Consider the following 71,877-nt stretch of genomic DNA (forward strand, 5'->3'; position numbering starts at 1 on the left):
CACTGACCACTCTTCATAGCCATCAATAAATGCAGCTCTGCCCAGAAACTTACCCAGGTTCAGGGACCAGTGGATTGCCAAGTCCACATGTGGCTCCAGTTGTCTGGTAACCCCTCAGTCAGGTATCTTGGTCAGTCTCTTATCAAACAGAAAAGGCTTTACACTTCTGCCTCACTCCAGCAGGTACTCTCTAAATTGGAACGCTCAGGCAGGACCGGCTTGCACATCGGGGAGAAGCAATGTCCTTCTGAATGATTTGCTCTAAATCTGTATACGACTGCCGACATTACTTGCCTAACTCCCACAACTCAGCAGGGGCACAGGCACCACAGGAAATGTGCTTCACCATGGTAGTGGGGTGTGTCTCTGGGCCCAGTCTTGGGGCCTAACAGCTGCTCATGCAGTAGTTCCTGGCAGACCACTAGGTTAGCCTGCCACGAAGGTTCTTCCTCCTTCCTGTGCTGCATCCCACAGGGACTGGGCGCGCACTTCCTGCAGCACAGTCACAAATGCCCATCTGACTCTGCTGGTAAAGGCATGCTTCTTCTCAGTGCTGGGTGCTTCAGCGCCTTCTCCACACTTGCAGGGGACCTGCAAACACATTCATGTACCTTACACTCCACTCCCCTGTCACAGGGGGCTAAAAGAAAAGTTTGTTGACAGTCCTTTTAGGAATTGCAACACTTGGGTGTCCTTTCCTCTTCTGACACCCTTAGTGGTGTCTGAGGTCTCAACGAGGCACAAATTCGCCATTTAAGTATAAAACCTTAAAGGGGAGAGTCCTTTTCTTAGCAATCCTACTCACATTAGAAATATGGCTTCAGTTGTCACTCTACTTTCCCCATTCGACTCTGCTCCTCTCTCACAATTTTATAAGAAATCTGCTATATTTCTGAAATGTCACTACTGCCAGCTTTATTCTTTTTTAATGGTATCTGGATCTGATGTCCTACCATTAAAATTTTGATTGGAAGCCCAGGTGCAGTGGCTCATGGCTATAATCCCAGCACTTTGGGAGGCTGAGGTGGGTGGATCACTTGAGCCCAGGAGTTAGAGACCAGCATGGACAACATAGGGCGACCCCATATCTACAAAAACTGAAAAAAAAAAAAAAAAAAATTAGCCTTGCATGGTTGCAGGTGTGTGGTTCCAGCTACCCCTGGAGGCTGAGGTGAGAGGATTACTTGAGCCATGGAGGCAGAGGTTGCAGTGAGCCATAATCAAACCACTGCACTCCAGGAAGACCTTGTCTCAAAAATAAAAATTGGTTGGGGATCCACATCAATTTCTGACAACATCCAACTCAGCTCCTGTTTGTTCAAAATCAACCAAGTAAGACCAGACATGAATCCTCTTGGAGCCCATTCAACAATATGTCTTTTTCATTTCATTTGGGTTGTTCAAAGTGAGTGGGGATTCCCTTCATGGTTGCCACCCTTTGTGCAATAGGGCTTGGGATGAATTTCACATGGTCATTCAGCTTGAGTTAAGGAACAGGCTTTAATGGAAAAACATACAAGCCAAGGGTCACCAAGAGATGACATCGTCGCAGAGTCTCCCATCATCCCAGAGGGATGCTAAAGCTATGTGCTATCTGTGTTCCAACGGAAGGACGTGTGCCCCCTGAGATGACACCCTCTTAAAATGTGTCAGAATGTGGACACAGAGACTATTTAGAGCCAGGGTGGCTGAGTTTAGGTGCCAGCTTTAGGAGTTGTCTGGGAAAGCCAGCAACTCAGCAAAAAGCCATCGTGGGAGAAGCTAAGTGCAGGCTCCCTCCTGTTTTTAGAAGGGGAGACCTTAGCCCCACCTGGCACAACATGCAGGCAACCCTAGCACTAGCTCCCAAGATTGTTTTTGGAGGATACTATTGTCAGGTAGGATCACCACACTTTTCTATTCATTCTTTAAAAAGTGCTCACAGCCCACCATATTGACCAGCTGATGACCAGTGCAAGCAATACCATGCTACAATAATCTGCCAGAAAAAAAAGAAATTCTCCAAGTCAATGAAAGAGTCCAGAGATGAAAAGTTTCAATGGAGTAATTGTATAACATTCAGACACATCACAATATTTATTAAGTTAGTGAGGGAGAAGGCAAGGTTAACGTAGTCTGTCAATTGGGGCAAAAGATGGAGAAATGATGAGATAAACGCAGATATAAGAAAATAATAGTTGAAATGAATTTTTCAATGAATATTGAGCACTTGTGCTAAGTTTTGAGGATGACCCAGTGTACAAGACTGAGATGGTCCCTGTCCTACAGTCAAGTAAATAACCCAGTAGTAGATATTTACAGAAGTTAAAATAATATTTTATTTTATTGAGACGGAGTTTCACTCTTGTTGCCTGGACTGGAATGCAATGGCGCGATCTCAACTCACTGCAACCTCTACCTCCCGGGTTCAAGCAATTCTCCTGCCTCAGCCTCCCAAGTAGCTGGGATTACAGGCATGTGCCACCATGCCCGGATAATTTTATATTTTTAGTAGAGATGAGGTTTTACCATGTTGATCAGGCTGGTCTCGAACTTCTGTCCTCAAGTGATTCCCCCACCTGGGCCTCCCAAAGTGCTGGGATTACAGGCATGAGCCACCACACCTGGCCAAGATAATCATTTTTAAAGATTTTTTCCCCACGAATTACTTGTACTAACATTTTAACATTCTTCCAAGTTGCAATTCTGTTTATCTGAATGAAATTTTAAAAAAATAATAGAGCCAATGAATGGAATAGAAGCAATAATACTTTTTATAGCAGAACAACAAAAAAAGAATGTATCTAATCTTTTAAAAAATACTCAGAAAAAAAAATGTTTAACTTGTTCTATATACATTTTTAGGAAAAAGGCCTAACTTGGAGGAATTTTTAAACTTCAAAAATAAGAATTTCACTGGGCACAGTGGCTAATGCCTGTAACCCCAGCATTTCAGGAGACTGAGGTGGGAGAATCACTTGAGGTCAGGAATTCGAAACCAGTCTAGGCAACATGGCAAGACTGGTCCCTACTAAAAATGAAAAAAAAAAAAATTAACCAGGCATGGTGGTGTGCACCTATAGTCTTAGCTACTCTGGAGGCTGAGGCAGGAGAATCTGAGGCAAGAGGATCGCTTGAGTCCAAGTGGTTAAGGCTGCAGTGGGCCATGATCATGCCACTGCACTCCAGCCTGGTCAGCAGAGCAAGATCCTGTCTCAAAAAAAGAAGAATCTTTACAATGTCTAAGATACAACAGCTAATAATAAAACATCTATCAAGCTCTGAAGAAAATGTTATCATGCAGTAGAAGGGTATTTTCAAATAAACCAGAAGAAAATGTATCCCTTTTCTGAATAAGCTGACATTCTAGAGCAGGGAATCATCAAAAGAAAAAATTCAAGCATAGGGAAGTTGTAGCTGGAAAAGACTGGCAGTAAGCACTGAAAACAGTTCATCTGTAGAGATGAGTGTTGATAATTAGTTACATATACATATACACAGTTATATCAATAGGACAATGGACAAAAGATATGAATAGGCAATCCACAGAGTAAGAAATATAAATGGCTGATAAAATATGAAAGATATTCACCACTGGTAAAATATGAAAGATGCTCACCTTTCACCACTGATGAGGGATCTGCAAGTTAAAATCACAAAGAAATAGCACTTTCCAACCTACCAGATTGATTTTTTAAATTTCTAAAAAATACTGGCCAGGCTCGGTGGCTCATGCCTGTAATCCCAACACTTTGGGAGGCCGAGGCAGGAGGATCACCTGAGGTCAGGAGTTTGAGAACAGCCTGGCCAACATGGAGAAACCGAATCTCAGGCCGGGCGCGGTGGCTCAAGCCTGTAATCCCAGCACTTTGGGAGGCCGAGACGGGTGGATCACGAGGTCAGGAGATCGAGACCATCCTGGCTAACACGGTGAAACCCCGTCTCTACTAAAAAATACAAAAAACTAGCCGGGCGAAGTGGCGGGCGCCTGTGGTCCCAGCTACTCGGGAGGCTGAGGCAGGAGAATGGCGTAAACCCGGAAGGCGGAGCTTGCAGTGAGCTGAGATCCGGCCACCGCACTCCAGCCTGGGCGACAGAGCCAGACTCAGTCTCAAAAAAAAAAAAAAAAAAAGAAACCGAATCTCTACTAAAAATACAAAAATTGGCTGGACATGGTGGCTGATGCCTGTAATCCCAGCTACTTGGGAGGCTGAAGTGGGAGAATCACTTGAACCTGGAAGGTGGAGGTTGCAGTGAGCCAGTATCATGCCACTACACTCCAGCCTGGGTGACAGAGTGAGACTCTACCTAAAAAAATAAAAATTAAAAAAAATAGAATAAAATTTACAGAACCAGCAGCTTGACAGAGGCATTTATTGGCCAAAGTTGGGACAATTTTAGCATCAAAAGAACAATGCCTGTAACAAATTGAAACACATTGACTATATAAAAATCCATGAGTCAGGCCGGGCATGATGATTCCCACCTGTAATCCCAGCACTTTGGGAGGCGGGTTGGGCAGATCACTTGAGGTCAGGAGTTTGAGACCAGCCTGGCCAACATGGCAAAAACCTATCTCTACTAAAAATACAAAACTTAGCCAGGCATATTGACACATGCCAGTAATCCCAGTTACTCAGGAGACTGAGGCGGGAGAATAGCTTGAACCTGGGAGACGGAGGTTGCAGTGAGCCGATATTGCACCACTGTACTCCAGCCTGGGTAACAGAGCTAGACTCCATCTCAAATAAATAAATAAATATCCCTGCATCCATAGACTACTTTAAAAAAAAAAAAAAAAAAAAAAAAGAGGAGGAGGAATAAAAGAAGTGAGCAAATAAACAAAACTTTTCTACAGGTGGCCATTCCACCAAGTTCTTATCTGAAAGGGCAAAGAATTAGGTTATTTGCAGTAACCTATTGCAGAGTAACCTAATAGTCCCAGCTGATGAGCAAGAGCCCTTCTTTCTGAAAAAGGCTAGCTATCAATGTAGACAGAATTGAAAACAAACAAACAAACAAAAAAACAGAATTTGCAATCCTTAGGGAAATAATTTATTAAGCCACGAATTATCAATGGATGCTGAAACAATTAGGTGAAAGGCTGGGGAGCTGCATATTCATCTGGTGCTAAAGTTATCACCCTGCAGCTTACTAACGAGTTCTAAGATGACTGTCACCACATAGACCCAGTGATCAATCTTAATATCATTAATAATGGGATAAACAGAGCTTCACTATGTGCCTTCTGGTATGATGCAGTATTCAGCCTGAATCTCATCAAGCCTTTAAATCCAACTTCCATTAATAGAAAATACTGAGGTTATTGTTAAATGACACCACAAGGAAACAACCAGAAACATCTAGAAGTTGAAACATTCTAAGGAAATACTAGTCTACTCTCTACAAATCAATGTAACAGGAAAAATGAAAAGCTAGGGAGAAAGTCTGTTCTAGATCAAAATATATTTCAGGATGTTGATAATGGAGGAGGCTATGCATATCTTGGGGGAGGCAGCACACGGGGAATCTTTGTTTTTTTTTTTTTTTAATTTTGCCATGAACCTAAAACTGCTCTTAAAAAATAAAGCCTTTTTTTTTTTTGAGACAGAGTCTTCCTCTGTCACCCAGGCTGGAGTGTAGTGGCTCACTGCAACCTCCACATCCCAGGTTCAAGTGATTCTCGTGCCTCAGCCTCCCAAGGGGCTGGGATTACAGACGTGCGCCATGACGATCAGCTAATTTTTATATTTTTAGTAGAGACGAGTTTTCACCCTGTTGGCCAGGATGGTCTGGAGCTCCTGGCCTCAAGTGATCCACGTGCCTCAGCCTCTCAAAATGCTGGGATTACAGGCCAGAGCCACCGCGGCCAGCCATAAAAAAAACAAAAAACAAACAAACAAAAAACAAACAAACAAAAAAACCCGGATATTTGGCCGGGCACAGTCTCTCATGCTTGTAATCCTAGCACTTTGGGAGGCCAAGGAGGGTGGATCACCTGAGGTCAGCAGTTTGAGACCAGCCTCGCCAACATGGCAAAACTCCGTCTCTACTAAAAATACAAAAAATTAGCCCAGCATGGCAGTAGGCACCTGTAATCCCAGCTAGTTGGGAGGCTAAGGCAGGAGAATTGCTTGAACTCAGGGACGGAGGTTGCAGGGACGCCATTGCACTCCAGCCTGGGCAACAAGAGCGAAACTCTGTCTCAAAATAAATAATAATATCCAGCATTTGTGAGTGTTTGAGAAAACAGACCATCACATACATATTGGAGTATAAACTTCTGGTATAAACTTCTAAGAGGACAATTTCGAATATATACATTTTATTTTACAATATACATATCGGCAGGGCAAGGTAGCTCGCGCCTGTAATCCCAGTACTTTAGGAGACCTAGGCGGACGCATCACTTGAGGTCAGGAGTTTGAGACCAACCTGGCCAACATGGTGAAACTCCATCTCTACTAAAAATACAAAAATTAGCCAGGCATGGTAGCGTGCACCTGTAATCCCAGCCACTAGGGAGGCTGAGGCAGGAGAATGACTTGAACCCGGGAGGTGGACATTGCAGTGAGCCAAGATCACACCACTGCACTCCAGCCTGGGCAACAGAGGGAGAGTCTGTCTCAAAAATAAAATAAAGGCCAGCCACGGTGGCTCACGCCTGTAATCTCAGCACTTTGGGAGGCTGAGGCAGGCGGATCACCTGAGGTCAGGAGTTCAAGACTAGCCCCGCCAACATGGCGAAATGCTGTCTCTACTAAAAACACAAAAATTAGCTGGGTGTAGTGGCGGGCACCTGTAACCCCAGCTACTCCGGAGGCTGAGGCAGGAGAATGGCGTGAACCTGGGAGGCATAGCTTGCAGTGAGTCGAAATTGTGCCACTGCACTCCAGCCTGGGCCATAGAGCGAGACTCCAACTCAAAAAAAAAAAAAGAAAAAAAAAGAAAAGGAAACAAAAAGAAAAATACAGTGTTATTTCTTGCATGTCTGAATTTTTGAGCTGAGATTCATATTGTCTATATATACTCTTCTCATTTCATTCTCTTGCAACCCTATTATTTTCACGTTACATGTAAGGAAAAAAGGTTTTTTGTCTTTTGTTTGTTTGTTTGTTTGTTTGTTTGAGACAGAGTCTCCCGGGTTCAAGCGATTCTCCTGCCTCAGCCTCCCGAGTAGCTGGGATTACAGGCATGCACCACCAGGCCCAGCTAATTTTTGTATTTTTAGTAGAGACGGGGTTTCACCACGTTGGCCAGGCTGGTCTCAAACTGTCGACCTCAGGTGATCCACCCGCCTCGGCCCCCCAAAGTGCTGGGATTACAGGCGTGAGCCACCGGGCCCGGGCGAAAAAAAAAAAAGATGTTTTTAAGTTCATTGTTCTGAAGTGACAAAACTAGAAAGTGCAAAACTAGAACTCAAATTTGGGTCTACCTTGCACTGAAGCCCATGCCAGTTACTACTCTATGCCATCTGGAATAGGTTTTGACTTCTCTCCACCACGTGCACTCAATCCCTCCTCTCAAATCTTGCCGACTTAGACCGAATCCCCTCTTCTAAAAAGGCACGATTGAGGGCCCCCACCACCATGTTTAAATGGCCCTCTTTAGGCCTCCCTTAATACTTTGACACCATCTGTATCACAGACCATACTGTATTTTAATGATCTATGTATAGGTTCTCCATTACATAGTAAACTCTTAAGGGCAGGAATTAAGTATCTGGAGATACTATTGAAGTGCTTGACACATAGTAGGTGGTTTCGTTCTACAACAGAAGAATATCACTTATATTTCTATATGACTATTTCCTCCCTAACCTGTGAATGAACTTTATAGGATCAAAGAATATATCTGGTTTTATGCACCATGAAATCATTGCAGCCTAACATACAGCTTGACATAGATCAGGATTTTTGTTTTTTTGAAACAGACTGTTGCTCTGTCGCCTAGGCTGCAGTGCAAATGGCATAATCTCGGCTCACTGCAACCTCCGCCTCTCAGGTTCAAGCAATTCTCCTGCCTCAGCCTCCTGAGTAGCTGGGATCACAGGCGCGCCATGCACCCAGCTAATTTTTCTATTTTTAGTAGAGATGGGGTCTCGCCATGGTGGCCAGGCTGGTCTCGAACTCCTGACCTCAAGTGATCCACCTGCCTCAGCCTCCCAAAGTGCTGGGATTACAGGCGTGAGCCACCGCGCCAGCCCACATCAGGTTTCTGTTGTTGCTTTTTAAGCAAAGATGGTTTTTTACCATGTTGGCCAGGCTGGTCTTGATAGAACTCATGGCCTCAAGTGATCCACCAGCCTTGGCCTCCCAAAGTGCTGGGATTACAGGCAAGAGCCACTGCACCTTGCTCAGGTTTTCAAAAATATTTTTTTGTAGTCTTTTTTTTTTCTTGAGACAGGGTCTCCTTCTATCACTCTGCTAGAGCGCAGTGGTACTGTCCTGGTTCACTACAGCCTCCACCTCCCAGACTCAAGAGATCCTTCCATCCTAGCCTCCTGAGTAGCTGGGACTACAGGCACGGGCCAGCACGCCCAGCTAATTTTTTTTTTAACTTTTTGTAGAGACAGGGTCTCACTATGTTGCCCAGGCTGTTCTCGAACTCCTGGCCTCAAGCAATTCTCCCACCTTGGCCTCCCAAAGTGCTGGAATTACAGGTGTGAGGCACTGTGTCCTGTCTCAATAAATATTTTTGAATGAATTAATCAGCAAGTAATCTTCTCTATTTACTGTGACTCTGAGTTATGTTCAAGGGCAAGCAGTTCTTGACTTCCTTTTCTTTGTAATGATTTAGTGCTTGAAATTACTTCTACCCATCAGCATTTTAAAATTGGTCATTATTTTCCCATTTTCATCCCCACACTCACATAGAACATGATCTCCACTATTTAAAAGTGTAAGATTTTTGTTTCAGCCTGGGATTTATCCTATTGCAAACTGCTAGCTATAATTTTCTTTTCTTTTTTTTTTTTTTTTTTTTTGAGACGGAGTCTCACGCTGTCGCCCAGGTTGGAGTGCAGTGGCGCAATCTCGGCTCACTGCAAGCTCCGCCTCCCGGGTTCACGCCATTCTCCTGCCTCAGCCTCCTGAGTAGCTGGGACTACAGGCGCCCGCCACCGCGCCCGGCTAATTTTTTGTATTTTTAGTAGAGACGGGGTTTCACTGTGGTCTCGATCTCCTGACCTTGTGATCCGCCCGCCTCGGCCTCCCAAAGTGCTGGGATTACAGGCGTGAGCCACCGCGCCCGGCTTGCTAGCTATAATTTTCAACCTTTCCGGCTAAATGCCAGAATGTCACTAATCAAAGGTGGTACTTAGGGGTGAAGTGAACAGTTAAGCCTCCAATTTACAAGCTTGTTTTTCCCTGGGATACTTGTGTTAAAGTCGCACGTTCCTGGGTGTGACACTTTCGAGACAAAAATTTCAACTGGTGAGTTAATTACATATTACTATAATTAAATCAAAGATGTAGGATAATGGAAGCGTTGAAATAGTATTTGCTAGGCAAGGGTGTGATCTTTTTTAAAAATGTATAATATATGCTGCCATTCGAGAAGCAAGGAAAACATTTCCAAATTTCCTTCCAAGCAGTCTACCGGGATTGACAGTACCGCGGACAAAGGAGGGTACCAAATGCTCCTTCGAACCAACGGTACACCGAAAGCCCTGAGCCTGTGGGCGGGGCCCCGGAGCCTCCCGGGGCTCAAAGACAGAGGGGGCGTGGCTGAGGGTGGTCCAGACCTCCAGGGGCGGGGCCGCGGCTGGAGAGAGGCAGGCTGGGAAGCGGCGCCATATTGGCGTCGGCCGCGCTGTATTGTCATAAATAGAGCCGGTTTTGTGGTGTTTTCACTACTCGGTTGGATGCCTCAGCCATAGTAAGTGGGAAAGTGAGGGAGCAAGCGAGCTACAAGCGACTGGAGGAAAGTGAACCGGGGGAGAAGGGAACAGCAAGAACAGGACTCCAGAGCGATAAACACTTGCTGGAGAGGGAGACGCAGGAAGCGATGAAAGAGATGTCTGCGTAAGTGGTGGGGGGCGGCGGTTGGGGTGAGGCGGGTTGGGGTGAGCTGGGGTGGTCCGTCTGTGTCCTCGTTTCCGTTCCCTGTCCCTTGCGCCCTGCACGCAGCTCGCCGGGGGTGGTCTCCTTCCCGGCTCCCGGCCGGTCCGCAAGGGCACCTCCCCTAAACCCGGCGGCTTACCTGGCCACCCCTGCACGGACTTGGGGACTCTGGGAGTCCCCAGCTGTCCCGCCTCTGAGGACGCCCTCAGAAAAGGATGAGGAGGGAAAGAGGTGCCTGTGTCCGTAGGGAGAAATTGTCGGTCACTTGCCTGCCCCCAGCACTGTCTGAGCCCGTCTGCTCCTGTCTGCATTGGCGCAAATACCATCCCCCTGCCTCCCCCTCCTCCCTTCCCGACCGGCTGTCTCCAGGTCTTCAGGAGTGAAAGACCTATCGCAGCCCAGGGGTTTCTCTTTCATATGAGGGTAAAGTCTTTACATCCCTGTCCCCACCCTCTCCCTCACCCCCTGCCTCCCCACCTACCCACAACATCTACCGGTCTGTACCTCTTGTTCACACTTTGGTAAGTCAGAAACAGTTCCCAGACTTGGCAAGATTTTGTTGTAGCTTCTTCCATTTTGGCCTATTAGGAAACAATTTAAACATGCAGAAAAATGCAGAGAATAACATAAGCATCATTTGTGGAGCCACCACCCATTTCTCCCAAAACATAACTGTACACACACACACACACACACACGGTGTGTATATACATATCTATGTATTTATTTTAAAGAAATCAAGCATTCCAGATACATCTGACGGACTCTCCTACCTCCTTCTCTGGTCCCAATCATCTCTTGCTCCAGATGTCTCCACAGTCTTGAATTTGATGTGTATTGTTGCTGCGTGTTTTTTATTTTACATTTTTTTTTTTTTCGCCCTCGAATCATGGGAGCTGCATGTTTTTTAATGCTATTACTGCATACACATGTGTTCATAATAACTGGCGTAGTTCTAGTTGTTTTTAAACTATATAGCTGGTATCACACTTGGAATTCTGTAACTTCTTTAGCACAACATAGTGTCTCTGAGCTTTTTTCACGTTAGTATTTTAGTTGTAATTAATTAATATTGTATTGTATTCTATTGTAGGAATGCATCCTAATTTAATTCTTTTTCTGTTAGTGACTATTTTAGGTTATTTGTAAGTTTTTAGTGTTACAGTGTGACAGCGAACATTCTTTTACAGTCTCTTTGTGCGTTTGTAACCAAAATTTCTCTAGGGTGTTTGCCTACAAGTGAAATTGATGGTTTAAAGGAAATGTGGGATTCTGTTGTTTACTTTTCCCTTCCCTCTAGATGGGGGAAGTTCAGAACTCTAGATTTGGAATTTTAGGGCCAGTAGGCTAGTTGGCTAACTTTGTCAGCATACAGGTAAGAAAGTGAGGCCGTCATCATAGTGTCAGAGCTGAAGTAGTTATGGAGGAGAGAATGGAGTAGTGGAAAGAAGTTTTGGAGGTCAGATTCTGGCTTGTCCTCTCTTAACTTTCAGATACTTATCTGTAAAATGGCACTTATTCAATACCTCTTAGGATTATTGTGATTGAGTGATATTATATACATATGTAGATAATTACTCTGTCCTATTCATTTACCATGTATATTTACATATATATAACACAAACAATACCAAAACACTGCTCTAGCTTTCTCAGAGGTAAAAAGCCAAATCTTTAAAAAGAAATTACAACTTGAAATAACTAATTGGAGTTTTGTTTGTTCTACAACAAAATAAATACAGAAGAGAAATTAAGCTGTATTTTGCTTTTTGGGTTTTTTTTTTTTTTTTTTTTTTTGAGTCATTTTGGAAGGTATACACGCTGTTTTATCTTCCATTGATTCTTTCTCCCTCTCTACCTAATGAGATCTTTTTTTTTTTCTTTTTTTTGAGACGGAGTTTCGCTCTTGTTGCCCAGGCTGGAGTGCAGTGGTGCGATCTCAGTTCACTGCAACCTCCACCTCCTAGGTTCAAGCGAATCTCCTGCCTCAGCCTCCCGAGTAGCCGGGATTACAGACGTCCGCCACCACACCCAGCTAATTTTTTGTATTTTCAGTAAAGACGGGATTTCACCATGTTGTCCAGGTTGGTCTTGAGCTTCTGACCTCAGGTAATCCACCCACCTCAGCCTCCCAGAGTACTGGGATTACAGGCATGAGCCACCACGCCTGGCCTCTAATGAGATCTTTATCTAAAGAGCGTGTCTTACTCTGTGCACTTAGTAGGGGTAAGACAGTGTTTTGACGAGTTAAAATCCAAAAACAATTAAACGATCTCTAAAATGTGTTATTTTTTACAGGGCTAATTTATTCAACTTGAAAGATTGATTATAATTTTGAGATTACATTCTTACTCTTGGTGTTAATGGACCTTCATGGAAGCATGTTGAAGACAAATGGTAGCGTTGGTTGTTTAGTGTGTATGTTTTCACTTTCATTACAAAATTAAAAGTTTTGCCAACCCCTGTTGGTCCCAGAATTTATTTTGAAGTTAATTAGTTTGTGTAAACTCAAAGTCTCAGAACTTCAATTGGCCGAGCGCAGTGGCTCACGCCTGTGATCCCAGCACTGTGGGAGGCCGAGACTGGTGGATCACCTGAGGTCAGGAGTTCGAGACCAGCCTGGCCAACATGGCGAAACTCCATCTCTACTAAAAATACAAAAATTAGCTGGATGTGGTGGCACATTCCTGTAATCCCAGCTATTTGGGAGGCTGAGGCAGGAGAATTGCTTGAACCCAAGAGGCGGAGGTTGCAGTGAGCTGAGATCTCCCTAGTGCACTTCAGCCTGGGAGACAGAGAGACTCCATCTCAAAAAAAAAAAAAATCTCAGAACTTCTGTTGTACTTTATTCAAGACCGTAGTTTCCTGATGGCTAAGATCTTTACAGGGTGGCTCATGTATCTTCTAAAAGATTGCCAGTAGTGTAAAGAATTTTATTTCAATGCGAAGATGGTATGGGTACCAGTCTAAAATGAAGAGAATAATTAGCTAGAGTGGCAAAATACTAGGACTGTAAACTCTGATTCAAGCAGAGGATGTTAACCTAGGTTTCCCGAGGACAAATCTAATTGTGATTTCCTTTTTAAAAGCCAGATTATTTCACAAGGACCTTCTAATGGGATGTTTTCATTTCTTTCCTGGGGAAAAAAAACCCATTGTTTTTACTAAAAGCTTTCTTTCAAGTGGTTGACTGCTTTTCAAAGATTCTAGAATCTGGATGGTACTTGACTTAAGTCTGCAGGGTAGTGGAGGTGGCCCTGGCGCAGATCCCAATCAAACTCTGGGTTTGAGCTGAGTGGTGTTGGTACAATTGTCTTGATGCCAACACATGCTGCGTTTGGCTTGAAAAGACATCCTAACCATGAAAGCTGCAGGCAGTATGAATAGCCCCTTCATAAACATAAACATAAAATACTCATTTTTCCTTTAAAAGAAAGTATCTGCCCCCACTGTTAGTACTAAGTAAACTTTTAAGGTAACTGAATTAACATGAGTAGATTGAGAGATTCAATGTATCAGTATGATATATACTTTAATTTTTTTCTGTTGTTTCATTTTTCTTATTTTCTTGAACAGAAACACCGTACTGGACAGCCAGTGTCAACAAAAGCATTATGGAATTACCTCTCCGATTAGTTTGGCGTGTCCTAAGGAAATTGATCATATTTACACACAGAAATTAATTGATGCCATGAAACCATTTGGAGTGTTTGAAGATGAGGAAGAATTGAACCACAGGTGTGTCATTGAAAACCATAAAATATTTGACAGTGTACTGTTTAATCGTTAATTCTACGAACATATTGAATACCTACTATGTCTCTACATACAGGTGCAGAAATGACAAAAAGAAAAGTCTTGGCCCTCTTGGAGCTTACATTTTAGGTAGGGGTTAGAGGAAGAGATTTGTCATCAATAATATCAGTATTACACTCGTGAGTAATATTACACATGATAAGTGCTACTGAGAAAGAGGGGGTAGAGGTTTCAGGGAAAGCCTCATTGAAAAAGTCACATTTAAGGGAATATTTAAAGATGAAAGAGGGAGCCGTGTGTCTATCTGAAGGAAAAGTGTTCTAGGCAGAACTCTTGAAGTGGTGTATTTGAAGAGTACTTAGCAAGATACCCTGGGTATCAGCAGTGAGGAAGCAGGAAGATATAGGCTTGCAGAAAGCAAGGTGGGAAGGAGCTTGGAGGGCAAGAGCTCTTAGGACCTTGTAAGGTGTTGTCAAGGTTTGGTTTATTCTGAGTGAAGTGAGAAGCTATTAGAGTTTTGAGAAGAAGATTGACATGACTGGACTTAAAAAAGTTTTAACAGTCACTCTGGCTGCTGTATTAGAGTATTCTTAAGAGAAGTGCAAGGGCAGAGCAGAGAAACCAGTTATCTAGCAATTATAATAGCCCCAGGAGGAAATAATGCTGGCTAGAACCTGGAGGATGGTCATAGAGGTAATAACAAGTAGAAATCTGGATATATTTTAAAGGTAGGGTTCTTAGAGTTTAATGACTGGAATGTGTGTGAGAGAGAGGTCAAGGATGATGGCCAAGATTTTTGGTCTCGGCACCTTGAAGGGGTAAGTTTGGACAGAAGTTCAGTTTTGCATGTTATCTTTGGGATGTCTTTTTTTTTTTTTTTTTTTTTTTTTTTTTGTAGACAGAGTCTTGCTATGTCACCCAGGCTGAAGTGCAGTGGCATGATCTTGGCTCACTGCAAGCTCCGCCTCCCAGATTCACGCCATTCTGCTGCCTCAGCCTCCCCAGCAGCTGAGACTACAGGCGCATGCCGCCATGGCCAGCTAATTTTTTTTGTATTTTTAGTAGAGACAGGATTTCACCGTGTTAGCCAGGATAGTCTCGATCTCCTGACCTCGTGATGTGCCCACCTTAGCCTCCCAAAGTGCTGGGATTAAAGGCGTGAGCCACCGCACCTGGCCTCCTTTGGGATGTCTTAAACCCTGCTTTTCTCTTCTAAATGTGAATTCATTTATGCCATTGGTTATAAGTTTGTTTTAATAATACTAAACTTCTTTAATACTATTAGACAGAAATTAGCCAGTAATTAGTTTGCCCATTTTAATTAGTCAAAGACCTATTACTAGCAATTCTAGCTTCTATTACCACATTGAATTGAATTAATTCCATAGTAAAGCCGAGAAAGTTGACAATTCACTAGGCCTTTAGAGCCTCATTGAAGGCAATTTTATGGTTTTTATTAGGCTTTTTGAATTTTGAACACAGCTCAAAAACTAAAATATTGTAATCAGATTTATCACCTCTTTGACACTATTAAGGATCTAAGAATGCCAAAGAGATGGCCCTGTGTCAATAGATATGATAGCATTATTGCATGTATGTTTTGGTTTTACCCTAACATCAACACAAAGGGTATTGCGTATATGGGTTTTTAAAAATACTGTTTGTTCATTTTAATCTGAAGCTTTTTTTTTTTTTTTTTTTAAATAGGCTAGTGGTTCTTGGTAAATTGAACAATTTAGTAAAAGAATGGATTTCTGATGTCAGTGAGAGTAAGGTAAGACTTTAAACTATGTGGAATTCTTGTTTTTATTATATCTTGGTCATTCATCCTGGCAATGAGATGCAGGTGTTGAGAAGTAGCTGAAATACATCAAAACTTGGCTCTCTGGTATACATAGGAATGAACTGGTCTAGATGGTTGAATTTCTAAGTAGATGAGGATTTACCCAGAAGTAGCCAATATATAGCTGTGAGTCCACATAATTGTCTTGTTTGACTCATATGTAGTAGGCCAAATATCAGATTTTACTTAAAAATCACATTTCAACTTTTTATAAAGTGTTAGATCTGGCAATGCTGGGCCTGCCTTTGTGCACAGCAGGAAGAGGCTTGAAGGGGATTGGGCTCCTATCTTCCATTGCCTCATGGCCCCCACCACTCCTTGTTTTCTTTGCAAGGTGATTAGTTGAGCAGTTACTATGTTTCTCATGTGGGATTCCCTTATTTGCCTACCTGCTTGGTTCCTAAGACATAGGAATTTGCAAACTAATTTATAACTACAGAACTCTTTTCCCCTCCTGTAGCTTAACTATTTTTCCCCTGAAATTGATTACATTTTCCTGCTTTGTGTAGTGCAGTCCTCCCTTGGTATCCTCCGGGGGATTGGTTCTGTGACCTCCAAAGATACTAAAATCTGTGGATGCTCAGGTTCCTTATATAAAATAATATAGTACATATTTGCATGTTACCCTTTCATATCCTTTTGCATACTTTCAATCATTTCTAGATTACTTAAAATATCTAATACAATGTTAATGCTATGTAAATAGTTGTCACTGTAATTTTTTTTTTTTATTAGCATGTTTAATTTTTTTTTTTTTTTTGAGACGGAATCTCACTCTTTCACCCAAGCTGGAGTACAGTGGCGCAATCTTGGCTCACTGCAACCTACTCCTCCCAGGTTCAAGTGATTCTCTTGCCTCAGCCTCCTGAGTAGCTGGGACTACAGGCGTGTACCACCACTCTGGACTAATTTTTGTATTTTTAATAGAGACGTGGTTTCATCATGTTGACCAGGCTGGTCTCGAACTCCTGATCTCAGGTGATCTGCCTGCTTCAGCCTCCCACAGTGCTGCGATTACAGGCGTGAGCCACCGCGCTCAGCCTAAATTTTATTTATTATTATTATTTTTTTTGGAGACAGAGTCTCGCTCTGTCGCCCAGGCTGTAGTGCAGTGGCACGATCTCACCTCAGCCTCCCCAAGTGCTGGCGTTACAGGCGTGAGCCACCATGCCCGGCCATAAATTTTATTTTATTTTTTCTTATAGATAGAATCTCCCTCTGTCACCCAGGCTGCAGTACAGTGGCACAGTTATATAGCTCACTGCAGTCTCAAACTCCTGGGCTCAAGTGATCCTCCCACCTTAGCCTCGTGAATAACTGTAGGAATGCACAATTGTGCTTGGCTTATTTTCTTCATTATTTTTTGTAGAGACAAGAGTCTCACTATATTACCCAGGCTGGTCTCAAACTCCTGGTTTCCAGCAGTCCTCTGACCTCAGCCTTCCAAAGTGCTGGAATTACAGGCATGAGCCACTGCGCCTTGCCTAAAATTTGCTTTATTTTTTATGGCTTTTTCCCCCCCAGTATTTTTTATCCATGCATGATTGGTTGAATCTGCAGATATGGAAGGCCAACTATATTTTGAATATAATTGTTTTTGTTTTTGTTTTTGTTTTGAGACATAATCTTGCTCTGTTGCCCTGGCTGGAGTGCAGTGGTGAGATCTCAGCTCACAGCAATCTCTACCTCCCAGGTTCAAGCGATTCTCCTGTCTTAGCCTCCCAAGTAGCTGGGATACTTCCCACCATACCCGGCTAATTTTTGTAGTTTTAGTAGAGACGGGGTTTCACTGTAATGGTCAGGCTGGTCTCGAACTCCTGACCTCAGGTGATCTATCCGTCTCAGCCTCCCAAAGTGCTGGGATTACAGGTGTGAGCCAGCACACCTGGCCTTGGTTTTGTTTGTGAGACATGGTCTATCTCTGTTGCCCAGGCTGCAGTGCAGTGGCATAATCTTGGCTCACTGCAGCCTCTGCCCCTGGGTTCAAACAGTTCACTTGCCTCAGCCTCCCGAGTAGCTGGGATTACAGGTGCATGCCACCATGCCATCAGCTAATTTTTGTATTTTTAGTAGAGATGGGGTTTCACCATGTTGGCCAGGCTGGTCTTGAACTCCTGACCTCAAGTGATCCGTTCTCTTCGGCCTCCCAAAGTGATCCGCCTGCCTCAGCTTCCCACAGTGCTGGGATTACAGGCGTGAGCCACTGTGCCCAGCCTAAATTTCATTTATTATTATTATTTTTTTTTGGAAGCAGAGTCTCGCTGTGTCGCCCAGGCTGTAGTGCAGTGGCACGATCTCACCTCAGCTCTTGACTTACAGGCAGGAGCCACCGTGCCCAGCCTCACAATTGAATTTTTATTGTTGTCTGAGAATCACCACTGTGAAGATTATTTTACTGGCTGTACCAGAATGAGAGAGAGAATGTTCAACTGGGTGATACCATTTGCCTCATCACTAGGTAGACAATACTGTTACATTTTAAGGTTTTTGATTTTCATAGTTTTCCCATCTTTGCCCTAACAGCAGTCAGTTGAAAGGTAACGTCTCACAGTTGTCAGTGTGTCTACCTGTAAAGTCCCTTTCTGTCCCTTAATCTGCACGGATTTAGAAATTAGGTAAACACCTGCAGAATTTTTTTTTTTTTTTTTTTTTTCTTTTGGAGATGGGAGTCTCACTCCGTCACCCAGGCTGGAATACAGTGGCGCGATCTCAGCTCACTGCAACCTCCGCCTCCCAGGCTCCAGCAGTCCTCCCACATAGTTGGGACCACAGGCATGCACCACCATGCCTGGATAATTTTTGTATTTTTGTTAGAGACAGGGTTTTGCCATGTTGGCCAGGCTGATCTCAAACTCCTGAGTTCAAGCAATCCACCCGCCTTGGCCTCCCAAAGTGCTAGGATTATAAGCGTGAGCCACCACACCTGGTCTAGAATTTTTCTTTTACAGCTTTAAACAGTGGGCTCAGAATAAAGTTGAGTCTCCTAAAGACTATAGTCATTGAGTTTAACATGGTCTTTATGCTGTTTACTTTTGTTGCCAAAAGGCCGTCTGCCTCATTTCTGAACTCAACAGGGTTATCAATAGTTGAAGTTATTGAATGAGTCAAATTCTGAGCAGGTGAAATTCTAGTCACAAGTAATTAAAAAAAAAAAAATAAGTTAACATCTTCCATTGAGTAGATGAGGTCATTTTTCTATGTGAATTATAATTGTCTCTTTCGTGTGGGGGAATGCGGGAAGGATCTCTGTCTCCCAAGCCGTAGTGCAGTGGCATGCATAATCATGGCTCACTACAGCCTCAAACTCCTGGGCTCAAGCAATCCTCCCACCCAAGCCCCCCAAGTAGCAGAGACTACAGGTACACATCCTGATGCCCAGCTACTTTTTTTTTTTTTTGTAGAGATGGGGTCTTGCCATGTCGCCCAGGTTGGCCTCAAACTCTTGTACTCAAGTGATCCTCCTGCCTTGGCTTCCCAAAGTGTTGAGATTACAGGCGTGAGTCGCAACCATGCCCAACCTATAATTCTCTCTTTTTTTGAAATTAAAAAAAAAAGTCATGAGGTCTCACTGTGTTGTCCAGGCTGATCTTGAACTCTTGAGCTCAAGTGAACCTTCCACCTCAGCCTCCCACAGTGTTAGGATTGCAGGCAAGAGCCACCACTCACAGCCTATAATTCTCTGTATGTATGTTTTACTTTGGAAAGTAACTGAAGGATTTGGGTTCAATCAAAGATGATTTGAATCCATACACAATTGGGATATTTAAACTTTAAATAGTATAGAACCCCAGATCAAATAAGTTTAGTTAGATACTATGGCCGTGGCAAACTGTGATTTAGTGTATCACTTTCTCATAAATCATCCAAGAATCAGACTTCTCAAAGTAGAAATGTGAACTAAAAGATTTTTTTAAGGTCCTGGCTTCTCTGTCCATTTCATTCATGTTAATTATGAATAAATTTATAGATTCCTGGGCATAGTGGTGCATGCCTGTAGTCCCAGCTACTCAGGAGGCTGAAGCAGGAAGATCTTGAGCCCAAGAGTTCAAGGCCAGCCTGGCAGCATAACGAGACTCTGTCTCTTTAAAATATCTGATTAATAAATTTACTGACTTCTTTTTAGCTATAAAATTATTTGTGATACTCTGAACGTTAATATTCATTACACAGAGGCGTTAAGCGTAATATCCTATTATATAGATACTTTTATTCAAGGTGAAGTTAATCAGCACATATTATTCTTCAGAACTTGTACTGGGCATTGTGAGAAAATACAGAGAAGTAGTAGACAAAGTTCTTAACTTTGAGAAATTTAAATATTAAAGATTAAATATGATTTTACATACCAAAAAAGTCAGTAAATATAGCAAAAAAGAATTTAAGAATTTTAAGGGCAGAGAGCACAGAGGAAAAAAAAAAGCTTGTTAGGGAGTAAGGATAACCAGGGAAGGCTTCATGGAAGAGGTGGAACTTGAAGTGAACTTCCAAAAGTGGATGATACTGATAACCAGAAGCTGGACATTGTGGCTCATGCCCGTGATCTCAACACTTTGGGAGGCCGACACAGGGGGATTGCTTAAAAACAGGAACTTGAGACCAGCCTGGGCAACAAAGCAAGACCCCATCTTTACAAAAATTATTTAAAAATTATCCAGGCGCGGTGGTACATGCCTGTAGTCTCAGATACTCTGGAAGCCAAGGCAGGAGGAATATTTTGTGCCTCAGTAGTTTGAGGCTGTGGTGAGCTAAGATCACACTGCTGTGCTTACTTCAGCCTGGGCAACACAGTGAGACCCCATCTCCATCTGTTTTTTTAAAAAAAAAACCCAAAAAACAAAAGATGCCCAGAGAGGATGGGCAAGCACTTGAGGCAGGGACAATGGCAAATGCAGTGGAAAAGAGGCTGGATTCTGTAACCATGTTGGTTGGTTGGTTGGTTGGTTGGTTGGTTGGTAGTTGGAGCTTCAGAAAGGAAGATAAGAAGGCAAGAAGGATCCCTAGGAACATGTGGAGATTTTCAACAACAGGCCCAAGGATCCTTACCTCAGTAGTTAGAGAAGAAGGCATTGGCAACTTTTGAGTAGAACAGCTATATTTAATAGAGTAATTTAAGAACATCAGCCAGTGAATTTTATACAAGATAGTGAAAGAGAAAAGGAAGATTAATTAGAGGGTAGTTTAGGATGCCATTAAATAGCCTAGAATTAGGGGAGTATTCGTTGAATAGAAAGGAGGCCACAAAGTTGAGGGATATAAGCTAAGAATTGGTAAGCCAAGAAGAAGGAAAAGGTTTGGGCAGTGAGGAAAATGAGGAACAAAAATAGAGAACTCAGAAGCAATATCTGTTAGCATTGGAATAATTTTTTTTGCTTGCTTGAGGCTGGATATTGAAGTGGATCAGGATACTTGAGTGAATATCTGATGGGCTTTTGGAATTGGCTCTGAAGAGAGGCGAAAATTAGCTTTTTTTCTTTTCTTTTTTTTTTTTTGAGGTAGGATTTCACTCTTGCTGAGGCTCAACCTCCTGGGCTCAAGCAGTCCTCCCATCACAACCTCCCGAGTAGCTGGACTAGAGGCACACACCACCATGCCCAGCTAATTTTTTATTTTTTGTAGAGATGGAGTCTCATTGTGTTGCCCAGGCTGGTCTTGAACTGGACACAAGTGGTCCTCTTGCCTCAGTCTCCCAAAGTGCTGGGATTGCAGACATGACCATGCCCAGCCAAAAGGTAGCATTTTAATTACGTTATAATCCAAGAAATGTTAATTAAGCTTGTTGGAATAGCTCTCATAAGGAGATCATGTCAGGAATGACCCCGTTCTTACAGAAAGGTTATAGAGCTAGAATCAAGAAATTAAACATACCTGTCACAAAAACTAAAGGGGATATGGATTGGCCAAGAGTATTATGTTTTAGAGAGCTGAAAGCACGTTAGTTTGGTGAGAGTTCCTTGGTGACTACCAAAAGAGTGATGAAGCAAAAGACAGGCAATTGGAGGGGACATGTATGGTCAAGTGATTAAAAAGAAAAGCTTTTCTTCAGATAGAGATGTATGCATGTGTAGTGGGGGTGAATTTGTTTTGTCTTCCCTCTGGTAATACCCTTACTACTTCAAATCACAGTCAGAGGATCTGTGAAGTACTTTTACAAGTCTAATCTTGACAAAGTTGACAAGTCTGATCATTTGCTCAATAAAGGCCAGTAGACATTATGGTGATTTTTTTTTTTTTTTAATTTTTGAGGTGGAGTTTCGCTCTTGTTCCCCAGGCTGGAGTACAATGGCACGATCTCAGCTCACTGCAACCTCCACTTCCCAGGTTCAAGTGATTCTCCTGCCTCAGCCTACCAAGTAGCTAGGATTACAGGCGCCCACCACCAGGCCCAGCTAACTTTTGTATTTCTAGTAGAGAAGGGGTTTTGCCATGTTGGCCAGGCTGGTCTCAAACTCCTGACCTCAGGTGATCTGCTGGCCTCAACCTCCCAAAGTGCTGGGATTACAGATGTGAGCCACCACGCGCAGCCAACGTTGAGGTGACTTTTGTGCTAAGTAATTTGAATAATTGAATATCTTCTGCTTAATTTTATTTTAGAACCTCCCACCTTCTGTTGTGGCTACTGTTGGTGGTAAAATTTTCACATTTGGATCCTATAGGCTTGGAGTACACACCAAAGGTAACTGCTTTTCTGTGTTCTAGTGCTAAGAACATTCAATGACAAACTCTTGTTCATAATTAGAAAATACAGGAGAACAAAGTTCCCATTATTTCACTACTTACAGCTAATCATTGTTAACATTTTCTTGTACCTAGCTTCCATACTTTCTTCTGTGCATATGTTTGAGTGTACTTTAACAAAAAATATAACACATAATATATTCTTCTTAAGAACTACTTTAATTTACAGGAGCTGACATTGATGCACTTTGTGTAGCTCCAAGACACGTGGAGAGATCTGATTTTTTTCAGTCTTTTTTTGAAAAATTGAAACATCAAGATGGCATTAGAAACTTAAGAGTAAGTATCCTCTGGCATTTAATATTTTGAATTTAGAGTAGTAACAAATATCTATAAAAGCTAGGGCTTAAGACTATTGAAATACCTCCTAAGTTACTATTAGGAGATATTTAATAAGAGTAACTTTAATACGTGATGATTAAATGATGATTAAGAACATGGGCCTTAGAGTTATACAGACTTGGGTTGGCATCTAGAATCTACTACATAATAGCTCCTAGGTCTTGGTCAGGTAACCTAATCCTCTGAGCCTGTTTCCCAATCTGTAAAATGGAGATGTGGTAATAACTTTTTTATAAGGTTTTTGAGTATTGATGAGATATTTACATAAACCATTTACTGTAATAGCCAATAATGATTGATACATATCAAATGATGAGTGCTATTATGTGTAAAGTTCAGTTAGTAACTCTTTATATGTGTATATCTAGCCATTCATTCAGCAAATAAAATTTCAGCACCAGTAATTTGTTAGATGCTGTCATTAGTCTTACAGATACAGTAGTAAACCTGACATTGTTTATTGAAGAGGGGGTTATGTGAACTAAATAAACAAAACAGTGTTAATGCATTCTGAAGTACTAGAATAAGGTGAAGGTCAAAGAATCTGTGATATTTGGGGAATGTGGGAATGTTTTTAGACAAGGAAGTTAAGAATTTATTAGGTTGGGGAGTTAAGGAAGACTCAGAAAACCATTATTTCTACTAATCTCAACTGTATTAATTAAATTTTTAATATATAAATCATGAGCTCTCATTATTTTAAAATTTCTAACCCTAGTAGCCTTTCTAAATAATCAGTTTTCAGTTTAGACTCAAGAAATTATAAGTACCCAGATAATAGCAGCTTTTTGTTTTTTTGTTTGTTTGTTTTTTAATTTTACTTTAAGTTCTAAGATACATATGCAGAACGTGCAGGTTTGTTACGTAGGTATACTTGTGCCACGGTGGTTTGCTGTACCCATCAACCTGTCATCTAGGTTTTAAGCCCTGCATGCATTAGGTATTTGTCCTAATGTTCTCCCTCCCCTTGTTCCCCACCCCCGGACAGGCCCCAATGTGTGACGTTCCTCTCCCTATGTCCATGTGTTCTTATTGTTCAACTCTCACTTATGAGTGAGAACATGCAGTGTTTGGTTTTCTGTTCCTATGTTTGCTGAGAATGATGGCTTCCAGTTTCATCCATGTCCCTACAAAGGACATGAACTCATTCTTTTTTATGGCTGCAGACGATAGCAGTTTTGCTTTCCAGTTCTGAGGAATATTTTTAGAGGGATAATAAATCAGATACCATTATAAGCATTTTGTGTTTCTTACATAATACAGGTCACAAAGTAGAAATACCTGAAATGTAAGACCAAAAGCATTTTCACTTTGTTGAGTTAAAATACAAATTGGGAGCAAAGATATTCACATTATTGGTAGTTAGGAAGGATAAAGAAGGGATTACACCTATATGTTATAATTGTTTTCCTTTTTTGTAGGCTGTAGAAGATGCCTTTGTACCTGTTATAAAATTTGAATTTGATGGTATTGAAGTAAGTGTTTAATATTTTTGTGACTTTACAATTGAACTGTTTAACTCGTAAGTTTGTTTTCTGAAAACAGGCTTAACATAAGTGCATATTTTTAAAAATCAAATCTCTTTTTTTTTTTTTTTTTTAAATAAAGAGATGGGATCTAACTCTGTGGCCCAGGCTGGAGTATAGTGACGCAATCATAACTCACTGCACCTTTGAGCACCTGAGTTCAAGTGATCCTTCCACCTCAGCCTCCTGAGTGGCTGGGATTCCAGGCACACACCACCACACCTGGCTTAATTTTTTGTATTTTTAGTAGAAATGGGGTTTCACCATGTTAGCCAGGATGGTCTCAATCTCCTGACCTCGTGATCCACCCACCTCAGCCTCCCAAAATGGTGGGATTACAGGTGTGAGCCACTGGGCCCAGCCCATATTTTTAATTTCTAAGAATACTATTTTATTCTTTAAATGTGCCTTTTTATTTATGTCTGTATTTATTTACAGCCTCCTGACCTTATTTCCTAGATACAACATTTTTACCTGCTTTCTTAGGTCTACTGGGTCTGTTACCACTTGTCCATCTGCTTTCCAGCTTTCATAGCTTTTGCTGTTGTCACTTTCTGTTCTTTGTCCTAGTGAATTTTGCATTTAAAGTAAAAATAATACTAAACAAAAAAACTAAATTAAATTTTCCTGGTATTTTAGTGAGGTTTCAAGAGGGAGCGAATGTAAATGTGTGTTGGATCTTCTATCTTTATCTAGAAATTTGCTCATAAGGCTTTGATTTTTTTTTTTTTTAATGCTTGGCATATATGCTAAAATTTAAATGCTTTCATTAATTCGAAAGTTTAATTACCTTAACAAAACTTTACAGTTATTTTCCCATGTGAGATTGCCTATATAGGCCTATTGAAGCTTTGGTAGAACTTCCCAAACTAATAATCAGAGGTTTTCACATTTTTATGGTGGGATGGGAGAGGATGGATTGAAAGGAGAAAATGTAATTTTTTTCTCTTTTTTCGCATCTTTCCAAAGATTGATCTAGTCTTTGCAAGACTGGCAATACAAACCATATCAGATAATTTAGATCTAAGAGACGACTCTCGCCTGAGAAGCCTTGATATAAGGTGTATTCGCAGCTTAAATGGTAAGCTTCTAAAAAGAAATCTCAGATACCTGCTTCAAAACAATTAGATACATTTTTGCAGAATTGACTAATAATTCAATTTTGGAGATTGGACTCAGTTTAAAATGTAATTTTGTTTATACAGATAATGTGACCACATTTAAGAATCCCAAAAACCACGAATTTATTTGAAAGACGGTGTATATATAGAGTAGTGGTTCTCAAACTTACTGGTCTCAAGACTTCTTTACACTCATAAGATTTATGGAGGACCCCAAAAAACTTTTGTTTATGTGGGTTATATCTTTCAATATTTACCACGTTAGAAATAAAAACTGAGAAATTTAAAAAATACTTAGTCATTTATAAATAATAAACCCATTTTAAATTAATATAAACTTGTGTGTGAAGAATGACTTTTTTTTTTTTTTTTTTTTGCATTTTGCAAATCTCTTTAATATTTGACCTGATAGAAGACAGCTAGATTCTTACTTGTGTCTACAGTCAATTGTAATATTTTGTTTTGGTTAACATATAAGAAGAAAATCTGGCTGGGCGTGGTGGCTCTCGCCTATAATACCAGCACTTTGGGAGGCCAAGGTGAATGGATTACTTGAGCCCGGGAGTTCCAGACCAGCTGGGATAACATGTTGAAACCCCATCCCTATAAAAAATACAAAAAATTTAGTTGGATGTAGTGGCACTCGCCTGTAGTTCCAGCTACTCAGGAGGCTGAGGTGGGAGGATCACCTGAGCTCAGGAGGTGGAGGCTGCAGTGAGCCGTGATTACACCACTGCACTCTAGCCTAGGTGACAGAGCGAGACCCTGTCTAGAAAAAAAAAAAAAAAGAGGCCGGGTGCGGTGGCTTATGCGTCTAATGCCAGCACTTTGGGAGGCCGAGGCAGGCGGATCACCTGAGGTCAGGAGTTTGAGACCAGCCTGTACAACATGGCAAACCCCTTTTCTATTAAAAATAAAAAATTAGCCAAGCGAGGTGGTGCTTGCCTGCAATCCCAGCTACTTGGGAGACAGAGGCAGGAATATCGCTTGAACCCAGACGGCAGAGGTTACAGTGAGCTAAGATCTTGCCACCACACTCCAGCCAGGGTGACAGAGCGAATCTCCATCTCAAAAAAAAAAGAAAAAAATCTGTCCTCTTAATTGGAAAAGGGGCCAGGCGCGGTGGCTCACGCCTGTAATCCCTGCACTTTGGGAGGCCGAGGCGGGCGGATCACGAGGTCAGGAGATCGAGACCATCCTGGCTAACACGGTGAAACTCCGTCTCTACTAAAACACAAAAAATTAGCCGGGCGCGGTGGCGGGCGCCTGTAGTCCCAGCTACTTGGGAGGCTGAGGCAGGAGAATGGCGCGGACCCGGGAGGCGGAGCTTGCAGTGAGCCGAGATCGCGCCACTGCACTCCAGCCTGGGCGACAGAGTGAAGACTCCGCCTCAAAAAAAAAAAAAAAATTAATTGGAAAAGGGAGGAGTGTTTTCATAGCCTTTTCAGATAATTATAGATGTTCTTCTTGACCAGTGACTTTTTTTTCTTTTTAACAGTTTTATTGAGGTATAATTACATACCGTTAAATTTATCCTTTTCAGGTGTGCACCTCACTGGTCTTTTTTTTTTTCTTTCGTTTTTTTTTTTTTTTTTTTGGAGACGGAGTCTCACACTGTTGCCCAGGCTGAAGTGCGATGGCGCGATCTCAGCTCACTGCAACCTCCGCCTCCTGGGTTCAAGCGATTCTCCTGCCTCAGCCTCCTGAGTAGCTGAGATTACAGCCATGTGCCACCACGCCCGGCTGATTTTTTTGTATTTTTATTAGAGACAGGGTTTCTCCATGTAGGTCACACTGGCCTCCGACTCTTGATATCAGGTGATCCGCCCACCTCGGCCTCCCAAAGTGCTGGAATTACAGATGTGAACCACCTCACCTGGCCTTCACTGGTCTTTAGTACACTACAATCCAATGTTAGAATATTTTATCACTCTCGAAAGATGCTTTATACACATTTGCAGTCATTTCCCCTTCCAGTCCCCAGTCCCAGGCAACCACTAATGTGCTTGCTTTCTTTGTAGATTTGCCTCTTAAAGACATTTCATATAAAAAGAATCCTATGTGGTCTTTTGCATAAGGGTTCTTTCATTTGGCATGTTTGTGAGGTTCATCCATATTCTGTTCTGTTGCTGAATAAAAATGATAGTTTCTTAAAGGTTAGAGTATGGAGTCTAAAATCATATCAGACTTTTTGTATTCTGTTACATAACAATCCACTCATCTGTCTTGTTCTTTGAGTGTCCCTTTATTCATGCATGATTCTGTACTATCATGCCTTGGTCATTTGGAAAATATTGGGTCACAAAGTTACTTGGATCTTCCAAATGTTAATACACATTTCACTATAAAATGTGAAAAAAAAAACTAGCGTTCATTAATATCACCACCAGTCTCAACAGAAAAGTATGGAAAGGTGTCAAGTTCATAGTAACAGATAAAAGTTGTCTAAAATTCATGTTTGACTTGAAAGGTTAAATTTTATTGTTGGCAACAAATTTTGTCATTTTACTTGAACGGAGGGGTTCCTTTTGTTCTTTTTAAAAGAAATACCTCACTGAATAACTATAGTTCATCTGCCAGTTACTTTTTCAGGTAAAACTGGTGTTCCTTGAAAAAAGCAGGTGGTTCAGCTTACAACTCACACAGTCTCACGTGTTCTTTCCCCACCTTTATTTTTAACTGCAAATGTTTGGTAGTGAAGATATTTTTTTTTTTTTTTTTTTTTTTTTTTTTTTTGAGATGGAGTCTCGCTCTGTAGCCCAGGCTGGAGTGCAGTGGCCGGATCTCAGCTCACTGCAAGCTCCGCCTCCCGGGTTCACGCCATTCTCCGGCCTCAGCCTCCCGAGTAGCTGGGACTACAGGCGCCCGCCACCTCGCCCGGCTAGTTTTTTTTTGTATTTCTTAGTAGAGACGGGGTTTCACCGTGTTAGCCAGGATGGTCTCGATCTCCTGACCTCGTGATCCGCCCATCTCGGCCTCCCAAAGTGCTGGGATTACAGGCTTGAGCCACCGCGCCCGGCCGTGAAGATATTTTTTTCTGCTAGTACAGTTTGTTGCCCCATCTTGATTGACTGCAAAGGTACCTGCAGTTTTATCCACCGTTTCTTTTGCACCATTAGTGCAAATGTTAACACGGTGAAAAAAGCAAAGAAAGCCTTAGTATTATTATAAAAAAAGTTTGACCTCACAGATTCCTAGGGGTACCCAGACCATACTTTGAGAACCATTGTTTTTTGTTTTTTTGTTTTTTTTTTGAGACGGAGTCTCACTCTGTTGCCAAGGCTGGAGTGCAGTGGCTCAATCTCGGCTCACTACAACCACCGCCTCCTGGGTTCAAGCGATTCTCCTGCCTCAGCCCTTTGAGTAGCTGGGATTATAGATGTCCACCACCACACCCAGCTAATTTTTGTATGTTTCACCATTTTGGCCAGACTGGTGTCGAGCTCCTGACCTCAGGTGATCCACCCACTTCGGCCTCCCAAAGGGCTGGGATTGAGAACCACTGTTTTATATTGTCTTTTGTTTAACCAAATCACTATTGGACTTTGGTGTATTTCCAGATTGTAACAGTAAATTACAGTATTTGTGGAAAAGGTTTACATTGAAGTAATTACAGTGTTGTAATTGGGAGGTATTTGATTAACAGTCAAATATGGAAGAAAACTAAAAAATACTCAGACACATCACATTTTGGATTGCGTTACCCATGTCTTTTTTAATTATCCTAAAACAAACTGATTTCTCCTAAGTGCTAAATTTCATATACATAAAATAAACCCTGATTTTTTTTTTTTTTTTTTTTTTTTGAGACGGAGTCTCGCTGTGTCTCCCAGGCTGGAGTGCAGTGGCGTGATCTCGGCTCACTGCAAGCTCCGCCTCCCGGGTTCACGCCATTCTCCCGCCTCAGCCTCCCAAGTAGCTGAGACTACAGGCGCCCGCCACCACGCCCGGCTAGTTTTTTGTATTTTTAGTAGAGACGGGGTTTCACCATGTTAGCCAGGATAGTCTCGATCTCCTGACCTCGTGATCCACCCGCCTCGGCCTCCCAAAGTGCTGGGATTACAGGCTTGAGCCACTGCGCCCGGCCTAACCCTGATGTTTTATTATCTTTCATATTTTTAGTATTCGAGAGTCTGGAAGTTAGGAGGGCATTTGAATTAACTATTTGCTGCATATTGAAAAATGAATGCTTTGTCTTTTTCAGGATGTAGAGTTACTGATGAAATTTTGCATTTAGTGCCAAATAAAGAAACTTTTAGACTCACACTAAGAGCTGTCAAATTATGGGCAAAACGTAAGTATCCCTAGTCTTCTATGTTTGCATCATAAAATTCTAATTTTCTCTTGCCAGTGATAGAAGCACATATAGAAACTTTGAATCTAATGATATTGTTGGAGGTTGAGGGCCAATAAACTCTGGAGTAGCTATTTGTTTTTCGGGTACAATGGTTATGGTGTTTTGAAAAGTAGTGTACCTCTTCCTAACTTGGGTAAAAACTAAAAGCCCCTGATTTTTCGTCTTAGGTTCAGTCAGGCAGTCAGAATAATTCAGAAGTTGAAGACTGATACCCTCCCTGTGGGTAGCACCATCTTATATATCTTTGTATTCCCACCCGCAGAGTCTGGTTTTTACTGTAGTAGGTGTTCATTAAGTGAAGAGCCCACAGTGATAACTTTCACTTGTTTTTACCTTATAACACTTTTCTAATAAAGCCTGGAACTGTTACTAGTTTTTATATATGTGTGTGTATATATAGTTCATATATTTAGGTTCATAAAAATCCCTTTGCTTACCACTGAGCTAGCATAGCACATTCTGTATTATTATTTAAGCACACCTCTGAGATATTGCAGGTTTGGTTCCAGACAACTGCAGTAAAGCAAATTACAATTTTTTTGTTTTGTTTCCCAGTGTATATAAAAGTTACATTTACATTATACTGTAGTCTTTTTTTTTTTTTTTTGAGACGGAGTCTCGCTCTGTCGCCCAGGCTGAAGTGCAGTGGTGCAATCTCAGCTCACAGCAACCTCCACCTCCTGGGTTCAAGTGATTCTTCTGCCTCAGCCTCCCAAGTAGCTGGGACTACAGGCACGCACCACCATACCTCGGTAATTTTTTGTATTTTTAGTAGAGGTGGGATGTCACCATGTTTGTCAGGCTGGGCTGGAACTCCTGACTTTGTGATCTGCTGGCCTCGGCCTCCCAAAGTGCTGGGATTACAGGCGTGAGCCATCAAGCCCGGCTCCAAAATGTGTTTCTTAAATGGTAAAACAAGAAGATAACTCCTTGATCCATGGGGTACAGAATAGATGCTGTATTAGCAGATATGAAAATAACTTTAATCTCCTAGTATATGTCCACTAGAGCTCTTGCGTGACTAGGTGCATTGTCAAAGAGCAGTCTTACTTAGAAAGGAATCTTTTTTTTTTCTGAGCAGTAGATCTCACCAATGGGCTTTAAAATACTCATTAAACCATGATGTAAACAGCTGTGCTGTCATCTAACAAGAGAATCACCTACCCTTTGAAGCTTTGAAACCAAGCTTCTCCTCTCTAGCTGTGAAAGTCCTAGATGGCATCTTCTTCCAGTATAAGGCTGTTTCATCTACATTGATAATTTGTTGTTTAGTGTAGCCACCTTCATCAATGATTTTAGCTAGATCTTCTGAATAACTTCCCGCAGCTTCTGCCTCAGCACTTGTTGCACTTTTATGTTGTGGAGATGGCTTCTTTCCTTAAACCTTATGAACCAATCTTTACTAGCTTCAGACTTTTCTTGTGCACCTTCCTCACCTCTCTCAGCCTTCATACAATTGAAGAGAGGTTAGGACTTTGCTCTGGATTAGACTTTGGCCTAAGGAAACTTTGTGTCTTGTTTATCTTTCATCCAGACTATTAAAATTTTCTATTAGCAGCCGGGTGGAGTGGCTCACACCTGTAATCCCAGCACTTTGGGAGGCCAGAGCAAGCGGATCATGAGGTCAGGAGTTCGAGATCAGCCTGACCAACATAGTGAAACCCCATCTCTACTAAAAATACAAAATTTAGCTGGGCGTGGTGGCGTGCACCTGTAATCCCAGCTACTCAGGAAGCTGAGGCAGGAGAATCACTTGAACCTGGGAGGTGGAGGTTGTGGTGAGCTGAGATCGCACCACTGCACTCCAGCCTGGGCGACAGCAAGACTCCGTCTCAACAACAAAAAAATTTTTTCTATCAGCAATAAGGCAGTTTTACTTTTTTGTCGTTCCTGTATTCACTGGAGAGTAGCACTTGTAATTTCTGTCAGTAACTTTTCCTTGGCATTCACAACTTGGTTAACTGATTGGCACAAGGAGCATAGCTTTCAGACTATCATAGCTTTCAAAATGTGTTTTTCACTGAGCTTAATCTTTTCTAGCTTTTGATTTGAAGTGAGAGACATGTGACTCTTACTTGAACACTTAGAGGCCGTTAAGGGTTCTTAATTGGCCTAATTTAAGTATTGTGTCTCAAGGAATAGGGAGACCTGAGGAGAGGGAGAGAGATGGGTAATGACCAGTTGGTGGAGCATTCAGAACATACACATTAACCAACTAAGTTCACTGTCTTATATGGGCTCAGTCTGTGGTGCCCCAAAACAATTACAATAGTAACATCAACGATCACTGATCACAAGTCACCATAACAGATATAATAATAATGAAAAAGTTTGAAATATTGTGAGAATTACTAAAATGTGACACAGAGACATGAAGTGAGAGCTTATGCTGTTAGAAAAATGTTGCTTACAGATTTGCTCAACTCAGGGTTGCCGCAACCCTTCAATTTGTAAAAAACTCAGTATCTGTGAAGTGTAATAAAGCAAAACACAATAAAACGAGGTATGCCTTTATATTTGTTTTATTTCATTTTATTTTTTTAGACAGGGACTTACTCTGTCTCATAGGCCAGAATGCAGTGGTGTAATCATAGCTTACCACAGCCTCGACCTGCTGGGCCCAAGCAATACTTCCACTGTAGCCTCCTGAGTAGCTGGGACTACAGGCATATGCCACCATGCCCAGCGAATTTTTTTGTTTGTTTGCTTTTATTTTTGTTTTTGTTTTTTTTTTTTTGAGACAGAGTCCTGCTCTGTTGCCCAGGCTGGAGTGCAGTGGCACGATCTTGGCTCACTGCAAGCTCCACCTCCCGGGTTCATGCCATTCTCCTGCCTCAGCCTCCTGAGTAGCTAGGACTACAGGCGCCCGCCACCATGCCCGGCTAATTTTTTGTATTTTTAGTAGAGGCGGGTTTCACTGTGTTAGCCAGGATGGTCTTGATCTCCTGACCTCGTGATCCGCCCACCTTGGCCTCCCAAAGTGCTGGGATTACAGGCGTGAGCTACCACGCCTGGCTAATTTTTTTTTTTTTAAGCAGAGACGAGGTGTTGCTATGTTACCTAGGCTAGTCTCAAGCTCCTGAGCTCAACCAGTCCTGCCTTGGCCTCCCAAAGTAATGGGATTACAGGTGTGAGCCACAGTGCCTGGCTGAGTATGACAGTTAAAAGTTTCTTTTTGGGGTGCTGAAAACATTCTAGAATTGATCATGTTGATGATTGCACAACTCTATACTAAAAACCATTGAATTGTGTACTTTAAATGGACGAATCTTATGTTACGTGAATTACATCTCAATAAAGCTGTTACAAGTTAAAAAATAGCAACACATGGCTTGTGGCTACCATATTGGACAGTGCAGGTCTAACAAGATATTAAGCAAGAAGAATTTGTCCTTGGGCTCAAGTGTCTTGTATAGTTAAAATTTGCACTAACGGGATAACATGAACAATTTGCCCTTCCTTAAAGATTAAATGCCATGTTTTGTCCATTAGATGCATATTTTTCATGTTTACCATGTCTGAAATTGGTATTTTGTAGGTGTTCTTCTTTTGCTCGCTTGGCGGGACGTAATACAGATAGCTATATGAGAATTGGTCATGACAGCCATGGTGGTGCACCCCTGTAGTTATAGCTGCTCGAGAGGCTGAGGTGGAGGATCAGTTGAGCCCGGGAGTTTGAGGCTACAGTGAGTTATGATTGTGCCAGTTCAGTCTGGGTGACAGAGTGAGAGGCCATCTCTTAAGAAAAAAAAATCATAGAAATGAGTAATATCAGTGGTGTATTCTACTTTATGGAGAGGTATCCAAATTCTGTGAAATACTGAAGTCTTCAGCTTTACACTTGATTTTAAAATACCCATGAATGTGATTATTAATTAAATAGTCATTCTTCCCCATTGTCTCTTCACATGTCTCCTTCCTTTCATTTTTCTCTCAATCATAAATACTGAAAAATGGGGAATTTCAATGTAATATCAGTGGAGCCCACTTGAGCAGTTGGAACTGAGGCAAAGAACGGAGGTGTCTATATTAGAAGGGAAAGTAAGGAGGATAAGATTAGCAACTTATGGTTTACTAATTAGACTATAGGCCTTATGTGAAGGTCTGCTTATCAGTTTTAATGTTTTGTTTATAGGGGAAAATTTCCAATCAACCGTCTTATGAATACAGTTACCTTGTTAAATGTCACAGATATTCATTCACCTTGTAAAGAGCAGAAAAAATAAAAAGAATGTCACAGATAGTAGGTCCTAATAGTAATTAGCAAATATGTTGATTTTCTAGGACGTGGTATTTATTCCAACATGCTAGGATTCCTTGGTGGTGTCTCCTGGGCAATGCTAGTTGCAAGAACTTGCCAATTGTATCCAAATGCAGCAGCATCTACTTTAGTTCATAAGTTCTTTTTAGTTTTTTCCAAGTGGTAAGTATTTATATGTGTTCTTTGACTGTTTACTAACCTCTACCTATATGTAAGTTTGTTTGGACATATAAGAACTATACATAGACCTTTTCTGTTGTTTTACATTCCTTTGTAAAGGTAAAAATATAAAACATCAAATTTGAGGCAATGATGGGACATCCAGTTGTCACCTTCTTCAGGGATTTGTAAATGTGGGCCCTTAACTAGGGAGAGCAGTTAAAATAAGTTTGGCTTTGCAAATTACTAGTTATGTAGAGGTTGTTTAAGCTTTCCTCATTTGTAAAACAGAGATGATAATCACATTGATTTATTAGTATTTTCAGTAAATGTTAGCCGTTGCTGTTACTGAATTATCAGAATTAAATCCATGAAAGCAAATGAGAAGGAAGTGAAAGATTCAGGTGCAAATTAGTTACAGTTAATGAAAAGTAATGTTTACCCTTTCAAAGAACACTGCATTAAAATGAGCAGCCTTTCCTTTGTATACCTTCTTACCTTCTTCCTTAGCCCATTTCTTCTTCTTTTTTTTTTTTTTTAATTGAGACAGGGTCTCACTCCGTTGCCCAGGCTAGAGTGCATGCATCTCAGCTCACTGCAGCCTCTGCCTCCTGGGTTCAAGTGATCCTCCCACCTCAACCTCGTGAGAAGCTGGGACTGTAAGCATGTGCCGGTAGGCATGGCTAATTTTTGGATTTTTAGTAGAGACAGGGTTTCTCCATGATGCCCAGGGTGGTCTCAAACTCCTGAGCTCAAGTGATCTGCCTGCCTCAGCTTCCCACAGTGCTGGGATTACAGGTGTGAGCCACCACGCTCGGCCTTTTTTTCCCCCTTAATACCAAATACCCAGAACATTCGCTCTAGAAGGTTAGAACAATCTAATAATTATGAGGTTTCATGTGGTACCTGAAGTGAGATCATGTGTAAGTTAATTTGCCTTATTCATGTCAGGGAATGGCCAAATCCTGTGCTGCTGAAGCAACCAGAAGAAAGCAATTTGAATTTGCCTGTCTGGGATCCTCGGGTATGTGATTTATTATGGAGTTTCTGTAAACCTTTTAAGGAAAAGGACATTTCTCTAAATTACAGTCTAGTTAAAGATAGTTCCTCTTGTCTCTGTTCTTATCTTCTGTATGACTATTGTCCTCTTGCTCCTTCTGCTGTGGTTTTTGTTTTGTTTTGTTTTGTTTTTTGTTTTTTGTGCAGATGATTTGGATCACTGATACTGATCCAAATGTTATGTCATTAAAAATCGCCCATGTAAGATGAGTGGGGTGTCTCAAGGGCAGTGTCATAATCCATTGTGGAAAAACTGTCTCAAAAATAATTGGTTACTTGGCTGGGCGCAATGGTTCACGCCTGTAATCCCAGCATTTTGGGAGGCCCAGGTGGGTGGGTCACCTGAGATTAGGAGTTCGAGACCAGCCTGGCCAACGTGGTGAAACCCCCTCTCTACTGAAAACACAAAATATTAGCCGGGCATGGTGGTGCACACCTGTAGTCCCAGCTACTCTGGAGGCTGAGGCACGAGAATCGCCTGAACCCCAGAGGCAGAGGTTGCAGTGAGCCAAGATTGTGCCACTGCACTCCAGCCTGGGTGAGTTAAGACTTCGTCTCAGAAAAAAAAGTAATTGGTTACTAATAATAAAGTACTAAAGTATAATAAAAGATTTACTTTGAGATACAATTTAAAGCAGATTCATTGTTCCAAGATAGCATAATTCTCACATATCTTGCATTTTAATTTGCTTTTAGAGTGAGTGCTCATTCCTCTAGGTAACCAAGGGGAAGTCATCCATTGAGTGGGTGGTGAAAAAGGATTGAGAACCATGAAACCAGATAATGCTTTTGTAGTTATAATACTGTATTTCCTTGATTATAAGAGATCATTGTTTATAAGATGCATATCAATTTAACAGCTTTTCTGAGGAAAAATACACTTCTGCAGTATTTCCTTTGACTTTGACTATCAGACATATCCAACTTCAAAAATAAATGTAGTTGGGGAGGGAAAATGTACTTCTTAAACTTGAGGAAATGTAGTATTAAATTTATATTTCATATTCTTCAGACTTTTGGGGAAATGAAGTGAGGACAACTGAAATAGGAGAATAGATCAGTTATTCTGCTTCTAATTTCACAGGTAAATCCATCAGATAGGTATCATCTCATGCCCATAATCACCCCTGCCTACCCACAACAGAATTCTACGTATAATGTGTCCACATCAACTCGAACAGTAATGGTAGAAGAATTTAAACAAGGTAAACATGTGGCCCTGTTGCCCTTTACATATTCCCACAAGTTTTAGGTTGACAGTTTTTATTCTCTGTTGCAGCTATGGATTGACAGTTAGAGTTATACCTATTCTTTCTAAATTAGAAACTCTTTCAAGTATGGTTATTTTGTGTTTTAGTAATGAGTTTTCAAAAGTATATGATAATATTAAGGCCAAAAATGGAGCCAGCCCAATCTGGTTGAACCTAATTTTTTGTGTTCTAAGAAACAACATAATATATGTTTATATTTTGTTACTCAAGAATTGGGTGGGCCGGGCATGGTGGCTCACGCCTATAATCCCAGCACTTTGGGAGGCTGAGGCGAGCAGATCACCCGAGGTCAGGAGTTTAAGACCAGCCTAGCCGACATGGTGAAACCCTGTCTCTACTAAAAATACGAAAATTAGCCGACATGGTGGTGGGCACCTGTAATTCCAGCTACTCAGGAGGCTGAGGCAGGAGAATCGCTTGAACCTGGGAGGTAGAGGTTGCAGTGAGCCAAGATAGAGCCACCACACTCCAGCCTGGGTGACAGAGTGAGACTCTGTCTCAAAAAAAGAAAAAAAATAATAATAATTTGGTGTGGTGGAGTTTGAGATTTTGCAGTAGTAGGGTGATTTAAGAGCTGGTCCCTTTTCAAAATCCTTCTTTTTTTTTTTTTTTTTTTAATTTAGGTCTTGCAGTCACAGATGAAATTCTCCAAGGCAAATCAGATTGGTCCAAACTACTTGAGCCACCAAATTTCTTTCAAAAGTATAGGTATGTGAAATTTTGTATTTTGTATGTATGTGATTTTTTTTTTTTTTTAAGAAGAATGTTAAACATAGTTAATATATGGTAGGTGACAGCTCTTTTATTTCTTAAGCAAGACAGAATAGATGAACAAAAATCCTAAGAGATAAGAGTGTTTCTTTATTCTAGTAGTATCTAATCCAGTATTAGTGACTTTTTAAAGTGAATTGTTTTTTACTTGTGGGACCTAGAATTAATTTTGTGAAAATCAGAGCACATTTAATTTTCATAAACTGTGTGCCTTTATTAGCTCATTTGTTCAATGAGAGGGAGGGAGAAAAGGGGATGATTAAAAAGCAGGCTGTAACAATTTTTTGGCTTTTTTTTCTGATTGTTGCTGAAAATTCTTCAGACATTATATAGTATTGACTGCCAGCGCATCAACAGAAGAAAACCATCTAGAGTGGTAAGACTTCTATTTCAAGTTTTCTACCTACTGTGTGGTGATAGTAACTTATTTATATGGTGCTTTACCATTTATAAAGTACTTTCTTGCTTGATTTTCAAAATTATTATATCTTTTTTTTTTCTGAGACAGAGTCTCGGTTGTCCAGGCTGGAGTGCAGTGTCGCAATCTCAGTTTTGCCATGTTAGTCAGGCTGGTCTCGAGCTCCTGACCTCAGGTGATCTGCCCACCTCAGCCTCCCAAAGTGCTGGGATTATAGGCCTTAGCCACCTCTCCGGGCCTTTTTTTTTCTTTTTTTCTTTTTTTTTTTTTTTTGAGAAGGAGTCTCCCTCTGTCACCCAGACTGGAGTGTAGTGGCATAATCTCGGCTCACTGCAACGTCCGCCTCCTGGGTTCAAGTGATTCTCCTGCCTCAGCCTCCTGAGTAGCTGGGACTGCAGGTGCGCACTACCATGCCCTGTGCCTAATTTTGTATTTTTAGTAGAGACGGGGTTTCACCGTGTTGGCCAGGCTGGTCTCGAACTCCTGACCTCAAGTGATCTGTAAAATTATTATATCTTACTGGTGATTGTTGTGCATAACCGTGGAGCTTCAGTGTTTAAAATATGCCATCAAATTAATGTTTCAGAATCAGGAGGGACATAAGCAAAAGATACATGTATAGATTTTGCTTCTTGTTGCTTCTCGGAGTCAGATTTAAGCAAAATTTTGAGCTAGTTTGGATGATTCTGATAGCACCGTCTAAGTTTTTCTTTTCTCTTTCTTTTTTTTTTTTTTTTTTTTTTTTTGAGACAGAGTCTCGCTGTGTCACTCAAGCTGGAATGCAGTGGCGTGATCTTGGCTCACTGCAGCCTCTACCTCCTGGGTTCAAGCAATTCTCTGCCTCAGCCTCCAGAGTAGCTGGGATTACAAGCACCCACCACCACACCCGGCTATTTTTAGTAGAGATGGGGTTTCACCATCTTGGCCAGGCTGGTCTTGAACTCCTGACCTCATGATCCACCCACCTCAGCCTCTTAAAGTGCTGGGATTACAGGCGTGAGCTACCACACCTGGCCTAAGTTTTTCATTTTTGCCATCATGTTTACCTCCAACAAAATTCAATAGAAAAGACATTTTGTATATCCTTTTAATTTAGGAGATAATGGCTTAAATCGTTCAGATTAAGCTTCTGTCAATAGGTAGGAGATATTTGTGGCCAAGAAGTAGTGTGTGCTTTCTAGTGCATCTAAATTATCCCTTCTGCCTCCCGTATATTCACATCCTTGGCTCTATCAGACGGAAGCTATTAGACCACCAGAGATGGTTGTACTTTCCTTGGGTCTGACTTCTGGAAAAGCAAAACAGCAATACTGTTTTATTTTTGCTTCAAGAGTTTAATCCTTATTTCATTGATAATTAAAGGGACTCTGAAAATAGTCCTGACACTGAAACAGTATTTTGTTTGTATAGATCAGGAGTCAGAAAATAGGGTCTAGGCCAAATTCAGTCTGCCACCTATGTTTATAAAGTTTTATTGGAACACAGCCATGTTTCTTCATTTATGTATTATCTATGGTTGCTTCTGTGCTTGACAGCAAAGTTGAATAGGTGTAACAAAGACTGTATGGCCCAGAAACCCTAAAATTTACTATTTAGCCCTTTACAGAAAAAGTTTGCCAACCTGTCGTTTAGATGACACTGGACTAACACAGATTTTTGTAGATTCACTGTTAAAACACACACAATTATAATGTATAAGCTTTTGCTGATGTTTTTAAAAAACTTAAAATGTTCTTGTAATTATTCTAATTCATAAGTCATTAATAAGTAAGCTGCCATTGGTCACATTTCTTAAGTGAGATAGAAATGAAATTGCAGAAATCTGATGAAACTTACTGTATTTTGATAGTATCTGGTACAAATTTAGTGAATTCTTTTTTTTTTTTTTCTTTGAGATGGAGTCTTGCTCTGTCGCCCAGACTGGAGTGCAGTGGCGCGATCTCAGCTCGCTGCAAGCTCCGCCTCCCGGGTTCATGCTATTCTCCTGCCTCAGCCTCCCGAGTAGCTGAGACTACAGGTGCCCGCCACCTTGCCCGGCTAATTTTTTGTATTTCTGGTAGAGACGGGGTTTCACCGTGTTAGCCAGGATGGTCTCGATCTCCTGACCTCGTGATCCACCCGCCTCAGCCTCCCAAAGTGCTGGGATTACAGGCGTTGGCCACCACACCCAGCCCGTGAAATCTGTTTTAAATGCAAAGTCTAGCTGATTGTTTCACATATTATGTGCCAATATTAGTTTCATTGTTTAAACTTATCTTAGCCTGAGGATTTATTTATTTTTTTTTTAGAGATGAGTCTCAGTGTCACCTAGTCTGGAGTATAGTGGTGTGATCATACTGCAGCCTCAAACTCCTGGGTTCAAGCAATGCCTCCTGCCTCAGCTCCCCAAGTAGCTGGGGCCTGCAGGCCCATGCCACCATGCCTGGCTGATTTTTTTTTCTTTTTTAATCTTATATGGATGGAGTCTCACTTTGTTGCCCCAGGTGATCTTGAACTCCTAGCTTCATGTGAGCCTCCTGCCTCAGCTTCCCAAAGTGCTGGGATTAACAAGCATGGGCCTAGCCTAGCCTTAGGTTTGAGACATAAGATTTGAAGGTAGAAAAAGATTCAGGACTAGATTAACCAGTAGTTTTTGTTCATGCCCTAAGCCATGACTGTTTTATAGTCTTAACTAAAGCAAGGTATTTTAGATTCAGGAATGCATTAAATAGATTAGTTCTTCTATTAAAAAAAAGAACACACAGAAATCTACTAACTTGTCATTTACTACAATGGCATTTTAAATGGGGTTCCTGATATATTAAGCTGAAATTTTTAAATGAACTTGTAAAGATTCATAGCTAATATGCTGTTTGGTTTACTTGAGTATAGCTTTCATATTTAAAGTTGACATAGTGTTTACAATGGCATTTAAAATGGCATTCCTAATATATTGAGCTGAAATTTTTATTTTATTTATTTATTTATTTAGAGATGGAACCTCACTCTGTCACCCAGGCTGCAGTGCAGTGGGGTGATCTTAGCTCACTGCAACCTCCACCTCCCAGCTTCAAGCAATTCTCCTGCCTCAGCCTCCGGAGTAGCTGGGAATGTAGGTGTGCGCCACCATACTCAGCTAATTTTTTTTTTTTTTTTTTGTATTTTTAGTAAAGACAAGGTTTTACCATGTTGGCCAGGCTGGTCTCGAACTCCTGACCTCAGGTGATCCACCTACCTCAGCCTTCCAGAGTGCTGGGATTACAAGCATGAGCCACTGCACCTGGCCTGATTTTTTTTTTTTTGAAATGGAGTCTTGCTCTGTTGCCCCAGCTGGAGTGCAATGGCGTGATCTCAGCTCACTGCAGCCTCCACCTCCCAGGTTCAAGTGATTCTCCTGCCTCAGCCTCCCAAGTGGCTGGGATTACAGGCACCCACCACCACGGCCCAGCTAATTTTTTTGTATTTTTAGTGGAGATGGGTTTTTGCCATGTTGGCCAAAACCGGTTTTAAACTCCTGACCTCAGGCTCTCTGCCCGCTCTTGCCTCCCAAAGTGCTGGGATTACAGATGTGAGCCACAGCACCCAGCCTGAAATTTTTTAATGAACATGTAAAGCTTCATAGTTAATATACTGTTTGGTTTACTTGAGTGTAACTTTCAAATTTAAAGTGGATGTAAGATAAATTGTGTTGTTTATTTTAGGGTTGGATTAGTAGAATCTAAAATCCGTGTACTTGTTGGAAACTTAGAACGGAATGAATTTATTACTCTTGCCCATGTGAATCCCCAGTCATTCCCAGGGAATAAGGAACATCATAAAGAGTAAGTTAATTGTTTTTTAATACTATGTTTCTTAAATAATGTTATTTGGCATATGCATCATTTCAGAGTAATTATGAGATTTTTGTTTAACAGGCATTGATGGGAGTATGACACATTATATATTTGAGTTTGAGTGTCTAGGCATTAAAAATAAGTACGCAACTACTTTGGTAGCCCACAAACCCCAGCAAAACACCATCACAATATTTGGAGCATCTTTAAGAATATATTTAGTAAGTCATTTTCATAGCCACTTAATCCTTCTTAGAACAACAGGGGATAACTTACCAGTTCTGGATGTCACTTTTAAGAATCTGGCCAGACCACTGAAATCTGTATTTGTGAGATAGAGACATAGAGACCAAGTTTTAATTATGAAATAGCATCTGTAAAATTGTAAAATAATAATAATTAATGGAAATTCTTAAATTTTACTTTATAGCAACAATTACGTATCAATGTGGTTCCTTGGGATAATTTTTCGGAGAGTAGAAAATGCAGAAAGTGTCAACATAGACTTGACATATGATATACAGTCATTTACTGATACAGGTAAGACCTCATCATCATAGAGCTGTGATTCTCAAACCTGGCTGTTACTCAGTGTCATCTGCCTACGATCTGGCTGGCTGTACTTATTAAAGTTCCACAATTGGTTAAGCGAACATGGCATATCCATACTGCTGTTAAAACAGGAAAGGAGCCGGGTGCGGTGGCTCACGCCTGTAATCCCAGCACTTTGGGAGGCGGAGGTGGGCAGATTACCTGAGGTCAGGAGTTCGAGACCAGCCTGGCTAATATGGTGAAACCCTGTCTCTACTAAAAATACAAAGTTAGTGGGGTGCGGTGGTGGATGCCAGCTGCTTGGGAGGCTGAGGCAGGAAAATTGCGTGAACCTGGGAGGAGGAGGTTGCAGTGAGCTGAGATCTCCCCACTGCACTCCAGCCTGGCCCACAGAGTGAGACTGTCTCAAAAAAAAAAAAAAAGCATTATGAAGCAATTTCCAAGGTATATTAAGTGGGGGGTAAAATTACAGAACACTGTGTACACTGTGCTATTTATATAAAAAGAAAAGATAAATACACATTTGCTTACAAATGCATAGAATATCTCTGGAAGGATACTTAGTTTAAAAAAAATGGCAAGACTGGTTGCTTCTAGGTCAGGGTGCAGGATAAGGAGACATCACTGAATACTCTTCAACGCTTTGAGTTTTGTAGCATGTGAATGTTATTTGTTTTATTTTATTTTATGAAATAAAATAAAAATCAACCCATAAAAATCAAGTCTTTATTTTTTGAGACAGAGTCTCACTCTGTCACCCAGGCCGGACTGCAGTGGTGCGATCTCAGCTCACTGCAACCTCCACCTCTGGGGTTCAAGTAATTCTCATGCCCCAGCCTCCCGAGTAGCTGGACTTAACGGGTACGTACTACCAGGCCTGGCTAATTTTGTATTTTTAGTAGAGACAGAGTTTCACCATGTTGGCCAGGCTGGTCTCGAACACCTGACCTCAACTGATCCACCTGCCTCAGCCTCCCAAAAGTGCTGGGATTATAGGCGTGAGCCACCTCGCCTGGCTGAATGTTATCTGTTTTAAAACACAAAGAAAGGAAAGCTCTTTGTATGTACAACCAGAGTTTGTGATCACAATAATAAACTCTTTTATAAGCAATCTGGAATAAAAACATTCGCCATAAATTTTTAATAAAGATGACTTGATTTTTGCCAGGCGCGGTGGCTCACAAGCGCCTGTAATCTTAATACTTTGGGAGACTGGGATTGGTGAATCTCTTGAACTCAAGAGTTCGAGACCAATCTGGGCAACATGGTGAAACCCCATCTCTACAAAAGATACAAAAAAAAGTTTGTCAGGTATTGTGCCTATGGTCCCAGCTATCTGGGAGGCTGAGGTGGGAGAATTGCTTGAACCCAGAAGGTCAAGGCTGCAGTGAGCTAAGATTGCGCCATTGCTCTCCAGCCTGGGTGACAAAGTGAGACCCTGTCTCAAAAAATAAAAACTTGATTTTTATGGGTTTTTTGTTTGTTTGTTTTAAATAGAGGCAGGATTTTGCCATGTTGCCCAGGCTGGTCTCGAACTCCTAGGCTCAAGCAATTTGCCAATCTTGGCCTCTTCAAGTGCTGGGATTACAGATGTCAGCCACTGCACCTGGCCAGACTTTTATGTTTTTGATATGATATAAATATCAGTAAGTACAGAATTGCTGAATATATTTCAGGATCAGTGAAAAGTATGTCTTTCACATCCAGCCCTCTCGTCACAACTCTGGAATATCTTAATGTATCTGTTATAAATTTGGGATTATTTATCTTGAAGAATCTGGAATACATTCATACAATTAAAAGTATTGGTTTGGCTCATCTGGGTTTTCTGAATTCTTTTGAAAGAGCCCTCATATTTATCATGAAAATGCAGATTCCTGGCTGGGCGCAGGGGCTGACGCCTGTAATCCCAGCACTTTGGGAGGCCAAGGCAGGCGGATCACCTGAGGTCAGGAGTTCGAGACCAGCCTGGCCAACATGGTGAAACCCCATCTGTACTAAATATACAAAAATAAGCCAGGTGTGGTGGTGGGCACCTGTAATCCCAGCTATTCCAGAGGCTAAGGCAGAAGAATCACTTGAACCTGGGAAGCAGAGGTTGCAGTCAGCTGAGATCTCACCATTGCACTCCAGCCTGGGCAACAAGAGCGAGACTCCGTCTCAGAAAAAAGAATATGCAGATTCCTGTGTTTCACCTTAGAACCACTAAATCATACTCTGGGGAGGGAGCCAGAGAATCTACAACTTGAACAAGTGTTCTTGGTAACTCTTTTATAAGCAATCTGGAATAAAAACATTCGCCATAAATTTTTCCATTCTAATTTGGGCTTACATTTTTTAAAAAGAAGATTGGGACATAGTTTATTGTAAATTTATAAGATACTATTTTTCAGATGAAGAAACTTGAGGCCCCAAGAGATTAAATAATTTACCACATCTCACAGTACTTGCTGTGTAAAACAAGCCTCCCATCCCTGTCTTCAGTGTCTCATTGAGTATATTTACAATGAAAACATACTAAGAAATTTGTGTGGTAGTTAATAAAACCTGTTTTCTCTTTGGGTATATTTACAATTAAAACATTTTAAGAAATTTGTGTGTTAATAAAACCCATTTTCTTATAAGGTGTGAAAAGCACTAGAATGGGAATCTAGGGCTGTGTGGATTCTGATCCTGGCAAGGCTTTCAGGGCTGTTTAGCCTCCTTTTCTCAACTGTACAATAAGGATGTATTTGTAAGATGATTCCTGAAGTCTGTCATTCTATGGTTGGTGTGGTAGCTGCAGTAGTAAATTATCATGGAGGAGGAGGACAGCTTGAATTGCATCTTGGATATTTGGCCTAAGAATTAGCTTAGAAGGCCAGGTGCGGTGGCTCACACCTGTAATCCCAGCACTTTGGGAGGCCAAAGCGGGTGGATCACTTGAGGTCAGGAGTTTGAGACCACCCTGGCCAACATAGTGAAACCCTGTCTCTACAAAAAATCCAAAAAGTAGCTGGGTGTGGTGGCATGCACCTCTAGTCCTAGCTACTGGGGAGGCTGAGGCAGGAGAATAACTTGAACCCAGGAGGCAGAGGATGCAGTGAGTTAAGATTGTGCTACTACACTCAAGCCTGGGTGACAGAGTGAGACTCTGTGTCAAAAAATAAAAAAAGAATTAGCTTAGACTTGGGCAAGGAATTATAAGGAGAGATTGCCTTTTGGGAAAATATCAGAAAATAAAATCTGGAAAATACCTTTTTTTAAATATACTTATTCTGTTAATAAGGTTTGATTATGAGAAAGTCTTAGAAGGTAGACATGAAAAAACTAATGGATTCACGGCTAGGTGCAGTGGCTTACGCCTGTAATCCCAGCACTTTTGGGGGCCGAGGTGGGCGGATCACCTGAAGTCGGGAGTTCTAGACCAGCCTGACCAACATGGAGAAACCCTGTCTGTATGAAAAATCCAAAAAGTTAGCTGGGCGTGATGGCGTATGCCTGTAATCCCAGCTACTCGGGAGGCTGAGGCAGGAGAATCGCTTGAACCCAGGAGGCAGAGGTTGTGGTGAGCCGAGATTGCGCCATTGCACTCCAGCCCAGGCAACAAGAGCAAAACTCCATCTCAAAAAAAGAAAAACTAGTGGATTCATGAATAGGATTGTGATGTGATGGAAATGTATTAAAAATACTTGTTTTGTGAGAGGGTTGTGCGTGGGTGGCTGGTGGTGATAGCAGGGTAAAGGTATATGCATTTCAGAAAAATTAGGCAGAACTCTTGGTTCAGAAAGAAGTTTCCCATTTAACATATTAACATTGTTACAGTATACAGACAGGCAAACAATATAAATATGCTAAAGGAGGGAATGAAAATTGAAGCAACTCATGTAAAGAAAAAACAACTTCACCACTACCTTCCTGCAGAAATTCTTCAAAAGAAGAAAAAGGTGAGTTTGAGTAGTTTGAGTTTGTAATCTTAACCCTCTAGTATGACTTTACTCAGACAAATGATCTAGGACCAAATTTGCATTCTTAACAGCTCCCAAACCTATTGAGAAAAATAAGGAAGATATAGGCAGTTCAATCTAGGACTAAAATCTCATTTTCATTAATCACAAGAGATAATTTGCTTAAGTGACCGTCAGAATTGAAACCAGTCTTTTATATTCTCATTTGCATTTTGAAATCCTAAAATCATTCCCTTCTTTCAGCAAAGTCTCTCTGATGTCAGTCGAAGCTCGAGCGGACTTCAGTCCAAAAGATCATCTCTGGATAGCAGTTGTCTGGATAGCTCCAGAGACACTGATAATGGAACACCTTTTAATTCTCCAGCGTCCAAGTCTGATAGCCCATCTGTAGGAGAAACAGAAAGGTCTGTCTTTATTTCAAATGTGTCCTTTTGGTTTTCTGTTCAGTTTATTTGAAGGTAATCTGAAGTTTTCTATACCCCTGCTACTGCCTTTTTAAATTGTTAGAATATTTTATTTTACAGGCTGCTGGTCAATTTCTTGTTTAAAAATAACTCGCGGTAATCCTGTGGGAGATGGTATAGGCTTATGAGCATATGGGACTAGATAGCTACACAGAAACGTACACATTTTTTGCTTAAATTTTTTTCTTCTTACTGGCTCCTCTGCCTTTTTCCCCCCTTTTATTTCAATGAAATGTTAAAGTACAGGCCTGAGCCAACAGTTGTGATCAGGCATGCTGGCTCAGGCCTGTAAATCCTAGCACTTTGAGAGGTTAAGGCAGGCGGATTGCTGGAGCCCAGGAGTTCCAAGACCAGCCGGGACACCATGGCGAAACCCTGTCTATACAAAAAAATACAAAAATTAATTGGCCAGGCACAGTGGCTCACGCCTGTAATCCCAACACTTTGGGAGGCTGAGGCGGGCAGATCACCTAAGGTCAGGAGTTTGAGACCAGCCTGGCCAACATGGCAGAACCACATCTCTACTAAAAATACAAAAATTAGCAGGGTGTGGTGGCATGTGCCTGTAATCCCAGCTACTTGGGAGGCTGAGGCAGGAGAATCACTTGAGCCCAAGAGGTGGAGGTTGCAGTGAGCCGAGATCGTGCCATTGCACTCCAGCCTGGGCAACAAGAGCGAGACTCCGTCTCAAACAAAACAAAAACAAACAATTAGCTTGGCGTGGTAGTACACACCTGTAGTCCCAGCTACTCGGGAGGCCAAGGTGGGAGAATTGCTTGAGCCTGGAAGGTTGAGGCTGCATTGAGCCATGTGTTCATGCCACTGCACTCCAGCCTAGGCGACAGAACAATACCATGTCTAAAAAAAAAAAAGACGGCAGTGGTAAATGTTGCAAAAAAAGAGTGTTTTAAATAACTAATGGGGCCAGGCATGGTGGGTCACATCTATAATTTCAGCACTTTAGGAGGTTGAGGCAGGAGGATTGCTTGAGCCTCAGGAGTTCAAGACCAGCCTGGGCAACATAGTGAGATCCTGTCTCCACAAAAATGAAAATTTTAAAAATTAGCCAGACATGATGGCACACACCTATATTGCTAGCTACCTGGGAGGCTGAGGTGGCAGAGTTACTTGAGTCCAGGAGGTTGAGGCTGCAGTGAGCTGTGATTGTGCCACTGCACTCCAACTTGGGCAGTAGAGTGAGGCCTTTCCTCAAAAAAGGAGAAAAAAAGTAATATTTAAATCATTTATTGATGATAATTTAACACTTTCATTAGGAATAGTGCTGAGCCTGCTGCTGTAATTGTGGAGAAGCCACTGAGTGTACCACCAGCCCAGGGACTTTCCATTCCAGTCATTGGTGCAAGTAGGTATCTAAACTTGTATATATTAATAATTCTGTTTACAAAAAATTAGCCAGGCATGGTGGCACACGCCTGTAGTCCTAGCTACTTGGGAGGCTAAGGTGGGAGGATCACCTGAGCCTAGTAAGTCGAGGCTGCAGTGAGCCGTGATCAAGCCACTGCAGTGCAGCCTGGGTGATGGGAATGAGAGATCCTGTCTCAAGAAGAAAAAAACATTACATAAATGTTTAATTATTAAAATCCTTTTTTTCATTTTCAGAAGTTGACTCTACAGTAAAAGCTGTATCACCCCCCGCTGTGTGTACCATTCCTACCGTAGTAGGACGAAATGTCATTCCTAGAATCACAACACCTCACAACCCTGCCCAGGGACAACCGCATCTGAATGGAATGTCTAATATAACTAAGACTGTTACACCCAAGAGAGCCCATTCCCCATCCATAGATGGAACTCCTAAGAGGTTGAAAGACATAGAAAAGGTAAAGTTACAACTTTCGTGGTGATTCAGTAGTTGATATTTTTTATAGTTAATACTAAAGAAACAATTTTCCATAGCTGTTGGTGTTCTGTTAGGAGTTGGCTGAAAAGAATATTTACCCAAATATTAAAGGAACAATATTAATTGCTCATCCTAAATTGAAATTACTAATGTGTCTGAAAATTTGAATGATTGGTCTGAGTTTCTCCTTGACTTACAGAAGTCATTACTGATAACAAAATCTCATTTCTTGTGTGTTGATATGCCCTGCTTCCAGTAGGTGGTAGTAAAACTATATTTGTTAGAATCTGAATTGATTTAACCAAAAAGATGACCCAAACTGTAGAAATTAACGGTGGCAGTTGAATTCAATCTAATTTAAATTATCTTCTCTTACCAACCCATATTTATAGTAATTTTTATAATAGCGTAACTGATAATTAGTCTTCCAGTTTATATAGATTTGTGTGGTTTTTTGTAGGTACATAATAGCAATTTATTTCAATGTTTATATTTTAGTTTATTCGACTTGAATCAACATTTAAGGACCCCCGTGCTGCTGAAGAAAGAAAAAGAAAATCAGTGGTAAATATATTAATAGTGTGCTTCAGAATATTTACTGTAAAGTGCCATGTATCGCCGGGCGCGGTGGCTCAAGCCTGTAATCCCAGCACTTTGGGAGGCCAAGGCGGGTGGATCACGAGGTCAGGAGATCGAGACCATCCTGGCAAACATGGTGAAACCCCGTCTCTACTAAAAATACAAAAAATTAGCCGGGCGTGGTGGCGGGCGCCTGTAGTCCCAGCTACTCGGAGGCTGAGGCAGGAGAATGGCGTGAATCCGGGAGGCGAAGCTTGCAGTGAGCTGAGATCCGGCCCCTGCACTCCAGCCTGGGGGACAGAGCGAGACTCCATCTCAAAAAAAAAAAAAAAAAGAAAAAGTGCCATGTTAGAAAGTAGGTCAGATTACATCTACTGTCAGATTTTAGTTAGGTTTTATTTTAATTAGAAATAAGTGTTTGCATATAGGAAAGTTAGTTTTCACTTGTGTTGATTCTTCTGTTTTTAGGATGCCATTGGAGGAGAATCTATGCCTATTCCAACTATTGATACATCACGCAAAAAGGTAACAAAATAGTCCTGTTCATAGGTACAGTACATAGGTAAAAACTCATAGGTAATCTACAAGTGCAAAAGGCTTATCAAGAGCCTAGCACTGGGAAAAAGTAAGATTTTGTCCCTGTCCTCAAGGACTAGCAGTATAGTTGGGGTTGGATATAGCAAAGTATATAGTTGTGAATGTAGGTACCTCAGAAGTCTAAAAAAGAGTCAGTAGTTTAAGACAACTTTATTATCTATTTAGATTATGTTCACCCTTTGTTTTTTATCTTTAAAGAAGCAGTTGGATGCTCAGCACATTAATTTCTTACCAAGCACCTGGAGGTATATCTCTGTTGTGTACTATTGCTTACTGTCAAAAGATAGGTTTGATAATTAGGAACCATATGTGTTAATATTTTAGAGGAACCAAATGTAGTGGTATATATAGTAAGTACCTTTAAAACATGAGCTAAACGCCCCTGAATTATAATTTAAATGTTTATTATTTGAAGAATTACTTTTATAGCTAACAATATGTAGTATTAAGTGTGGTATGCTAAAAAGCAAGTACTCAAAAACCAGCCTTGTGTAACTAGAGAAAGCCCTTCTCTGAGAGTTTATAGTGAATAAAATGGCTTATTTTCACCCCCCTCTTACCACCCGCACCCCCGCCATTAAATGGTAAAGTGTTTCTCATCATCAACTGTTACCCTGGCCGGTTCTCCAGGATGTATTAACTATTCTAAAGCAAAATAGTATACTCACAGGCTATTATTTGTAGAATTTGAGCCTTTAACATAAGATTAAATTACAAAAAACATGAATATATAATTATGTGTGATGGTGGAAGAACAAATTTTGAGATGGATATTAAAGTACAAAAGAGTGAAATGATATATCTGGACTTTTTAATATATCAAGTCTAAAGGGAAAGTGGGTACACCAAACAATTGCAACAAAATTTTAATAATGTCTGAGACTTGGTTTTGGCATTTAAGTCCTTATTGCCCTGTTCTCTACTTCTTTGTATATCTGAAATTGTTCATAATTGTTTTAATGCATATGGATACGATACAGATACTGGCTTAGCCAAGGTAAAACAGGAGAATTAAACAGTCATCTCTTGACAAGAAACTATCCTCATTACACAAGTCTAGATTTTGCCTTCCTTTTTTTTTTTTTTTTTTTTTTTTTTTGACACAGAGTGTCACTGTTGTCGCCCAGGTTGGAGTGCGGTGGCGCGATCTTTTTGTATTTGTAGTGGCTAATTTTTGTATTTGTAGTGGAGTGCTTTCGAACTCCTGACCTCAAGTGAGTCTCCCGCCTTGGCCTCCCAAAGTGCTGGGATTACAGGCGTGAAACCACCATGGTCCTAGATTTTGCCTTCTTTATGTAATAATCTTTAGTGTCCTCAGAGTCCTTCAAACTGATGTCCCTGAATTTCATAACCATCAAAGTTACCTAGCCTAAGTACAAAGTTTGGTTTTCCTGAGAACTTAAGTATCTCAGAGATTGAGTCTGTTCTTCTCCATGAATGTATTACAGAAACAAATTGAGGAACATAACTCTCAGATATTAAATTTTTCTCTACTACGCACACTCATTTTTCACTTCACACCCCAAGAGCTTCCTGTTTAGTCACCATACACTTCCTTTTTTTTTTTGTCTTTGCTTGACCTTAAGGACTGTATTCTTTATGCATTTCTCGATCCAGGCATGGCAGTTCCTCTTTTCCTGTACATATTCACACTCCTGCCACTTCTGCCCTTTCTCTTATCCCTCTGCTTTTCACCTCTGACTGTAAAAAGAAGTAGTAGTTCTGAAAGCAAGAGTTCCCTATGAACACTGGAAGGAAATATTCATTGCATACTTGAGTGTTTAGGAGCTAGAGGGATTGGGAGAAAAAGTTTGTGACTGACTTTCTAGCTGGGCCTTTATAATATATATGATGTGCTTTTCCTTTTTTGTTTCCTCTTTCTTTCTAACAGAGACTACCCAGTAAAGAACTACCAGATTCATCATCTCCAGTTCCAGCAAATAACATCCGTGTCATCAAAAATTCCATTCGACTGACCCTTAATCGGTAAAAGCAGTGCCTCCTCACTTAAGTGAACAAGCAGTCATTTAGTGGCATAGATGCAGCCACTTGTTTTCAAATAGAAGTGGCTGTCATACGTGAAATAAGGTGAACGTTACAGCCTTCAGCCTAATAACCTTGAAGTGGTTTTTGAACTATCACACTTTGACCTGCAGATGCTGTAGCATTCTCTCACTGATTGCTACATACACTTCTCTGAGGATCACCTGCTGTCAAATTGCCATCTACAGTATTACAGCTTTGCATTTGGGGGTTTTACTGCCTTAACTTTCAATGCTTGTTATGGGAACCAGTTCTTAGCCACTTGGACACTGATAACAAGTCCTGAACTCCTTTTTTTTTGTTTTTTTGTTTTGTTTTGTTTTGTTTTTTTGTTTTTTTTTGTCTTATGTTGTGATCATTGTATAGAGCTAAAAAAATTGAAAACCAACAAAAAAATTATCTTGTATTTTCCAAATGTTAATACATTTACTTTAGCATTGAAGCCACTTTGTGAAACCTGAGATAAATGAATGTGAGGTATCTTTTCTGCTTTCCTCATTTGTGTAGATGTACTGTCTGTTCTGTTGATTTAAATTATTTTTTTCCAGATTGGCACATGAAATATTTAAACTTTTTTGTGTGCCTTTCTATCCAAATGTTGCATAGTTAGCAGGGAAGATTAGTCCAGTGATTACAGAAGAGTTGGGCACCATAAATTCTTTATATATTGCCTCCCATGGAGGCCTTTGAAATGCATCTTTATTAAAAATCAAAATATAACCAGGATACTGAAAGTCAGTATATGAATGGTAAAATTGTTACATATCCTATTTCATGCCATTCTTGTTAGTTGACTGGTATTTTTTACTGAGGAGCAACTCATTCCAGCATCAACAATAAGATACCTTTAAGTATGGCAAACTTGTATTTTTGAGGTGTAAAATTAACTTGGCATGATAATTCCTGACCATTATTTATGCCACAACTTCAAATAGTTTCTTCACGGACTAGGCATGCAGAAATAAGCAGTGGATTTTATTGAAACCTAAAGGCATTTTGAATGACATTGTTACCAACCATTAATTGGCTCAGGACCTTTGTAATTTTTATTTAACTATATGAGTTGTCTTTTTTTACGCTGCTTTTTTCAATGCATTTCTTAATATTTTTTAAGTTTCATGAATGCATGCTCAGTTTATTAAAATCCATAACCATGTAATTCTTGTAATATGTTGATTCAGTGTTTTGTAAATGAAGTCGTATGTATTTTCAGAGTATTTTTGTATGTACTGTAAGATACCATCTTTTCAAAGAGAAACGTTTAAAACCTTTATTGTCTCTCCTTAGTCTAATTTTTTAAATATGGATTATGCTTGAATTATTATATTTAAAATGAAAATGTGTAAGATTACACAGCCAGGAATGCTAGTATCTACCACCACCTTCAGATTTCACTCAGCATTTAGTAGGTCCAGTAGGAAGAACCCAAAATGGTACATTGAGTAGTGTGGGGAAGATACTTCGTGTGTTATAGGACTCACGGGATGCCATCTAGCAAGTGGAGAAATAGCAGTCCATTTTCTCTTGCAAGCCCTTTACCATTGAGTTGAAATTCTTGAATTGCCAGAGAGCCATATCCTCCAGGTCCCACTCCTGTTCCTTGCCCCTTAGGTCTCTGAAATATAAATTCTCATGTTTACCTTGTACCATGGAAAACATGAAAAGAGTCTTAGAAGTAAAGAACAACAAGGAAAAAATGTTTGTTCTATTATTCCCTTTTTATATAGCAGCAAAAGAGAAGAATAAAATCACATAACCAAGTTGTAGCTTCCTTGGCAAAGCTGTTGTCTTAGCTGACTCTTTCCCTTTATTCAGATGTGTTGGGATTTGTTCTACAAATACTTTATTTGAGCAAAAATGAATGATTATGAAAGAACTGAATAATTATCACCTGACTTCAACCTTTGAAAACTTTAGTAAGGAATTTGATTAAATTTTATATACTTGATGTGTATGCATTTCTGCTTAATATCTCTTGCTTTTAAATCAGCCTTCAGAGTATCTTTAGGAATTCCTTCTATATCCATGTTTACCCTATTACATAAATAGATTCTTTGGAGTGACTAGTAGAGTTTTTCTTTAATAAGGAAGCAGCAAGTCTAATCTTGTACTATAGGATAGGCATTTATTTTAGATTAAGGAGCCCATTCAACATGTAAATGAGTCAACATTAGAGTCCTCAAAGATAGCATTCTTCAACGTGTTTGGTAACTGAGGAGTTGATAAAATGCTTCTGAGATGTTGGGGTTTGTCAGAAATAAAATGTTTTCTACACTGACCAGTAGGTAGAACTTTGAGTACATTTCGTTAACTTGGTGGGAAGCTTCCATTGTACTGGTTCCAAGTGAAAAAGGAGAAAGTATGATCTGGGATTTTGTGTTTGATCAGAGGCACTAAGTACACGTGTTTGTTTTGTTGTGTTTTGTTTGAGATGGAGTTTCACTCTTGTTGCCCAGGCTGGAGTACAGTGGCACGATCTCGGCTCACTGCAACCTCTGCCTCCCAGGTTCAAGCGATTCTCTTGCCTCAGCCTCCCAAGTAGCTGGGATCACAGGCGCCCACCACCGCGCCTAGCTAATTTTTGTATTTTTAGTAAGACAGGGTTTCACCATGTTGGCCAGGCTGGTCTTGGAACTCCTAACCTCAGGTGATCCACCCACCTCGGCGTCCCAAAGTGCTGGGATTACAGGCGTGAGCCACCGCACCTGGCTGTGTTTGTTTTCAAGTGTGAAAAAATACCTAGAAGTATATTTTATAAAGTCAAATAATCTGTTCTTCAGTATATAGACAGACACATGTTCATTTTCACAAGGGCATTACATTTTAATTTGCTCATTTTTCAGTAGCTCTGGAGAACATGTATGAAAGGAAAACAGTTATCTTCTAGCTTAAACCTTAGGGACTTAACCAATTTAAGATAGAGGTACATGGCTTAAAACTTTGTAAAACTGGGACAGGAGAATGATTTTTTTTTTTTTTTTTGGAGACAGTCTCACTCGCTGTCACCCATGGTGGAGCACAGTGGCATGATCTCACCTCACTGCAACCTCTGCCTCCCGGGTTCAAGTGATTCTCTTGCCTCAGCCTCCCAGATAGCTGAAATTACAGTCCTGTGCCATCATGCCCGGCTAATTTTTGTATTTTCAGTAGAAATGGGATTTCACCATGTTGTCCAGGGTAGTCTTGAACTCCTGACCTCAAGTGATCTGGCTGCCTCGGCCTCCCAAAGTGCTGGGATTACAGGCATAAGCTACCACGCTTAGCCAGGAGAATGAATTTTAAAAGTCTGTATTAGTGTTTAAAATGAGTGCTTTGTTTTAAAGCAGCAATTTAGTAGCATTATTAAAATGCTTACTTCACTATAGTAGCAATTAGGTAAAGATGGGCAATATCAAAATGGCTAAACTTATTTTCCACTATATTCCACACCTTTGAAATAGGAATTCCTAACTTGAGAATCATGAACCCTTAGGGAATCCTTTGTAATTGTGTATAAGAAGTTCTAGTTTACATGGATTTTTCTGGGGGGAAGTGTATAGTTTAGATCAGCTTCTCGAAGTGGTTCATTACCCCAAAAAAGTATGGGAGTTAGGGTTAGGAACCACCAGGATTGAATAATCCTGGAATATTACATAATTTCCTCCTTTTGATTTTGCTGTGATAGATTTCTGAAAATATGCTGTGGCTCCTAACTAGTAAAATGGGCTGGTGAGGGACTCTGGAATTCTGAATTTCTAAGTTTATAACTTAAGATGAAACTGTAAAGTCCTCGGTATTTAGAAAAATGCTTAATCTTAAATTTACAGATGACCTCATGATAACTTAGATTCGTTAACAGGGTCAAACTTTAGTTCAGCAAATTTCAACCCAATATTATCAGAGTACAATAGCTCAGAATGATCATTAGAAATTGTAGAAAATAGAATAAATCATTAAAGATCCCAAAATGTTGAGTTCTGTAGCATGAAACCTCTTTTGCTCCTCTGTGTTTGTAGTTCAGGCCAGAACAAACTAAACAGACCAATAAATATAAGAGCGTTCGTTTTTGGGGGGATAGAAACTTGTATAAATAAAATTGTACGTGTTGTCAAATAACTACCTATTAAATCATCCAAAGCTTAGAATTTAAATTGGTCAAAGTAGCAAATAGTGCAGATGATGGAAGAAAACCAGTCTCAATAATGGTGTTTTTTCCCCCCCCCCCAATGTACAAGGTCACATCATCCCCCAAATTCTCTATTTTTTCTTTTCTTTTTTCTTTTTTTTCTTTTCTTTTTTTTTTTTTTTGGAGACGGAGTCTCGCTCTGTCACCCAGGCTGGAAGGCTGGAATGCAGTGGTGCAATCTTGGCTCATTGCAACCTCCACCTCCCAGGTGCAAGCGATTCTCCTACCTCAGCCTCCCAAGTAGCTGGGACTACAGGCACCCACCACCACGCCTGGCTAATTTTTGTATTTTTGTAGAAACGGGGTTTCAACACGTTGGCCAGGCTGGTCTCAAACTCCTGAGCTCAAGTGATGCACTTGCCCTCGGCCTCCCAAAGTACTGGGATTACAGGTGTAAGCCACTGTTCCTGGCCCCTATTTTTTCTGAAATAATTTTTCAGATATACTTTAATATTTGAAATTAGTTGAACATAAGATGATCATCAAGCTTGCTATAATTTTTAAGCTATTGCTACATTTGAACGAAGACCCACGTATCTTAGAAAGTACTTAGGATATCTTTGAGATTAATGGTGCTACATCACTCCACAGTACTATGTAAAATGAATGCAGCTGCTGTTCCTTTTTAGCTAGCTGTTTGTGTAGTTCATATTAATTTACGCTGCCTTTTATTTGGATTGTCTGATTTCTTAGTTGTACACATGAACCTCATTATTTGCCTGGAATAAGTAATCAAATAAACTTGCTTTGATAAATAGGTGATGATTGAGTGATGTTATTTGGGACTAACTCAAAAGTACCAGAAGTCTTTACTTTTCAGTGACAACCAATTTTGTCATTTACCACTCAGACTCTTTTTGGTAGATAATGGTATCTACTACACACTTAGTATGAATGCAAAGCCCAGACCTAATTTGCATCACACACAATTGCATCACACAATTTATTAAACGTTTATCAGCAAGCAGTGGCACAACAGTTTATACAATCTGCTCTGTAAGCTTAATGGAGTGTCCCAGCTTTCTCTCCCTTTTGGTGATCTGACCACCCTTTCATGAAAGGGCCACTTGAGGTGTCTGTGTCAAGCGCTAGGGACAAAATTCTGTCACCGTTCTGATCAGGATCAGGCAATCAGGCCTCCGTACTAATAATGGCTGGACACAGGATCAAGTTCTGGGTACTATCCATACAAGTACAGGTTACAGGGCTGGTTACATTCTTAAACCGCTTGTAAGAATGGACAGTGACTGGTGCTGAATTCACAAATAAGAGCTTGTGTCTGCATCGTTAATATTACTAGCAAGCTGTTCATGTCACCAATGGAAACACATTTGACATTTATTAAGCTAATTGGCAAAGTCTGTGTTGATTGAGCTATGGATAACAAGGGCTTCTAATAGTCACTTGTGAAGTGTGGGCTTCTTGATTGGATTGCTAGCTGGCCACCTCTGGAGTGTAAATTTCTGATAGGGGCAACTCACTGCTTCTAGGACATAACATACTAACGCAATTACCATGCTGTGATAAAATGTGTTCTAAAGTCAATTAACATCATGACAGGTTCTTTGTGGATCCAAATGTGTTACAGTAAAATGTATTGGGGCGGGGCGCAATGGCTCACACCTGTAATCCCAGTACGCTGGGAGGCCGAGGCAGGTGGATCATTTGAGGTCAGGAGTTCAAGACCAGCCTGGCCAACATGGTGAAACCCCCGTCTCTACTAAAAATACAAAAATTAGCCGGGTGGCAGTGGCATGCACCTGTAATCCCAGCTACTCAGGAGGCTGAGGCAGAATCGCTTGAGCCTGTGAGGCAGAGTTGCCGTGAGTCAAGATCGTGCCACTGCACTCCAGCCTGGGCAACAGAGTGAGACCCTATCTCAAAAATAAAAAATAATAAAATATATTGGGCCAGGCATGGTGGCTCACTCCTGTAATCCCAGCACTTTGGGAGGCTGAGGCGGGTGGATGGCCTGAGGTCAGGAGTTCAAAATCAGCCTGGCCAACATGGTGAAATTCCGTCTCTACTAAAAATACAAACAATTAACCAGGTAGTAGTGCTGTGCACCTGTAATCCCAGCTATTTGACAGACTGAGACAGGAGAATCACTTGAACCCGGGAGGCAGAGGCTGCAAGATCGCACAACTGCACTCCAGTCTGGGGGAGACAGAGCGAGACTCCATCTCAAAAAATAAAATGTATTGCTTTTTAATCCCCTATCCTAAAAACCATCTTTCTAACCATATGATCCAGCCAAACTGTTTTAATGGATAAGTGTTTAAAAATACATACTTCAGGGCCTTCCTTGCCAATCAGGGCCTTCCTTGCCAATCTTTGATTATTGACATTTTTGGCTTACTGCTGCATAGAGACTTCCACTATACCCTGGCCAGACTCTACCTTTTCAGTATGTTACTTGTATGTTTTAACATTTAAATTCTTCCGACTTGTGTAATGCTCAGTTTACCTGTTTGTTTCCCCTGACATGATTGTAGGTTTGAGAATAGTGACCTCCAGCCAAGCACAGTGGCTCATGCCCGTAACCCCGACACTTTGGGAGGCCAAGGAGGGAGGATCACTTGAAGCCAGGAGCTGAAGACCAGCCTGGCCAACACAGTGTCTCTACGAATAAAATTAGCCTGGTGTGGTGGTGTCCCAGCTACTTAAGAGGCTGAGGTGGGCAGACTACTGGAGCCCAGCAGGAGAAAAAGAAGAAAGAAAGAGAGAGAGAAAGAGACCTTTATCTAAAAATCTTTATGTAGTGAATACCCAGAAAATATTTTTTTTTTTTTTTAAGATGGAGTCTCGCTCTGTCGCCCAGGCTGGAGTGCAGTGGCCGGATCTCAGCTCACTGCAAGCTCCGCCTCCCGGGTTCACGCCATTCTCCTGCCTCAGCCTCCCGAGTAGCTGGGACTACAGGCACTTGCCACCTCGCCCGGCTAATTTTTTGTATTTTTTAGTAGAGACGGGGTTTCACCATGTTTGCCAGGATGGTCTCGATCTCCTGACCTCGTGATCCGCCCACCTCGGCCTCCCAAAGTGCTGGGATTACAGGCTTGAGCCACCGCGCCCGGCCCCAGAAAATATTTAAGAGGAAAACATATGAGTCCTTGTTTGGTTTGAGGGGTGGGGTTGTTTTGTTTTTAAATTTAAATAGGATTATCTTAAAGAGTAGCCCAATGAAGGAACTAAGATGCAAGAAGGCAAACAAAACTTCCTGAGGCCATTAAGACACGTTTTCTGTGCCGGGCACAGTGGCTCACACCTGTAATGCCAGCACTGTGGGAGGCCGAGGCAGGCAGATCACTTGAGTTCAGAGTTCAAGACCAGCCTGGCCAACATGGTGAAGCAAAACCTCGTCTCTACTAAAAATACAAAAACTAGCCCAGCATGGTGGGGCATGCCTGTAATCCCAGCTACTCCGGAGGCTGAGGCAAGAGAATTGCTTGAACCCAGGAGGCAGAGGTTGCAGTGAGCCAGGATCACACCATTACACTCCAGCCTGGGCAACAGAGCAAGACTCTGTCTCAAAAAAAAAAAAAAAAACAGAGACATGTTTTCCAAATTTAGACTGTAACCCTTAATAAGAAATACATTTTACATTGCAAGCCAGGACATGTATCCATACATACATGAATATGTGTGTAAATAAATGTATATACACACATAAAACCACAAAACAGTTTTTTCCTTACTGTGTGTGATGAAGTTTATTTTATTTCATTTTTTTAAGTGCTGTGATTTCGCTAAGGTGATTTTACAACCTGTCTTGAGTCACGACCTACAGTTTGAAATACACTGCATTAGAAGTTCCCAAAAGTGCGTCTCAAACTTAGTCATCTTTCTTTTTTCTGTCTGTTCTACAATTCAGACTGTTAAACACTTCTGTAAAGCTTGGTATTATGAAGGAAGTGGGAAAAGTAGATGAAGAATAGACAATCATTTGTCCCAAGGAAAAATTGTTTTTGTTTTTGTTTTTTTGAGATGGAGTGTCACTCTGTTGCCCAGGCTGGAGTGCCGTGGCACGATCTCAGCTCACTGCAACCTTTGCCTCCTGGGTTCAAGCAATTCTCCTGCCTCAACCTCCCAAGTAGCTGGGACTACAGGCGCCCACCACCACACCCGGCTGATTTTTGTATTTTTAGTAGAGGCAGGGTTTCACCATGTTGGTCAGACTGGTCTCGAACTCCTGACTTCAGGCCATCCACCCACCTCAGCCTCCCAAAATGCTGGGATTACAGGCCTGAGCCACTGTGCTCAGCTCCCAAGGAAAAATTCTTACCTAAAGAACATCTTTGCACCAATCAACAATGAAGAAAAAAATGTAAAAGCCAAAATTAAGCCAAAAGTGGCCGGGCATGGTGGCTCACGCCTATAATCCCAGCACTTTGGAAAGACGAGGCAGGCGGATCACCTGAGGTCAGGAGTTCAAGACTAGCCTGGCCAACATGGTGAAACCCTGTTTCTACTAAAAATACAAAAAAATTAGCCGAGTGTGGTGGCAGGTGCCTGTAATCCCAGCTACTCGGGAGGCTAAGGCAGGAGAATTGCTTGAACCTGGGAGGCAGACGTGGCAGTGAGCCAAGATCATGCCACTGCAATCCAGCCTGGGTGACAGAGTAAGACTCTGGCTCAGTAAATAAATAAATAAATAAAAGCCAAAAGCATGAATTTGGACACTTGGAAGGTATTCATCTCAATATTAGTTAACCTCAGGAGGCCAAGAGATAGCAAGATGCTCAGAGAGTGGACTAGGGTAAACTCAAGAATAACAAGGACATCTTACTAACAAAGATTTGCACAAATGAGATGCACAAACTACTCCTTTAGAAAATCTGATTGTGTACACCACTTTCTTATATAATATCCCAACATGGTCCAGACACTCAAGTATACTGGACTGCAGGGGTCCAATAGTAAAATTCCTCATTAAGTACTTAATGTTTACTAAGCATTTACAATGTGCCTTTTAAAATATTATGGTACTTAATCTTAGCACTATGTTGAATAGCGCTATTATTCTTATTCTACAGATGAGGAAACTGAGGCTGAGAGGGATTACATGACCGGCTTCAAAATGCATAACTATTAAGTGGCAGACTCAAAGTCCAAGTGCTCAACCCCACCTTCTACTTATGAAAGAAGTTAGATGGAGATATGTGAATCAACTTCCCACCATCCTCTGTCGTTCCATGAGATCAGGAACTTTTTTTTTTTTTTTTTTTTTTTTTTGAGACGGAGTCTCGCTCTGTCAGGAGCTGAGATCAGGAACTTTTGAGAGTAGCCTGGCCAGTGGCAACGATGGTCATTTGTGTCAGGCTGCAGGGGGCGCTGTACCTCCTGCAGGGAGCCCAGTTCTAGCCTGGCTCTGCTGCTTGCACCTGTGTAATTCTAACTGACACTGCTTTGTTTTCTCCCATCTGAAACACCCTTCAAACCTCACAGGGTAGCTATAACGTGAAAATATTCCAAAGGATCAGCAGGGGTTTTCAAATAGGGAGGACAGTTAATCTCCCAATATAATAGCTACGTAGCATTCCTTACCCATCAGGCCAGCTTGGAGCAGAAAGACAAAGGGATCCAGGAGGAATATCTCCAAGAAGAAAAAAAAAGAAAGAAAAAAAATGAAAGCTTATCTGATATGCTTGAACATTGTGAGAAGATATTAACGATTCTGTCAAAGAGTTTGAAAGTAACCAAGTAAATTTTTTTTTTTTTTTTGAGACAAGGTCTCGCTCTGTGACCCAGGCTGGAGTGCAGTGGTGCGATCTCAGCTTACTGCAACCTCCACCTCCTGGGCCCAAGGGATTCTCCTGCCTCAACCTCGCGAGCAGATGGGATTACAGGCACGCACCACCACACCAGGCTTTTTTGTTTTTGTTTTCATTTTTGAGATGGAGTCTCACTCTGTCGCCCAGGCTAGAGTGCAGTGGCGCGATCTCGGCTCACTGCAACCTCCACCTGCTGGGTTCAAGCAATTCTCCTGCCTCAGCCTCCCGAGTAACTGGGACTACAGTCACATGCCACCATGCCTGGCTAATTTTTTGTATTTTTGTAGAGACGGGGTTTCACCATGCTGGTCAGGCTGGTCTAGAACTCCTGACTTCATGATCCACCCACCTCAGCCTCCCAAAGTGCTGGGATTACAGGTGTGAGCCACTGCGCCTGGCCCAAAAATAACCAAGTAAAATTTTTTAAATGATACATATTCCAGAGAAATCCAAAAGCTAAATAAAAGGAAATGTAACTGCAGCATTCACTTGGTGTCACAAGATCCTTCAGGTGTCGCTTTTCCTACAGGAAAACTCTGTGGCCGGTGGTGCCTTTGCCCAAGTCTTGCTTGGGCCCACTGGGCTCATTCTGCCCTCTCAGCCTGGCAGGCTGCGCTCGGCTTGCACTACCAGCCTGGATCCCACATCTGCCAAGGGCGAGCCAGGCATGAAGTGGCGAGGGGTGTGTGGGCAAGTGAGCACAGGGGTCTGGCCACTGTGCACAACAAAGCATGCCAGCTGCTGTGGCAGGGCAGTCAGCTCCAGGCACCAGCTCCATGCAAGGCAAGCCTGTGACTGGATCAGATGCACCGCAAGTGGCTTCCACTGTGAGCACCTGTGTCTGGATGAGGGAAATGCAGTGGTGCCCAGAAGCTTGGAGATGCCACAAACTGCAGAGCCCCAAAGAGTGTGGTCATAGTCCTGGCTCAGGGAGCATCTAGGTCTGGGATCCCCAAAGGGCCACAGCTTTCTCTCTTTCTTGTCACCCACAACATGGCAAGTGTGGGGCAGTGTGTTTTAGCCCTGTTTGTGTTACAGCTCTTTTAGTCCAGCCATTCAGCAGGTCCCAAGTTCTTTTCCCCTGTCCAGGAAGAATGAGGTACATGGACAACTGGAGGGTGAGCAAGGCGGAGAGGAGCTTTATTGAGCAACAGAACTGCTCTCAGGAGACCTGAACCTGGTCCAAGCTCCTTTCTGCAGGCAGGTCACCCCCACAGGTGTCCAGCTGTCACTAGAGAGGAGACCTGAAGTGGGTAGCTCCTTTCCACAGGCAGGTCACCCTGATGGGTGTCCAGCTCTCAACAGAGAGGAGACCTGGAGTGGCTAGCTCCTTTCTGCAGACAGCTCATCCTGACGAACTAAGACCCGAAGTGGTAAGCTCCTTCCCACAGCTGGTAGTCCAAACATCTGTGTGAGTCTATCTGAGCCCAAGGTTTTCCATGGTTGGTCCATGGGTGGCCATGGGCGGCCCCAGAAAAAGCACCATAAGTTGCCACCCTGGGCCGCAGACTCCATCCAGAACTGGCACCCCAGTCCCCTTCCCTGGCCTGAAGCTGTGGCTTCACCTTTGCGCTTAGGAGCCTGTCTACATCCTGCCTCTATCAATCATGTCATCCATGGTGCCCAGGCTATTCCTACCAAGGGGCACCTGCAGGCCTGCGTGGAGCCACCCTCAGCAACCCCTTGGCCCCCGTCCTGTGCTCCTTGGTGCCCAAAGTCCGGAGGGGCTTAGGCAGGAGGGGGCTGGTGTGTCAACTCCACTTCGAGCCCATGCACACCTGGCCAGGTCGTGACAGCACCCAGGCTCAGCCACAACTTTGCTCTGCCCTGGAGTGGGGGCCAGGAGCAGGGAAAGGCCAAGCAGCGGGAGCAGGTACTTCCAAGCCTGTGGGAGAAGAGGGGCTTCCCAGGCCCATGAGAGCTAGGGATGCCTGGGTCCACGGTCATGGCTGGGTGGCTGTAGCTGCGCCCAGGAGCATCAGGCTCCTGCCCTGCGAACTCAGAGGTGGGCAGGGCTCCCACCTGTTCCAGGCTCCTGCTGGCTTCGTGGAACACGCAGCCCTGGCCGAACCTTCCCTGCTGCAGCCAGCATCTTCACAGCGGCCGCTCCACATGGGCCGCTGCTGCCATCAATGGCTTGGCTGTGAATGTTCACATAGTCTTTACAAGTAGAGAATAGAGAATATTGAACTAGCTGAAAATTGTAACTACATTCGCAAGAATAGGGGAGGGAAGTAGGACAGGGTATGAGAGTGAAATCCTCATCTTCAGTGGTAGTGAGTAGAAAATAGATATCTAAGACAAAAATCTAGAATAATATAAGCAAGTTATTTAGAAAATTGTAAGTAATCAGTAAGAGAAAAGTCTTAAAATGATGAAAATGTTTGCCTCTAGGGAGCAGATATCAAGAATGAGAAACAGGAAAGTAGGAGATGAAATTTGTTTGTTTGTTTGTTTTTGAGACGGAGTCTCGGTCTGTCGCCCAGGCTGGAGTGCACTGGCACAATCTCAGCTCACTATAACCTCTGTTTCCTAGGTTCAAGTGATTCTCCTGCCTCAGCCTCCTGAGTAGCTGGGATTACAGGCATGTGCCACCATGCCCAGCTAATTCTTGTATTTTTAATAGAGACGGAGTTTCGCCATGTTGGCCAGGCTGGTCTCAAACTCCTGACCTCAGGAGATCTGCCCGACTTGGCCTCCCAAAGTGCGAGGATTACAGGTGTGAGTCACCGTGCCTGGCTGAACTTTCTGAGTTTTAAACTGATATATCCACTATCTAACCAGTAGGGGGTAGGAGAATGTTGTAGACTTTGAAGCTGACAGACCTAGGTAGATACCTCAGCTACATCTCTTACCACTTGTGAGACCTTGGACACATTGCTTAACCTTTGGGTTCAAGGTTACTATTCTGTAAAGTGGGAATCTCAACACTTACTTCATACGACAAAAAGTGAAGGGTTTAAGAGGCTCTGTAGTTCAATGGCCTAGCCTCAGTTGCCAGCTCTAGCACTTATTTATTGACTATGAGAAATGGTGGAAGTTAATGCCTCAGTCCCTCAGTTTTCTCTTCGGAAAAAATGGTGACGATAATAACAGAATCTACACCCAAAGAGTTGCTAAATGGATTAAAAGAGGCAATCCAAAAGTTCAGATATATCAGTTTATATATATCAGTTTAAAACTCAGAAAGTTCAGCCAGGCACGGTGACTCACACCTGTAATCCTCGCACTTTGGGAGGCCAAGTCGGGAGTTCAAGAGATGGTTTTGCGGCATGATGAGTTACATGAAATAGCGTATGTCATACACTACGCGTGGTGCTTGACCCATAGTGACCCCTTCTCCTAAAAATACATCATAAGAATTGGGGAAGAAGGCCAGTGTCTGTCTCTCTAGCCAGACTGAGGAATAGATCTCCACCTCCTGTGCAATAGTGTGAAAATACATGGCCTTTGCCCTGTCACCAAGCCCTCCTCCAAGTATACCTCTCAAAACAGTTTTATTCGGAGAAATGTGTAGAACTCATTGAATTCTTACAAAGTTTCCATGAAGGCCTGGCTCAGTGGCTCATGCCTCTAATCTCAATACTTTGGGAGGCCAAGGCGAGAGGATCACTTGAAGCCAGGAGTTCAAGACCAGCCTGGGCAACACAGTGAGACCCCCGTCTCTACAGAAGAAAACATCAGCCAGCCATGGTGGTGTGTGCCTAAAGTCCCAGCTACTTGGGAGGTTGAGGAAGGAGGTTTGCTTGAGCCCAAGAGTTGAAGGTTACAGTGAGCTATGATTGTGCCACCACATTCCAGCCTAGGCAACTAAGTGAGATCCTGTCTCTGGCAAAAAAAAAAAAAGAAAAAGTTTCACTGAGTACTTCAGTTCACTTAAAGATTATAATAGGGCCAGGCGTGGTGGCTCATACCTGTAATCCTAGCACTTTGGGAGGCCAAGGTAGGTGGATCACTCGAGCCCAGGAGTTCAAGGCCAACCTGCGCAATATAGGAAGACCCTGTCTCAACAAATAACTTAAAAATTAGCCGGGCATGGTGGCACATGCCTATGGTCCCAGCTTCTCAGGAGGCTGAGGCAGGAGATTCATCTGAGCCTGGGAGGTTGAGGCTGCAGTGAGCCATGATCATACCACTGCATTCCAGCCTGGGCGACAGTGAGACCTTGTCTCAAAAAAACAACAACAAAAGATTATAACATTAAACTGAGATGAAAAAGCTTATCAAGCTCATCTCTGCCAGCCCAGGATTCCCAGAATGCCTGGCAGAGTGCACCACCAATGTGTAATAGATGTTCTACAGCATAAACAGTCATCCTAATTTCAGCTCTGACGAGATCTAGAAAATGGGCCACACGTGGAGAGATGGCCACAGGAATGATCTAAAGCCACACCCACACCCAGATGCAACTGTATCTCATTACTCCCACCTCTCCTGGGAGTGAGACAAAACTGTCTAACCCAGATCCCAAGTCACTTCCTGCCAGGGCTTCTCAGCAGTTCAAAGAACTTCTATGTGCAGGTTCTTTCCAAATAGATTGGTTTCTTGAAACTCACAAGAAGTCAAACACCAGAAGAGAGGGGATTTCTGAAAGCCACCCACTAGGATGGCAACTGGTACTTGGTAGTTTCAAATATTAAGAAAAGAAAAAAAAATTGGCGTTGATTAGGCAGTATCTAATCTCCCTAAGCACAGGAAGTGAAGGCGATTGAGTCTGATTTGCAGGAGGCCCCGAGGTTGCACAAAGCAGTCACTCCTCTAGCATGGCCCACTCACTGCCTGCTAAGAAGCCTGCTTTGCCTGCCTCCAGCTGAGCACACCAGAGGGAAAGCACCATTAAATTCCCTGTGAGCTCTTCAACCGATTCTCTGCACCGAGGTCACCAGGTGAAGGGCGTGGGGAAGGAGAGAAGAAAAGATGCTATGGGCTTGACAAGGTTAAATTGATGGGGCCTGTGGGACATGGCTATTCATTCCATGAACGTTTATTGAGCCCCTAGCATCCACCTGGCATTGAGCTAGCCAGGCACCCAGAGCATAAACAAGATTTAAACCCCACACTGAAGGACCCCTCAGACTGGTGGAAAGTTAGCTGACAAATATCTAGGTTATGGTGTACTGTTGGGAGCACTGCAGAGGGACCCCTTAATTCTGCCTTGGTCAGGGATGGTGTTGGGGAAGAACAACCCCAGAGCTGAATGTTGTAGGCCAACTAGGAGTTTTCCAGGTGAAAGTTGGGGGAGCTGGAAGGCGAGAAAGATTGTGGAAATTGGATGTTGTAGTAGGGCTGTGTGAAAGGAGTATTAGTTGCATTTGGGGAAAAGGTATGAGGCTGGAATGTAGGCAGAGTCCTGCTTCCCATGGACAGGAGAGGGAGAGGAAAAGACAGAGGCATGGAGTTGGTAAGGATAAGGAGGCTCCTGCTGTTGGCTAAGAGATGGGGAGAAGAAACTAAAGTAACATAAAAGAACACGTTGCAAACTTTGGAGGTAGAAAGGATGGGGTCGCTGACAAACTGTATTCAGGGAATAGTGGAGAAGGGTGTCCACCTTCCTTGGATTGGAAGGCTGACTGTATTGTCATTAATCAACTCTGAGATACTAGGGGAGGGCTGGGATAGAGGGGACCTGAATTTAGATTGGGGGTGTTGAACTGGAGCTGCCTCATGGCCATCCACGTGGAGATGTACGGTAGACCATGGGAAATATTGGTCTGGAGCCCAGGAGAGAGGCCTTGGCTGGATGTCCAGGCTTCACAGCGTGACAGAGTCATCTTTATGGATATTTAAGGGGGAACCTCGGTTCCTACCGCCCCAGACCTGCTGCAGGAGCTCCGGGCAGCTCTGGTCTTTGCCCTGCCAAGCAGGAGGGGTGGCTTACCCGATTGGTCAGCTCGGGGAAGGAACTGAGCATGTGCGGCCACACCCCGTGGCTCCTCCCTTTTACGTTTTTCCCGCCTTGCGCAGTGGCTCCGTTGTGCCTGCTGGTGGCGCTGACTGTGAAGAGCCCCTGTTTGGAGCACACCCGAAGCCACTGTCTTCAATGAGCTCTATTAGTAATAAGGCAAATGTTTTAGACTCCGTCTGTGTCCTAAACTCGCAAGGGAGAAAGGAGAGTGTCATGTATTGAACCCCACTGCCAGGCCCCCAACAGTATTAATTTGTGTGGGTTGGTTTGTTTTTTGGAAAAGGGCCTCACTCTCTTGCCCAAACTGGGGTGCAGTGGTGTGATTATGGCTCACTGCAGTGTTGACCTCCTGGACTCAAGCGATCCTTCTGCCTCAGCCTCCCAAGTAGCTGACACTATGCCCAGTTTTTTAAAATAAATTTTTTTTGGAGAGTTGCAGTCTCCCTATGTTGCCCAGGCTGGTCTCAAACTCCTGGCCTTAGGTGATCCTCCCACCTCACCCTCCCTAAGTGTTGGGATTACAGGTGTGAGCCACCATGCCAGGCTAGTTTGTGTTTTGTTTGTTGTTTTTCCCTCCTCTGCATTCCAAGCTGGTGGCCAGGCCTAGTTCCTTTCCTGACATGTTTTTTCAGGGTAAAGAACAGATACTGGTTTTCTTTAGTGTTTGTGGTGTGGAGACTTTGACAGCTGCAAGAGGAGAGAGAAGAGAGTCACCCTGGGATTGGGAGAGAGGAAATAACAGGTTCCAGCAGACTGGGGTCTGGGTGCTGCTCCATGTCAGGTCACTGGGGCAAGTCCTCGAGGGGGTGGTTGATCTGTGTTGTTAGGAAGGCTGAACTCCAGGCCCAGGAGCATTCACTTTGCCAAAGATTCCTTTGCTCTAAGCAGCAAGACTATTAAACCTCAAGGGACAATGCAGTCTAACCAGGGAGCACTTCAGCAGTGACCAGCATGAGCCGAAGACCAGTGCCTTTGCCTAGCAAGACCTCCCAGGAGGAGCCGACTTTGGCACACCCCTGAGTAGAATGTGGGACATTCAGCAATTACTGAGATTAATTTCCTGTCACTTCAGTAGAAGGCAACTCAATATCAGATTGAAGTTGATTTAAACAAAGTCAGGAAGTGTGTCGTGGCCGGGTGCAGTGGCTCACGTCTGTAATCCCAGCACTTTGGGAAGCCGAGATGAGTGGATCACCTAAGTTCAGGAGTTCGAGACCAGCCTGGCCAACATGGTGAAACCCTGTCTCTACTAAAAATACAAAAATTAGCTGAGCGTGGTGGTGGGCGCCTGTAATCCCAGCTACTCAGGAGGCTAAGACAGGAGAATCACTTGAACCTGGGAAGCGGAGGTTGCAGTGAGCTGAAATGATGCCACTGCACTCCAGCCTGGGTGACAGAGCAAGACTGTGTCTCAAAAACAAACAAACAAACAAGCAAACAAAACACCTGTGTTACTTCTTTCACATGTGAGTTGGAAGACTAAAATTCACACCAGCAATAGTAATCAGAACATAGAGGTGCTGGGAGTATGGGAGGTGGGGATTCAGAGGGAGTGAAGCCGAGGAGTGTGGGCAAAGCCTGGACAATCTCAGATTTAGGGGTAAGTGAAGATAGAGGAGGCCAAAAATGTGAAGTCAGCAAGACAGGAGAAGCTGAAGAGGAGGGTTAATGGCATTCAATGCTGCAGAGGACAACTAAGACTAGGATTAAAAGAAGGTAGGTATGTGATCTGGCATTTGGAGGTCACTGATGACCTTAGCAGAGCGGTGCTGTGGAGGTGGAAGTGAATGCAGAGAAGAAAGGTCACATTCTCAAGAAGAGTTGCAGGGGAAAGAAGGAGAGACTACTGGTCATAGATGAAGGTGGAGGGAAGGTTTATTTTTAACTTGGGAGATTTCTGGACATGGCTTAAGGTTGAGGGGAAGGAGGCAATGGAACAATGGCAGATACTCTATAGAGCCAGACCCAGAAGACAGGGACATTTGCACATATTGAGGAACTGGCCCTGGAGGCAAGTAGAAACATGGAAAGAAGAGGAGAAGTTGTGGTAGACAGCTTCTAAGATGGCCCCCAACGATCTCTGCCTCCTGGTGTTCATGCTCTGGTGTAACCCCTCCCCTTAAGTGGGCGCTATACTTATTGACCCACTTCTAACACACAAAATATTATTCGCGTAGCTGGGTGTGGTGGTGTGCACCTTTAATCCCAGCATTTTGGGAGGCCGAGGCAGGCAGATCACTTTAGGTCAGGAGTTTGAGACCAGACTAGCCAACATAGTGAAACCCTATCTTGGCCGGGCATGGTGGCTCATGCTTGTAATCCCAGCACTTTGGGAGGCCGAGGCAGGTGGATCACCTGAGGTCGGGAGTTCAAGACCAGCCTGACCAATATGGAGAAACCCTGTCTCTACTAAAAATACAAAATTAGCCGGGCGTGGTGGCGCATGCCTGTAATCCCAGCTGTTCGGTGGGCTGAAGCAGGAGAATCACTTGAACCTAGGAGGCAGAGGTTGTGGTGAGCTGAGATCGTGCCATTGCACTCCAACCAGGGCAACAAAACGAAACTCCGTCTCAAAAAAGAAAAAAAAAAAGAAAGAAAAAAGAAATTCTGTCTCTACTAAAAACACAAAAATTAGCCAGGTGTGGTGGTGCATGCCTGTAGTCCGAGCTACTCGAGAGGCTGAGGCATGAGAATCCCTTGAACCTGGGAGGCAGAGGTTGCAGTGAGCTGAGATCATGTCACTGCATTCCAGCCTGGGCGACCTCAAAAAAAAAAAAAAAAAAACTGTGATGGGATGTCACTTCTGATATATTAGGTTATAAAAAGCATGTGGCTTTCATCTTAGGGCACTGTATTGAAAAACAAACTTTTTCCTCTGCTGTCATATCACAGTAATCAGCACAGAAGACTTCTGTGAGCAAATGTGTGGAGATTTCTCCCCACCAGCAAGCGAGCAGTCAGTTCTGCAGTGGACACCAGCTGAGTGTCTTCTAATTCAGTTTTGTTCTGACACTGACACTATCTACCTGGAGATAGCATCAGATACCATAAGTTAAGGGCTCAGTCCCACAAGACTGCCCCCACTTCTGACACCAGTCACAAGTCTAGGCCTCCATCACTTCAGACTGACCAGTTGCCCACGATGCCCTCTTTAGGCGTGATTCATTTGTTGGAGTGGCTCATGAAACTCTGGGAAACACTTATGTTTACTGATTTATTATTTTATTTATTTATTTTTACATTTATTTATTTATTTTGAGACTTGCTCAGGCTGGAGTGCAGTGGCCCTATCTTGGCTCACTGCAACCTCTGCCTCCGGGATTCAAGCGATTCTCCTGCCTCATCCACCCTAGTAGCTGGGATTACATGTGCCTGCCACCACACCCGGCTAATTTTTGTATTTCTAATAGAGACAGAGTTTCGCCGGACTGATCTCAAATTCCTGGCCTCAAGTGATCTGCCTGCTTCAGACTCCCACAGTGCTGGGATTACAGGCATGAGCCACTGCCCCCGGCCTCTTTAATGAGTTCTTATTCACCTTCCTGGAAGCCTCCATGAGTTCAGCTGTTCGGAGGCTTCCCATACCCCATCTTCCTGGGCCTTGAGACTTCCTTGGATAGGCATGACTGAAGCCTGGACAACCATGCAGAAATGTGACTGGACAAAAAGGGTATAATCTAATACTAATAGGCTGAGTGGGGAAATTCAGCAAGGCCCATCGGTTCCGATTCTTCTTGGCCCTCTGTGCAGCGTTCCTTTCTCCCGGGTATGGGGCAGGACCCCTTCTGAAGTGGGGGTCTTATAACCTACAATCAGACAAGGTAGGCCAGAGAACTTATTTATGACCAGTACCAAGGCAGAAAGGTGGGGCAAGATTTTACTTTTAGTTCCTGTGGCCTGCCTTGGGGAGAAAAAAAGATGAGGTGAAAGGGCCGCAGGAGAAGGTCAGAGACAGAGATTCTGCTTCCTGAGGCCTAAAGTGCCCCAACATTGTAACAAAACACTGTCTTTCACCTTTATCCTCTGAAGCTACTTTAGGAACCAAGGACAAAGGGACAAATACTTTAGCAAAAGATATGCTATTGTTTTAGTCACTTAGGACACAAGAAGGACGATAGGAGTTATCAGCCAGGAACTGTGGACAGAAACACACACACACACACCACAGACACACATATTAAATATATGTTAATATATAAATATATATTATATATGTATATGTATATTATATATGTATATATAATATGTATAATATATAATATGTTATATATATCATAATATCACAGGCATTCTGTCTTGTTCTCTCTTGGATTGCTCACCCTGGAGGAGGTCAGCTGTCATATTATTTTAAGGCAACCCTATGTAAAGCCACATGAACGACCTTAGGAGCCTTCAGCCCCAGTCAAGCCTTGAGGTGACTGCAGCTCCAGCCAATAGCTTGATTATAATCTTATGAGAGACCCTGAAGGAGAAAGACCCAGCTAAACCAAAACCAGAGTCTACAGACTATAAGATAGTA

General features: G+C 42.2%; 1 protein-coding gene across 6 annotated transcripts; it reads left to right on the forward strand.

The window, feature by feature from the left end:
• The first annotated feature begins 9,737 nt into the window (after positions 1-9,737).
• PAPOLG (poly(A) polymerase gamma) lies at positions 9,738-52,790 on the forward strand. 6 transcript variants are annotated; one of them, XM_031655217.1, is made up of 23 exons: positions 9,739-10,004; positions 13,620-13,781; positions 15,507-15,573; positions 22,234-22,315; positions 22,547-22,656; positions 24,141-24,194; positions 25,215-25,326; positions 29,571-29,660; positions 34,008-34,146; positions 35,095-35,167; positions 36,287-36,407; positions 37,097-37,181; positions 37,567-37,620; positions 41,343-41,462; positions 41,905-42,014; positions 45,831-45,952; positions 46,217-46,377; positions 47,712-47,800; positions 48,058-48,278; positions 48,797-48,862; positions 49,346-49,402; positions 49,673-49,719; positions 51,366-52,790. In XM_031655217.1, the coding sequence occupies exons 1-23, from the start codon at positions 9,988-9,990 to the stop codon at positions 51,448-51,450; spliced, it is 2,244 nt and encodes a 747-aa protein (XP_031511077.1). In that variant the 5' UTR covers positions 9,739-9,987; the 3' UTR covers positions 51,451-52,790. The 6 variants fall into 6 exon arrangements, 5 of the variants coding, with proteins under 5 accessions (XP_031511080.1, XP_031511081.1, XP_031511077.1 ...); XM_031655218.1 differs by having other exon boundaries at positions 49,676-49,719; XM_031655219.1 differs by lacking the exon at positions 49,673-49,719 and having other exon boundaries at positions 9,740-10,004.
• The last annotated feature ends 19,087 nt before the right edge of the window (positions 52,791-71,877 follow it).

This window comes from Papio anubis, chromosome 14, assembly GCF_008728515.1.
Source record: "Papio anubis isolate 15944 chromosome 14, Panubis1.0, whole genome shotgun sequence".
NCBI lineage: Eukaryota > Metazoa > Chordata > Mammalia > Primates > Cercopithecidae > Papio > Papio anubis.

What these genes read in the sequence shown, in the direction of transcription:
- PAPOLG (XM_031655217.1), top strand. An exon ending in AATTTCTTTCAAAAGTATAG is followed by an intron (nt 37,182 to 37,566) that starts GTATGTGAAATT and finishes AAAATTCTTCAG; the next exon opens with ACATTATATAGTATTGACTG. An exon ending in TCTGTAGGAGAAACAGAAAG is followed by an intron (nt 46,378 to 47,711) that starts GTCTGTCTTTAT and finishes CACTTTCATTAG; the next exon opens with GAATAGTGCTGAGCCTGCTG.